At 39.0% G+C, this 71,876-nt stretch overlaps 6 protein-coding genes across 8 annotated transcripts in view; 1 reads left to right on the forward strand and 5 right to left on the reverse strand.

The window, feature by feature from the left end:
• Positions 1-610: 610 nt before the first annotated feature.
• Positions 611-12,529, reverse strand: LOC139150931 (indoleamine 2,3-dioxygenase 2-like). The gene is made up of 13 exons (XM_070723413.1): positions 12,205-12,529; positions 11,094-11,189; positions 9,878-9,997; positions 8,202-8,338; positions 6,959-7,079; positions 5,851-5,947; positions 5,401-5,452; positions 4,697-4,772; positions 4,286-4,367; positions 3,656-3,748; positions 2,708-2,804; positions 1,320-1,396; positions 611-1,014 (listed from the first exon to the last, which is right to left on the reverse strand). Exons 1-13 carry the CDS (start codon positions 12,328-12,330, stop codon positions 938-940), a joined length of 1,251 nt encoding a protein of 416 aa, XP_070579514.1. The 5' UTR covers positions 12,331-12,529; the 3' UTR covers positions 611-937.
• Positions 12,530-16,233: 3,704 nt separating this feature from the next.
• LOC139150932 (indoleamine 2,3-dioxygenase 2-like) lies at positions 16,234-33,612 on the reverse strand. 2 transcript variants are annotated; one of them, XM_070723414.1, is made up of 13 exons: positions 33,451-33,610; positions 30,829-30,924; positions 30,076-30,195; positions 29,677-29,813; positions 28,722-28,842; positions 24,176-24,272; positions 23,034-23,085; positions 22,403-22,478; positions 19,042-19,123; positions 18,194-18,286; positions 17,543-17,639; positions 16,747-16,826; positions 16,234-16,610 (listed from the first exon to the last, which is right to left on the reverse strand). In XM_070723414.1, exons 1-13 carry the CDS (start codon positions 33,538-33,540, stop codon positions 16,504-16,506), a joined length of 1,248 nt encoding a protein of 415 aa, XP_070579515.1. In that variant the 5' UTR covers positions 33,541-33,610; the 3' UTR covers positions 16,234-16,503. The 2 variants fall into 2 exon arrangements, with proteins under 2 accessions (XP_070579515.1, XP_070579516.1); XM_070723415.1 differs by lacking the exon at positions 30,829-30,924 and having other exon boundaries at positions 33,451-33,612.
• Positions 33,613-39,856: 6,244 nt separating this feature from the next.
• On the reverse strand, positions 39,857-43,385 carry LOC139150933 (uncharacterized). 2 transcript variants are annotated; one of them, XM_070723416.1, is made up of 4 exons: positions 43,265-43,385; positions 42,580-42,894; positions 41,399-41,494; positions 39,857-40,191 (listed from the first exon to the last, which is right to left on the reverse strand). In XM_070723416.1, exons 2-4 carry the CDS (start codon positions 42,880-42,882, stop codon positions 40,054-40,056), a joined length of 537 nt encoding a protein of 178 aa, XP_070579517.1. In that variant the 5' UTR covers positions 42,883-42,894; positions 43,265-43,385; the 3' UTR covers positions 39,857-40,053. The 2 variants fall into 2 exon arrangements, with proteins under 2 accessions (XP_070579517.1, XP_070579519.1); XM_070723418.1 differs by having other exon boundaries at positions 42,580-42,981; positions 43,265-43,345.
• A 2,980-nt stretch (positions 43,386-46,365) lies between these two features.
• Positions 46,366-55,496, forward strand: LOC139150934 (uncharacterized). The gene is made up of 3 exons (XM_070723419.1): positions 46,366-46,647; positions 47,201-47,800; positions 53,761-55,496. Exons 2-3 carry the CDS (start codon positions 47,229-47,231, stop codon positions 53,927-53,929), a joined length of 741 nt encoding a protein of 246 aa, XP_070579520.1. The 5' UTR covers positions 46,366-46,647; positions 47,201-47,228; the 3' UTR covers positions 53,930-55,496.
• Positions 55,497-56,521: 1,025 nt separating this feature from the next.
• On the reverse strand, positions 56,522-63,398 carry LOC139150935 (uncharacterized). The gene is made up of 4 exons (XM_070723420.1): positions 63,065-63,398; positions 61,927-62,065; positions 61,197-61,317; positions 56,522-57,938 (listed from the first exon to the last, which is right to left on the reverse strand). Exons 1-4 carry the CDS (start codon positions 63,279-63,281, stop codon positions 57,501-57,503), a joined length of 915 nt encoding a protein of 304 aa, XP_070579521.1. The 5' UTR covers positions 63,282-63,398; the 3' UTR covers positions 56,522-57,500.
• Positions 63,399-64,167: 769 nt separating this feature from the next.
• Positions 64,168-71,876, reverse strand: part of LOC139150937 (uncharacterized) — a 17,188-nt gene continuing 9,479 nt past the window's right edge. Inside the window, exons 5-6 of the mRNA XM_070723422.1 lie at positions 66,908-67,037; positions 64,168-66,414 (exon numbers count right to left, since the gene is read on the reverse strand). Of these exons, the coding sequence (XP_070579523.1) occupies positions 65,893-66,414; positions 66,908-67,037 (652 nt within the window). The 3' untranslated portion in view covers positions 64,168-65,892. The remainder of the gene's footprint in view (positions 66,415-66,907; positions 67,038-71,876) is intronic.

Genomic DNA, 71,876 nt, shown 5'->3' on the forward strand with positions numbered 1-71,876 from the left:
GATGTCGTCATACATGTCATCATACATGTTTGATATCGTCATGCACGTCGTCAAACATATTTGATGTCGTCATACGTGTCGCCAAACATATTTGATGTCGTCATATGTGTACGCGGTAAGTGATTGTCTTCCAACATATGACGTAACGCTTACTTTTTACAGTTTAAGATTTAGATGGAATAACAACACCCTGCGAAAAAGGTAGAGTATAAATATGTACTCAACCATCCCGGTTTCAAGAAAATCGTCCGTTATTTAAGTAAATCAACGTTTTGACAGTGCAATAACTACCTTTTCCAGGGTACACTTTGGTGAGTTATGTTCCACGTTTAGAACACGGTGAGAAAACGGTAGTTTGCTTAAATAACGATGATTTTCTTGAAGACAGGAATTTTGGTCCAGTATATGTTTATCCTCTCTACAATTTTGTCATAATTTTTGTGCTTCCATCTTCCACTGAAAACTTCAATAGTTGTAGTTGGACTTGCATGCCTCTTTGAACCATAAAAAATCCATAGCATTTTCAGGTCAATGTATCATGTCGTTAATTTCTACATAAACAGATGGACCTTTTAATGCCATGGGTCAAATAACGCTATTTAAAACAATGTTTAATTTGCGATTCAAGTCGACTTTTATCACTAGAATTCGCTTGCATTAGATTATTAATTTCACAAGTACTTTCAGGCTGATGTTCAACATTAATGATAGACAGGATTTTCTCGACCCTTCACAAAGTTTACCGAATCGATTTGCGTCCAAATTGTCACGGTATCGCTGTAATTATTTCAGCAAGATTTTGAAAGATGCTTTCCGATTTGACAATACGAGAAATTTTATATACCACAGAGACGCTACAACAAAGACAGCGTTACAAACGTTTCGAAAACTAATTTCTATCAAACTGAATTTCAATGAAAAAATCAGCTTCTCTTCATCAGTCAGCATTCGCCGTGGCTTTCAACATCGCATCTGTTGTGGCTGACCTGGTCGATTTCAGATAATTAAGAACATCTGAAAAAATGAACGATGAAGATCAGGAAAAGAAAAGTACTGTGATATCATTGAATTATTGTGTAGTAAGGCGCGCGCACACACAGTATAGGAAACGTGCGCGCCCCTGGACAAGAAAAGTCTCCAACTCTTTTAATTCGAGGTTTGGTTATAGATACTTGGTTCGCTGTCAACTATATCACATCAGTCATCTATTCATACCAAAAGAAAATACATCACATTGTACATGCGCATAGAAACGTCAGTTTGTGACAGCCAATGACAAGATAACGCACATTTCACGGCTAACTAGACTTAAATCTTACCAGAGCCACCAGTGCCCTCGGCGATTACATTCTCAGCTTTCCTTTCTTCAGCTTTTCGCAATGGAATCGTTATGAATCTGAAAATAAGACAGTCGGGTAGACATGGCATCCAATTTGTTCAGAGTCAGTCGCCTGCAGATGTTCCCACTAACTTATTTGAGTATAAAGGACAGGTGCCGCCAACTGGTAAATTTCATGAATTTCGCTAAACTATCACAAAACATGTTTTGAAGGCTGATATACCGATTTTTCGTATTTTTGACCTTGACCCAACATTTGGAGGGGAAAGTAGAGCTGTTCGTAACTGCCCTCCCACCGGCATACACGGAAAATATGCCCTCCCACTGAATTTTGATGCCCGCTGCCCTCCAGTATCTATAGTCTGCCCGCTCCCTACTCCCCACAACATTTCAAGCTCCCCTCTGCCCTCTCCCCACTACTGAAATTTCCCATTGCCAACTAGATGCCTACTAGGCAACCCAGATCAACGCAAACCGTGGGAGCAGCTGGCAATATTGCTTGGAACATTGCTCCCCTCTAAGTTAGGCGCTAAATCTCCCCTCAAGTTCTATCAACCACGCCGCTTTCCCCTCCCTCTACGTATCTTCCGGTGCCCACTGTCAAAAATTTTCTCCCCGCCCACTGAAAATAGTGAAATTTCTTCTCCGCCCACAGTAAATATAGATTTTTTCTCCCCGCCCGCTGATTAGTTTTGAAATTTGCCCGCCCGCTGAAAAACTTCGCACGAACACCTTTTTGCACGAACAGCTTAGTTGGCGGCACCTGAAAGGATTGTGACAGATTGATGTACGGATGGGTGGATGGCATGGGTGGACGAATGACCGAACGAACGGGTGACGACGATGTGAATTTAAAGGGATACAGTCGTCGGAACAGCGCTCAAAGGTCGTATGGGACCCATGTGACCAATGTAAACACTGTATCCAAGGTTGTGGCGACAGATGAAAGTTAAAACACGTCTGTCATAATCTACATCGTATAATTTAAATGTTGCAGCCATGATGATAAGGTGCATCTAGATATCGTGCACGAAATACATTGTTTGTAAACAAGAAACTCGCACAGACGCAGTTCCGACGAGAGTTTCCCTTTAAGAGGGTTGATGGGTGGACTGGCAAGCATATTGGCTTGTAAAGCTAGATGATTGGGTGGATCTGAGATAGGTGGACAGGTGTTTGGCTAAGTAGATGGGTGCAAAACTAAGATTTTCTTCGATTGGTTATTGATGGATATAGGTGCTAGTATAGATAATTAAGTGGTACAGGTTACAGAACTGGGTTGCATTTCTCCCTTTTTCTATCGGTTTTTAATTCAAGTTTCCCCGAACCTTTACAGTTAATTTACGTAGAAGCCCTCTCTCCACCTACCTGACGACAATTTTGAGATGACAGGACCTGAAATCGGCCAATGCTTGTAAACAATCATTGTACGCCTTCTTTGTTTTCTCGTTAGAACACTTGTCAACTGTGAAGTGTGAAAGGATACATAGATGAAAAAAATAACATAAAGTTACAAATAACGTGAACTTACATCGTTCTAATCAACAAAGTTCACTGAAAACATGGACATCTCCCTCTAGCTACACATACCAAACTAAATTGAAGTTTTTGAACGATGTTAAATGCATCTGCCATTTCCTTTCAATTGCACTTATTAATGGGGTAGGGTTCAGTTCATACATCTCTAAAGATTTGAAGTCAATCGATGCATATATGAAAATTTGATAACTTTGATAATGGGATTTTCCATTGCTATGGATCTTTTTACTTCTGAGCCGAATGCGGAGGTCTTGTTAGACAGCGTCACCTTCGCACGGGCTATCTTTGACAGAAACGTCAAATGATATCAGATCGCTCAAATTATGCTGTGCAAAGTTAGCATTGGACTGGCAGTTCAGTCCTGGTCCAATAATATGTAGAAGGAAAATAAAGTATATTATTAAGTGTCTTGGAAATGTTTTTAATGAATTTGATAACGATAAAGTCATACATACTATATGCATTTGTCACCTCCACGATAGTATCGTCTATTATTCGCTGCATGGTGAACGGGTATACAGAGAGACACAGTAACAATCAACGTACCACAAAGGGTTGGGTTACCATGAACATATGCTATTGCTATCTCCGTGACTAAGATTCCTATGGCGATAGATTTGTTTTTTGGATAGAATGAATCCAACACGCAGTTTTAGGGTTACATGGCATGGCAGCAGCAAGGGTAAATTATCAACATGTGTCAAAGCGACACTGTTACAAGTACACGGTGGTATTCCCGAAAGCTTCAAGCAAAGAATACATAGAGGAGACAAATACCAAATGTTTTAGTAGACGGCCCCTTCCTTAAATCCTCGATGAGTTTTCTGTGAACTGGTTGCATATACTGTCTCATGGTTTCATGAAAATTCTCTGAAATAAAAAACAAATATTATGATCAAAGTTAGAAACTGTCTCTCTCTCACAAATGGTTTTGTCACAGTCCCTCTATAGAGGGACTGTGGTTTTGTGAATTAAGAAAAACATTGCAAATGATCAGATTGCTGAATGAACATTCTAATCTATCTGTCTGTCTATCTATCTATCTATCTATCTATCTATCTATCTATCTATCTATCTATCTATCTATCTATCTATCTATCTATCTATCTATCTATCTATCTAATCAATCTATCTATCTATCTATCTATCTATCTATCTATCTATCTATCTATCTATCTATCTATCTATCTATCTATCTATCTATCTATCTATCTATCTATCTGTCTGTCTGTCTGTCTATCTATCTATCTAATCTATCTATCTATCTATCTATCTATCTATCTATCTATCTATCTATCTATCTATCCTTACCTAGCCACCTACCCATCCACCTACTTACTTACTTACTTACCTACCTACCTACCAACCAACCTACCTACAAAATACCATAATTTTATAATTACGTACCATTTTCGTCATCATGTATGACGCCAAGTGCAGCATCAAATATTGGTACAGCCGGACTCTGCGCGGCAGAATCTCCGAGATGCTTGATAATTGAAGTAGTAAATTGTATGTTAGATCACAATTGATAAGTCAACTAATATTATTAAAGTTCAAATCTTCCTATGGAGTTATCACAGGGTCTACGACCAGTTTGAATTTCGGTTATCGGCAAGGCAAACTTTATATACTTCTCAGGTACCAAGATTTGCTCGTTGACTCATGATTTTGTTATTGAATTGAAAGAGAACAATTTAAACTTTCCTAGAGGAAAGTTTGGGCTAAAGGTAGTTTCACTTTCGAGGCGCCTACTTCCTAAATAAAATATACAAATTAAAGAATAATCCGGCATACATCAGAATATCAGATATTTACCTTTTGTGGCACATCACTTATACCTTCGAAAATCAAGCCTCCGTGTCCAGCTGTCATGAACGGTTGCGATCCAAAACTGTACGATAAGTATGCAAAATAAATTGCGCGGGATAGTAAATTTTACTTAATATATTGATGTAAACCCTAATTCATCAATGTTCTCTTAAATCTGTAAAATATCCAGTAGGATCTGATCTGATGGTATTACGTCACAATTTCAGAATGATATAAACCATGTAACCCTCTTAAAGGTTTTGCGGATTTCAGTGAATCTGTGTCGACGTTGATTCAGGAATATTCACGCAGATTTAGTTGACGTTGCAGGCATATTAAAGGGGAACAGTCGTCGGAACTGCGCCTGTGCGAGTTTCTTGTTTACAGACAATGTCTTTCATGCACGATATCTAGATGCACCTCATCTTTATAGCTGCAACATTTAAATTATACGATGTAGATTATGATAGACATGTTTTATCTTTCATCAATCACCATCGTACCTTGGATACAGTGATTAAATTGGTCGTATGGGTCCCATACGACCTTTGAGCGCAGTTTCGACGACCGTATCCCTTTAATGTCTCGGTATTCAGTGGCAGTGGAAGTATCGGCTTAATGCTGCAAGACCTATCGTCGCAGTCCAGAGCAGCCAAATAATACAATCTCGGACGCCGAATCTTATCTTTAATGTAGGAGCTGATACTCACCCCATTATGAACTGGCGGAGAACGTGAAAGAATATTTCTGGGTCACACAGCTCTAAATGGAATGAGAAGTAGACATAATAAGGTATTTAATAACCATTGAATGGGAAAGTGTAGTCTATCTTCGTAAAACAGCATATAGCGTGTCGTTAGTCTCTTCTCTGTGATAGCTTTCGCCATATTAAAACGAGGATTTATGAATAACTCTGATAACATCAAGAGTGCTTCACTGAGTAACGTTCGAAATGTTAGATTTTTGATGATTCAGAAAATGTATTACATGTATACAGATCTGTTTCCATCAGAACGTCTATACATCAATGTCACGCGTCTGAGTGTGTTTTATAAAGGTGGTTATTTCAAATTAAGAGCAAAATAAAACATTTTCAATTATCAATGTTGACCATTATGCTTGATAAAAAAAGCTCCATGGAATATCAATCGTCCACGTACCATGTGTTTGGTTTATGCATTCTTCCATTCTATTCACCGTTGACTTGAGGAAGTTTAAATTGTCAACTAAGTGATCTTCATCGCCCTCTAGAACCGCCTGTAATACGTTGAATACTTTGTTATCGACCAATTGCAGGTATTTTCTCTCTCTCTCTCTCTCTCTCTCTCTCTCTCTCTCTCTCTCTCTCTCTCTCTCTCTCTCTCTCTCTCTCTCTCTCTCTCTCGCTAAGTGTACCGATGCAGATGTCTTCGTCGTGGGAAATTGGTGTGATAAATGCCCAAGCAGAGCGTTATAAACAATGAAACGATAACCTTAATTACTTCGAGTAAAAAGTATTAATATTTATTATTTAAGTTTCATGCTCATGTGTCTGTATCTGTGTCTGTATATATATATATATATATATATATATATATATATATATATATATATATATATATATATATATATATATATATATATATATATATATATATATATATATATATATATATATATATATATATATATATGCATGTATTATATTATACATACACATACATACACACACATATCCAACCACCTACCTGCCTACCTACCTACACACCTACATATATAACACAAACACATATGCATGAATATAAGTATAGATATTACACAGAACAAACATCATGTGCATTATTGGACAATTCAAAATGGCATACAAAACAGGAGGATGTCTATAGTGAGAGAGAGTTAATATACATATATTATATATATACATATATATTATATATATTATACATACACATACATACACACACATATCCAACCACCTACCTGCCTACCTACCTACACACCTACATATATAACACAAACACATATGCATGAATATAAGTATAGATATTACACAGAACAAACAAGTGCATTATTGGACAATACAAAATGGCATACAAAACAGGAAGATGTCTATAGTGAGAGAGAGTTTATGTAATTAGGTAAGTGTCCTGCGCTACCGTCTCACTTACAGGAAAAAAGTTGATGTGTTCCCCGCCCATCCCCCTACAAAAACCCTTCAGCATGTATCTGGTACAAACAAGGGAAACATCGCAATTATATGTAACAGCATGGCAGCTAATGTATAGATACCTGTTTGACAGCCATGGCATGTGTAATTCCTAACCCACCGATAAGGTCAGCTTGCTGAGGTATGAGAAAGAACCATTTCGTAGTGTCGCCGCCCGGAAGAGTTACTATGAGTTCCCGATTTCTGTAAATTTTATGAGACCAAGATCGAAATGTTTCATCCACTGATGCATCGTTCAGTTAGACACAGGTACACGGGGAATTATAAATGAATGTCTTTGATTTGTAAAAAAACAACAGTTATCTTTCAAGACTTTTATCACATTTCAAGCATAAAGTGTCTTGAAATAATGGGAAACAAATGTACATTCTCGAAACAAAAATCACGAGAAAAGTTCGAAAATAAAACTCATTGGTAATTAATCTTTCAAGGTGTACTTTTTGCGAGCAGGTAAGAGCAAGACTGGAGGTTATTCGCTATGGGAAAAGTTTTCTTTGTCACACCACATTGAATAGAATCTCTTCGGAACCTCAGTATTGCAAACACAGAGGAACCAAGTTTTCTTTTTTTTATTTAAATGCTCTTTTTGACTACCACTTAATACATTTACAACATTAATAGGTATATTTGCATACATTAACCCTAATTTTTGGAGTTATTCAAAATGAGTTGAGACGATCAGCAGAATACCATATGTACGTTCTAAAAATGGATAAAATAATCATCGCAGATTTCTGTTTTATGAGAAATTTGTTTTTCTTCTTCATGACGCGATACCTACTTTTACATATCGAAGTGAATCATGTGTAGGCTGAAGAATCAACAAGGTCTTACAGTAGGTCATAGATCCCGTGTGCTACCTGCATTACCTTATCATTTTTTATTTCAGAAACACGAGACTAATGCAATAACTTGCATAACCAATGTGATATAATAACGTACAGTAAAAATGAGATAACAAGATATGTACCCTCACGATTCTTGATTGATAAACCAACTTTATCTACGCGCTTATAGATTGTCCGATACAATAGTGCAGCTCCAGGGAGTCAAATTATATGATAAACCGAGGCGATGAGTATTACTTCATGGAGAAGGTTGAACAAGTATGCATGGTTGGATTCCAGCTCAAGACATCGGCACACCGGGTTACTCGACCAATTTGTAACGTTTGCGACTATAACGTTTGCGTTTGAAAGATTCCCATTTTTATAAAATTGGGTCGAGCCTATATCAGATTGACGCATGTTGAATGCTGTAAATATTCTATCAAAAATTACATGAACTATATAAGTCATCACTCACTTCAAGTCAGTGGCTGGTTTTGATTGGTCGATTATTTTCCAGTTGGCAAGCGACCAGCTGCAGTGTGATACAACTGGCTGAACTCCAAGTCTTTCTGACACTCGCCACAACGGAACAGCGACAGACCTCGGTAAGATCTGTGAATAAGATAAACGTGGAGGGTTTACTTTTCGGAAAATTGGTCGAAATCCCTAAGGCTGCGTTCACTAAAAATGGGGGGAGGGGCGCTAGAGGAATTCAGGGGGATTCGAAAATTCAGGGGGTTGTCGAGGGGGGACTTGAAAGTTTTGCTCTGCCTATAGGGGCCAGGGGACTTGAAAATAATTTGGTTCCAAACATTTTGATATCATCATATGGTTCTAATGTTAGTAATAATTTAGTGATGATTTTAATGTCGAAAAATCTGAAAATGTATGAATGCAATTACATTTTGATAAAAACAACAAGTTGGCCTTGTAACGGGATAGAAGCTGCAATTGTTGCTTTTTCAATATTTCTGTGCAATGTATAAATTACAGTTTCTTGGTGTCTCTCTACAGCAGGCTGAAACACACAGTATTCAGTTTTTCAATAAAGCCTGTATATCTTAATATTGACGATAACTGGATTAGAGTCCAGACTGAGAGTTGTTTGTCAGTGATACAAATGCATGGTACACATACACAGACTTTGTTGACAAGCTGAATACTGGACAGCTCAACATGCTGTAGGAAGTAGAACAAGAACGCAGTTATAAACTGAATAAAAATATTGTCAAATTTATCAAAGTTAATACAGCTACTGCCCTGCTACTGCCTACCTATACGAAAAGTGTCACTGTCACTGCATACCGGCAGTGACAGTGATAGCTGACTGATGTACTTAAAGAAGAGTTTGGGTCATATGACGCTAAATTGACAGTGAAACATACATGTAACATATACACAAGACAAAGCGAGAGAGCAACACATGGAAGACTAAGAGACTTAGCAATTACGAGGGATTTTTGAATTATGGCATATGAGAATAATCAAATATTTAAGAAAAAAGATAGGGGTCACCATGCTTGATTTTCTACATTATACATTGACTGTTTCACTTTCAAGGTCAATTAGAGATGGCAGATTTGACTAAGAGATACGGCGCTATTCATTGAAAAGTCTGTTTGATCACGGTGCCTCGATTACGTTGAGATGTTTGAGCTCACTGCAAATCTTGACAAACTTGAAAGGCACTATTAAAAGGCATTATATAAAAAATAATTTAATTTGATAACCGTAGATAGACTTGAAATGTCTTAGAATTGAGATCATAAATAACAGGCATATTAAAATTAAATTACGTCATAGTCAGGACGTTGTCAAAACTACGTGAACATTTTGGTGGAGTCCGTTTGTACACGTGGACCATTACAATACAGGTGCGCTCAAGACATGCTAAGCAACCGGCCTGGCTTCTATAGTCAAGGAAGATTTCACCTGGATATATGCATCGTCGTAAACCACACGCCCCTTTGCGGCAACAGCTTGGTGCTACCCGCTTGATTTTTGCGTATGTCAGCGGAGCGGAAATTATGCTCTGGCTCGCGAGAATGGTATATATGCAATAGTATTACACTCTTAATCCTCACACTGAACATAAAATGGGTTAAAATTGTCATTAGCAACTTAAACATCGCCAGGTGTTCATTTGTTTACCTTAGGTACACCTTTCACTCCATCGGTCCACACATAAGCAGCAGCTATCCCTGTCAACATGAGGTGCGCCAAGCGAAGTTCACGGTGTGACGTCAGTTGTCCATGGTCAAGTACAGACATCTGCAGACACAAAAAGTCAACGTCACATAAAATATTTCATTGTATGTTACTTGCATGCTACTCAAAGCAATGGTTGAAAAATAATCAGAGGTGGTAGAGGGATATTAGTTGCTCAGTCGCTTTTCGGATTCGTAACATTTAATCTAAAATATGATCGAATTAACGAAAAGAAGTGTCACATGATATTGCGCTTTGGGTTTTGTTTCCATCTTGATCATTTTTGTCGGAATTATGATAACGACTTGAAAAAATAGTTTGTGATCTGCTGCACTGCTCACTGACAAGGAGCAAGAATTTGAAGATTGTCTCACAATTAAAATGTAACGAACCATATAACTGTAAGTAAGTCCATCAACCGAAGGCGTTTTAGAGTATACCGAGCAACGAACGATGCATGAGCTATATCTCTCAATTTTGATTCACTGGAAGATGATAACACCGAATTGCAAGATAACGTTTCAGGGTTAACCCTTTGAGTAAAACATTTCTAAATAATGAGCCTCGATATGAGTAATTGAGCTCATGATGCTAGGGAAAGCAATGCATATTTCACTGTCAAAAAGCCCTCGATACAAGCGTGAACATAACGCATACATGAGAAAAAGTCCTGTTTGAAAGATTAATCTGCATATAGTGTAAACTGAACGTGGAAGAGAAAACACTATTTCAATCTAACTAGGTGGACTTGAAACTTTTTCTCAAACTTTCCGAAAGAATACTTTTAACGAATTACGAGGGAAACTATTCTTTAAACCATTCCCTTTCCAAATAAAGCTTAAAATCAGGGGCCGGAGTGCAAACTTTTTATATCTGAGACACAATTATCTAATGTTTACCGAAACTTGCAATTTAAAATGGGGCCAACCCTGTGTTAACTCCATGAGCGAAATAGAATTTTCGAATTTTACAAAACTATGCGGGGAATGAACATTTTGTTCTCTCCCTGAGCTTCAAAATAGGCGCACAGAAGTGGTAGACCAAAGTAGTATTGTAAAAGTTTGAGAGTCAAAATATCTGTCCCAGAGGCGAATTCTGCCCTAATTGTCTTTTACAAATACGACGCGACGATCTAAAGTCATTTTTCTTTCATGGTCACCTGTTCAACTTTTCGACGAATGCTCCCATCTGTGATAAAGTCAGTAAGGTGCAGGGCAATATCGTTCCACTCAGCAAACGATTCCGGGAGAAATGTCTGCACAAAATAAAAGAAAAAGCTGCAAGTAACAATATACGTAGAACAGTGTCGTAAAGAAAATACATATGATATACTTCTGATTCTAAACAAGAGTATAATATTTACGCACACACAGTATTTAAGGGGACACACGTTGTGCATAGATATCGGAAGGCGGAAGTACGTCTTGATCAAAAGTTTTGTAATGTTCTCTCTCTCTCTCTCTCTCTCTCTCTCTCTCTCTCTCTCTCTCTCTCTCTCTCTCTCTCTCTCTGTACATAGAATGTCTATCATGGACATGTACTAGAAGATGATACATGTAAATCGTATATATATATATATATATATATATATATATATATATATATATATATATATATATATATATGTATATAACTTGTGGTAATATATATATAATATATTTATTATATTCATATATATAACTTGTGGTAATAAATATACACGCGTGTATATACACATGCGCGCGTTTACATATATATATATATATATATATATATATATATATATATATATATATATATATGTGTGTGTGTGTGTGTGTGTGTCTGTCTGTCTGTCTGTCTGTCTGTGTCTGTGTCTGTGTGTCTGTGTCTGTATGAATTTTTGTAAAATTTCAATGTCCATGATAGACGTTCTATGTAGGAACTACGCATGTACATCCAGATTTTGTTACGTTGAGCAAGGAAATTGAGGTTCACAGTCAACTCGACCTAAATCAGATAGACCCGCAAAACATCACACAATGGTTTCGACCGGTCTGAGGTGTTAGGCTGACCTGGTTTCGGCAGAGTGGGGCGACCAGGCTGACTTGATTTTGGACTAATACGGTTTCAGACCGCATTGACCTCGCTGAGTCAGAAAAAAGCAAGACCTAATCGTGCTGTTTACACTATTTTAATGGCATGTTTCTTGACACACCTATGATACACCTGATACACTTTGTTATCGTTCCTGTTCTCCGTAACGTCCCTACAGATCAGTGTGATCTTGTCGTTGTACATTTTACACTTACCATAGGTGCAGGCAGCAGATAACCATACTCTGGCGAGATGTAATACGCATCAAGTGTATCTAAACTATCTCTTGATTCCTTCGCCATCGGTTTACAGAATGAAAGGTCCGACATCATGCTAGCCATGACCTCTATGACCTGAACTGGTTTATCGTACTGACCAGTGCTCTAATCGTCTTCATCTCGGGACGTTGACCAGGCTGAACTCGCAACATACCCATGGTGCACTTCTCTTTACTGAATGGTACACTACATGCACATATTCGACACGTCAGGTTTTCACCGGGTCAAACCATTTACTCGCAAACGGCGAAGGATATGTGTACTGTACCATTAGCAAAAGACATTAAAGTATTTTCGTAAGTCGGAAATGTTATAATGTTACGAAAACAACCATGAAATGGTATTGTAACGATCGCAATGCGAGACATAACAAGACATCGCGTTTCACGAAATGTTGAAATGGCTTTCAATGCATGAACACCTTCAAATTAGTTCGGCATATTTGAAAAGTACACAATAGGACGGCCCAGCAAATACCTAAGAATGGCATATGCAAACTAATCAGTTTTCTATGCAGCAAATTTAAAGCTCTGACGTATGTATTTTCTTTGGTGATTGATTTACAGATTTTACGAGTTCAGCACTGAGTGAATCAAAGATACCATGTGCACTTATACATTTACGTATCTCAGGTGTCTCGTGAGAAGCACGCTGTTCTTGATCACAATCTGTAAACCTGTACTGACGCCCTGTTATTTATGTTTTTAACGTCCATTACACTACCGTTCGCATCTGTTGTTTTGAGATTTTAAGTCTTGTTGATGTGTACGTTGCATTGAACATTAAAAGCGTGATTGTGTCCACAGTAGGCACGATTGATGATGATATATCGAAATGTATCCCAACATCATTGCGGCGTAAAATTAAGATATGAAAACAGCAAATGATCCCTTCTTCAAAGTTTTTTATTTTCTTGTGAGACAAAGGAAGTACGTTATACTGGTCAGTTGCACATACGAACTTTTGTTTCACACTCGACATGTTGATTGTGTTGGAAAGAACTCTAACCATATATGAAATAGCTGTTTCATTCGAGCGTGAAATCGAATTTTAAATATCAAAAGTCCCGCAGCATCTTTCAAAATTTCCGTCTTTTTCAATTTAGATATATGTATAGATACGCTTGGTACAGAAAATAGCACGAGTTGGAGTGGTTTTACAATGGACACCTCACACTTTTGGTCAGAAACTTGTAGACTTGTGACTTGCAATGTTTACAAGCTTCTGATCAAAAGCGTGGGGTTTCCACTGTAAAACCACAATAACGAGTGCTATTCCGACTTATCCCACGAATATTATCATTTTCGGTGCCAAAATGATCTTGCTGATTTATCCTAGTTAATGACGTCACAGCAATCACAGCAAACAACGATCAATACAGTGATGGCTTAAGAAGAAAACATTTGCATTATGAAGAATACCTTTATCCGGATTGGTCCGTTCAAAAATCACACCTGGTTGTATTGATTACATTGTGCACGTGGACAGTTCTCCGTTTCATTTGAGTCAAAGCTCTCGTGCAGGATGGATGCGATGTACTTCTCTGACATTTTGGGAAGTGAATATAACAGTGCCAGTGACGTTGACCGGTATATTTGTCAATTTAACATTTTCCAGTTTGATACTGTCTCCATACAGCAAAACTTGCAGGTAGATTTTAAAACTTAAAAGTTCAAGAACTGCCACGTTTTGCCGAGCCAGCTAGCGTAGAGACATTAGCTATATGATTCAACAATTTCACGTGTACCGAGAAATATTAGGCGTCACAGTATTCGTTGAATCGCATTCTCGCGAGCCAGAGCATAAGTTCCTCTCCTTTGCGGGTGGCGCCAAGATGCTGCCGCAAAGGGGTGCGTGGTTTACGACGATGTTGAATCGCAACAAAATGAACGTACAACTTGTTCGTGAGTGAAGAGTACATGTAGGGATGTATACACTCTGCTCTTACAGCGGATATTGAAGCAAGTGAGTCATTTTTTCGGTTGTACTGTTTTATTTCCAAGTGGAAGGTGTAACCTCCATAAATGTTGTAATCTCCATTAATGTAAAATTAACCATAATTGAAATAAAATTAACCACAAAAGTAATAAAACAGCCAACCATTAATGTAACAACCCGGAACCACAAATGTAATAAACAACTTAACCATAAATGTAATAAAACTAAACTATAGATGTCATAAACTTGAACTTGTATATGTGATTATTTGTTTATCAATGCCCTGAGTTAATAATAGACTTCAATAAGACTAGTGTAATGTTATTGCATACTTTCCTGAAACTAGGTTTCCTTTCCGAAACGCAGAATAGAATACATTGAGAACATTAACAGAAAACGGCGAGTTACCGATCAAACCGATAGATAAAGGACGTGGAAGAGCATTTCAAGACACTAATGATGACATAGTAAGGAAGCGTCAAAATAGCTCCTCAACCAGTGATACCACACAAAGTTTACAACAGACGACTCAGAACAAACAACAGAGAAATATACAACCTTATAACAGAAACTTACGACACAAAACATGTTGGCGAGAGCATATATCTATATTTCAACCTAGTGAACCCACTACGAACCTTCAATAGAACAAAATTCGCATTCCCCAGTAAAGGAACAAACTTCAAGTGGGACAACATTGGAATACAGACAATCTGTCAATTATTCCAAACAATTTGTCCACTGAAGATGGATTTGAGGCGACTGATGAAGAAAGTATGGCAAAGTATCGAAAAATAGGGTGAAAGGATTAAAGTGTTGTACAGTTTCTTCACTCTGGAGTAGAGACTGCACTGACACGCAGATTACAGCTGTGTCTCGCCGTGGCAAATCAGTTCTATACACAAAACAGCGAAACGTAAAATACACTTTCAAAATATACAAAACACACTTAACACAATGTGTGGAGTTGATTTCCTTTATTAGATAGATAAATAATTAGGGGCTAATTCTTCAAATGAGATGACAAAATAGATTTTATTACATTTATGGTTGACAAGTATTACATTTATGGGTGATTTTTTATTACACATCTATGGTTATCATTTATTACAATTAGGTTGGTGTTTCTGTGATTTTTCTGGTTGATTTTTGTTACATTTATGGGTGATATTACATTGATGGGTGCATTTTATTACAATTATGGTTGATGTTACATTTATGGAGATTATTACATGTATGGAGTTACAGAAGCCATGGATTCAAAAGATGTACATGCTTCGATATTTTCATTTGTGTGAGCATGTTTTCAAAAATACGACCATAAACATGTAAATTTTACATTTTCACAAAAATGTTCTTGCGGTTGCATCTACGCAACTAATTGTGACGCATTACTTTTATTCATATGCAGATTAGTACACCGCAACTTTTATTCTTATTTAAATAAGTAAAACCGACACTTCATTCGATATACCAATGATTTCTGTTCAGAAAAGTGTTGAGTTTACCATTTAACATATAAATAAAAGTGTGGCGATTTCCTAATTTGCATGAAAACGATAAGACTACAATGGATTTACAGGATTAAGTAAATGGCAAGAACAAAGGGTCACGTAACCAAGAGTGGTATAAAATGTGTTTATCAGCCAGTGCTATTGCTTATTAAGAAAATTCAGGGGGATGTTTTACCCGCTTCCGCCTGGGTATTTAATACTCTAATACCAAGTAATGCCACATAACAAAATGCATGGTCGTCGCTTTACGCCTGAAAGTTATAAATTTATCTGATCGCAATGTTAATCCTGACATTCTGATTAATGACATTGACATCTGTAATCTCGTAACTCATACTATTCTAGGGATGGAAATCGACAACCCTCCTTCTTGGAATGCTCATATAGATAGATTACATAATTATTGAAGAAATTGTTGTCATGGATAGGATTCTAAGAGAGCGGAAACCCTAAAGTTTCCTTTCTGTTATTGATAATTATTGTTTTGTGTGGGGTAATACTTTCCAAAGCAATGTACAACAAACTTTTAAATTTTATTTACATAAAATAAATATAAATTTGAAAAAGTTTCAAAGTCATACTAAATGCCTCTTATATGCAAATATTCGTACTAAAATTCGTCTTGATGTCTTTCAACTGACGATACAGGGTGCATTAAAATTGCAAATTTCACATGATAAAACAACATGTAACGTTTCCAGTTCTTAGTAAGGTTAGCAAGATTGGCAAAAAAGTATCACAAAAATTAAGTGACGTGTATTCAAATTTCATCTTCATGGTGCCTCTAAACTCTGTCTGTCGGCGTCTTGACTTCGATCATCAGGTTTGGTGACGATTGCAAAATCGATTCTTTAGTTGCTGTCCTGGTTGATTTGAGGTATGTGATAATCTCTGCAAGTAAATGAATTTACAGTAGTTTGCTCAAATTCCAGTATAGTTAAAACCTTATCTGCAGTGCTGTGTACATGTCTGTTTTTAAATTGGCCATTGATTTAGAATTTCAATGGTGGTCCCGTTCAAGTCCTACCTGAGCCGGCTGTGCCTTCATCGAACACTTTATTTTCTTCTTCTTTTGTTTGTGCTCGGCGTAACGGCACGTTGATGAATCTGAAACGAACACCAAATGAACAGAGGATCGTTGGCTGTTGATCGTTAACTATATCAGCGAATATGAGCAGTCCCCCTAGCCAGTATAATACCATCACAGTAGACCTGTCCATAATAGTCTTTCTAAAGATCGTCATTTTAGAGCAAGCGATTTGGAAATCTGGTATAGTCTCTATTTCTAAAGATCGTCATTTTAGAGCAAGCGATTTGGAAATCTGGTACATTTTCGATCAGATTCGAACTCACAACGCACGGCACCGTACCCGTCACCCAGCGAAGACATCACAGTCAAAACCGCTCGGCCAAATCCAAACCCTTATAAGAGAGTGGTTCAACAACCGAGCTAAGTTTTTACAATTTTACCAAATTAATTAATATGATCGAAGTTTATTTGATATTTGGATGGCACGGGGAATTTTTCAAATTTTAAGCGAATGGCCATTAGCTTTTGTGTCCAACTGTGTTATTGTTTTGTATAATAGCTTGTTCGGTGTCGATAAACCATTACATTTTTGTAACAATAATATTAAGATTTGCTTTAGATAGGGCCTTCATATAAAAATATCTGTATCGCTATGTAGCAGTAGCTTCTGTTAGTAATGAGGTACTGTAGACATGTTCTGTTAGATTTTATTGATTTGATAGACCGTAGTGTCAGATGTGATAGCTAAGACTACCTATCCAATATATCTAAAATAATAAATTTTAAAACTTACCTGACGACGATTTTCAGGTGACAAGACCTGAATGAGGTCAGGCTGTCCACGCAGCTATTGTATGCTTGTTTTATAGCACTGTCCGAGCACACATCAACTGGAAGGCAAAGTCAAAATTGAACAAATAATCTGCATTCGTGATGTGATGCCAAGAACACTGAAACAGCGACGCATTATGGATCGAAATCCAATCACGTATGTAATTAGTTTCAATACGCCACTCATATTTGCAAATTAATTAATTTTTTTCTGAAAACAGCAAATCTATTCCACAAAATGACCAAGAAAAAGAAATGAACCAATATTATAGGATTAGAATATTGACAACAATGTGTGACATTCAAGCAAGGTCAAGCTAGCGAAATCGTGTTAGCATAGGATAATGAAAACAAGCCCCACCATGGATTTATTGTATTTTTAGCACACTCCATCGAAAACTTGAGTACGTGCAGAGACGTCAGCAAGGCCAAGCTAGCGAAATCGTACACCATAGTTGTAATTATGGCGCTCTAGTTTATGTCAGAATGTCTGTTTCTCTCTACGGGGAGTATGCTCAAACGTTTTCAACACTTTTGATAAAAACTACATTTTTATCTAAATTCTGTCAGTCGATAACTGTATAAGCTCAAACTGAGTGAATCCCACGCTCACCGAAATCTTTCAAGGAACGCCCTTTTCTCAAATCCATGATCAATCTTCTGTGCATTGGCAGCATATATCGTCTCATGTCTTCATGAAACTTTTCTGTGATGCGAGAGGTTAGGATTGCATGATTTTCAGATTTAACCTTGTCGGAGTTCAAACGTGATATAACAGTATTGACGCGCTGCAGGACGAGATGATGTACTGGCGTTGGAGTGTAAGTGTCTGAGTTAATCACAATGCTATTTGTAACGGTACACAATTTCTAATTCGTTAACGATACGAACTGTAAGTTGCAGTACAGTATAATCAGATACCATAGCATATTGCAACGGGACAGATGCCAACATAGTTTGCCATGAATAGGTATAATTAAAGCTTCTGGCATTGGGTATTTCATGAAGCTTACTAACATGGTAATCTATACAGGTTCAACATTAAGTTTGTCAATCTATCAATCTATCTTAGGCCATTTAAAGAAAATTCTTTGTTTGCCGTCCTTAGATTTTTGAAAAACCACCAGCCAGCAAGGGAAAAAACAAACACAAAAACCACAAGTGTATTAACATAAGCTCATTTTTTAAATAATATTTTTGTTTGTAATAGTGTTAACATTGTGTCTCTTTCTTAATTTTCTCTCAAAACCTACCAGCACGCGGACGGCAAACAAAGAATTTAATTTAAAGCGCCTTATTATCTTCCCACAGACGATGAAAACAATTTTCTGTGTTCTATCCAAGTTTATGTTGCACTATTCTATTTAACGGTAGTCTTTCTTACACTCTATTATATTGGAAATATCACAACGGATATCATCTAGTTAGGATTACTGATTAACGTTTCACGAATTATCTTACCGTTTTCTTTCCCATGCTTTACACCAAGTATTGCATCCATTATCGGTATGGCCGGACTCTGAGCTGCAGAACCTCCCATGAACTAAATGCAGAAAAAAAATGTTCAAAACGGTCTCTACTCAAAAACATGTCAACAGTGGACTGTGAAACATATCATTTAAAAATATTTGTTCACATATACCCGGCATAACTTTGGATCCCTATAGCTCTATTGTATGTCCTATGTGCCCTTAATGGTCGCGTCTAGTGCTGCCAAAGTGGGTATCTTAGCTTGGTGTACCGGAACCAGAGGTTCTGTAACACCTTCTCTTGGCAACCTATAGCTCCGTTCAAGTGGAATAGAAGAACAACTCGCTGCACACAGATGAAATCACAGACATACTTATACACATACTCTAAAGATGGCATTTACACCTGTAGGGTGATTGAGAAAGCACCAGGTTGCCAAAATCTAGAAAAATCTAAATCGAAAATCGCAATAATTTATGGAGATTACTTTAAAATGAAATAATGAAGAATGTTGTCAAGTTTAGATAACAGAAATGTTATATATTTTATATATATATATATATATATATTATATATATATATATATATAATTTTATATATAACATATGTACACATAATATATATATATATATATATATATATATATATTTCTGTCTGAAGATTGCAGGATGCATGAAACTTAAATTAAGCAATAATGCACCCCCACCCGGCTCATAATGGACGAAAGCAAACTTTGCACGACATAATGTACGAGGCGAAGCCGAGTACATTATGGAGTGCAAAGTTTGCTTGAGTCCATTATGGGCCGGGAGGGGGTGCATTATTGCTATTATTTTATAGTTTTGGCAATGCCAGTGAATTTGTAGTTGTAGAAAACGAATAAAAAAGGAAATTTTAACTGAGTTTGAAGCCAGTGAGCGTCGTCCAGCATGATCGGCCCTGACTCTGTACATATTACATGCACTCCACACTGCACAGTGCACTGCACTGAACACGCACGTTCAGCACAAAATAAAATGACCAGCACTTTCACGGTTCATTTTGAATTGAAAAACGATGTATTTTCTAGGGAAATGAAAAGTAACTGCATCCCTACCGTCTATATCAAACTTGAAACATCACCTTTAAATATCATGCCATTCAAAAAAATCGACATGGTGAAATGCCAGAGATGAAGAAAACGGAATGTTCATGCATCGACATCAGTATGATCAGCGAGCTGCATGCCATGGTATCAGCTGATCAATACGATCATTATTATGTCGCAAGTAGTACAGCATTCATTGCAAACGATATCAACAGAGTTCAACATTGTTATTCAAATGTTTATATTTCAATAATAATTGTGTCTATAAATTTAATTTTCAATGGCTTCTTGAGAAGAGCTATTTTATTTCGGCGAACGACAGAACTTGACGTAAACGGGTGCTTGAAAGGTACAGTTGACAAACATACTGGAGGGTTTCGGTACCGTCGCGATATCGAGAACAAGGCAAGGTAAAATCACAGACATGGAGAAAAAAACGATCAATGAAAGTTGTCTCCGATTACATTCAGTGCATCAGAATTAGGTGGCCGAGATGTTAGATCAACGGAGAGTCCACGGTCGTCATGATTGTTGGTAGTAGCTGACCTTGGACCGAGACTTTGAATGGCTCCGTGGTAATTTACTAATTTCCGTAGACACTTCCGGTCAAGGTTGATGCCAGCAAGCTGCCGTTGTTGGCCCGTTTACGGCTGGTTCGAGTAGCCTTTCACGCTTGCATCGTTTACATGGCGACTGACATATATAATATGCCATGTGTCAAACCACAGAGTAATATCAGACAGAGTGGCAACAGCTATTGTTTAAGGCGTGAAGCGGTTACGTAAGCAATCCATGTTTGCCTCGCCTCACGAAGCTCTTGGCTCTCTTTTCCGAAGAGTGCCGACCATGCACCCTTCGGTAATTTTCGGATTTTGACCAATTGTTCAGCGAAAGTATGTTCGACAAAGCTTGTGTTGTTGTTGTCGTGTGGTGCTGATCGGAATTGATGTCCTGGCGAAAAGGGGAGTGTTTTGAGCTTCAGGAAAGTGGGTTTTACCGTTTTAAAAATTCCTCTCATATTTTTATGAATATATAATGAGTGTGTTTGAACAAAATTTGAAAGTCTTTTATCGATACTGTCTGGTTTTACTCAATGGTTTACGGTCAGTCATACCGTCTTTTACACGTGCGCCAAGAAAGGACATGTTTATGAAACTGCTGGCGTGTTATGTTTTGATTGGCGTGAGGCAGTGTTTCTGGCCTGAGAGCTCACAAAGTAACTATGGTTGCTACGCGACTGGCAGTACGATGCCATCTCGTCGTATGTTTCGCATAATCTCGTGTAATTATCAACCACAAACCAAGCCTCCAAAAAGTTTAACACCTTTTAAGCTCATTTTAATATGAAAAGCCAATAGTCTACAGAGACGACCATGGAACAAAAGGCATGCAAGTGTTGCCACTCTGTCTATGATATTACTCTGTGGTCAAACCCAGTATCGTCTAGGAGTTTGCAAACGTACTGAGTTCTGTTTCAGCTATACGGCAACGAAGGGAACCATGTTGTAAACAAACGTAGTAGTACGGTACAACCAGCGTATCGGACGGGGACTGCATGCTGAGCGCCAGCCAGACAAACGGCAAGTGCGTGCGTGAGGACTCAAAAAATGTAATAAATCGTACAGTCAGACATTATTATCAATATTGTGAACCATTGTCAAGATTTATAGTTTTGTGTATTACATGGTTTATCCGATACTTTCCCTCCTTTGAAATGCGCAGTCCTTTTTTCGTTTTCCAAAAAAAAAAAAAACTTGCTCGCTGTGGGGCCGCAATGCTGAATAATGGAATACATTATCAGTAATAATGTATGGATATGACGTCACAAAATTCACTGGTATTGACAAAGCTATAATATAATAACAGGTATTGTACTTGAAGTAATTTGTGTTAATATTCATAATATTTATAACGCTCTGCTTTCCGCATCGAGGACTGCAATTTCCCACAAGGACATCTGTATACTTCAAGACACTTTTCAAATGATAATAGTATGTTGTGAACGAGTTGCAAATTTTACCCTTTTGCCATCACATTAGTATGCAGTTAACACGGGGACACATGTATTGTCTGTTTACTGATACATATTAGCAGAAATAGCTTTCTTATTGTCTACCTACAATTTGACATGATCGAGTTTTAAAATACTTTCCGATATTACGAACCCCTTGTATTTAGTCATCGTGGATAAACGACAGATCTTTAAAACAAAGCAAATTGTCCCAATATATTGTGTACAAACAGCCACTTTTTATGAATAATTACCCGTTTTGGTTCGGCGCTTATTCCCTGGTACACTAATCCATCGTATCCCAATGCTTTGAACGGTTTTGACTCCCAACTGAAATACGATGTCGCAGAAAGAATGTTTTAAAATACCCAAAGAGTATGACAGGTACTTTCATGAGAAAACTTCTCTTCGGGTGCAGGCAGTCTCCACTTAATCTCAAAGTATAGATCTGATATTTCGTACACTAGTATGTATGGTGATTCAGTTACTGTCTTTCTGGTTACCATTTTGATTTCCAATACTGAACACGCAAGCTCATCTCGCCTGTCAGCAGGCTACAAAGGCGATCATGCGTAAAGGAAGCAATGATCAAACGATCAGATAGACACCTATCAATCCATTCATCCATCCATCAATACGTACATTCCCACTATATGTATATATACCCACGAAATACGGTAAAATTTAGAGAATTTCCTCAATTATTTTTGAAATAGCGAAATTGCTTGCGATAATAAGGCTTAATAAAATATGTATATAGATCCAAAGATGCATGCATAGATATATTGATACGTGAAAGACAGACAGAGAGACGGACGGACGGACAGACAGACATGGATTGCAATTGTCAAAACGATGTCTGTCGTTTCACTAATGTTTACTTACCCCATCATATATGAACGTGAGACGTTGAAGAAGACGTCAGGATCGCAGAATTCTGGAAGTGAAAATTTTAACATTGGCCAAATAATCGTATTAAGTTTTGCAATGTTTTCATGTAACTTTGGAAACATAAGGCCGGAAAGAAAAATTAAGTTTTTTCATCGGAATCGCCGCTTCTACTTTGCCCGATATGGAATTTTTTTGATTCGGTAAATTCGAATTCATACTTTTGCACTGCAAATAATAGCTACTGGCGGCGCCCTACATTTTGTTGGGTTTTCGCAGGTATGTGGGATTCTGAATGAGACTTCCGACGAGTCTGCACTGAGCTCTATCAACACGTTGTTGCGACGTCTGAAATATAGCGTTGAATTCGATAACCAGTATCAGTATACCTTGTCTCAGATATTTCTGGTTAGCCTCAAGGGGGAAAAGATTATTTTGCCTTGTCTGAATCCCGACCTAAAAAAAATAAAGATATTTCGATCGCAGCTCTTGAACCTTGGTCCAAAAATCCGATGAACAAGATTTTTTTCTCTCTAGCCTAATACTTCTCAGTTCGATAGTAAGTGATCCACATTAGATTCAACTCATAACGTCACAGTTGAAAGTAGTCTCTTTACAGTTTTTAGTGCGAATTGCGAATTTGCATACGATGCGATATCTAGAGTTATGTGAATCAGAATGACCTATAGCGTTGCCGAAACTTGGCGTAGATTTGCTGAAGAATCAATATATATTTTACGCATGCCCGAGGGGAGATTCGACCATGTATCGAACAACTAACAGGGCTGCTACCCTTGACAGCTTAGTTAATCAATTTTCTTTAAATACTAAATGCTTCTAATATATGAATTTGATTGAAGCTTTTCGGATTCGGACGAATACTTTCTACTGTATTTCATGAATCCAGTTCATATTTTTGGTCGTATAAATACAGAGTTATGACTAAGACTTCATATTGTGGATAGGAAAATATGTTTAGTCAAGTTATCAAATCTATACGTTTTTGATGTCAAAATGCCATGACATGAGTTTGTGAACACATCAATGCTCACGTGGATGCCACTGTAGTGGGCCATACCTTGAGGATTTTCAAACAATAAAATGATTGTTCTTATCCAAAAACAAATGTAACCAAGTACCTTGAACTTTATCGAGATTAGACTCCATTTCTTTGAGAGAGAAGTCCATCATTCTCAAGATGGCCAATAGCTTTTCTCCGTCCCCATCTTGGATCGCCTGAAATGTCACGTGATATGAATGAGACAGAGCTGAGCCGCGTGACAGTCAAAGTGGACGTAACTGTTTTCTATTTCTTCTCTCAGCCAATAATAATCAATAGACCCAGAACAGCCTCAGGCTATGCCTGATAGTATTGTCGTCCCTTGCCCTCAGATCATCAAAGCCACACTGTAAAAATAGCGGACGCTAGACGCGTCTTTACGCGTTCAAAATGTACATGTCGGTGTTCAAATTTGAACGGCTAGTGTTCATATTGTTAACACTAGTGTTCATAATATTAACAATGATGTTCTAAACCTGAACACTATGTGTTAACAACGATCTCCTTCAAGTGTTCAAAAACTCAGCATCACAGAAATTTTACAATACTGTGAAACAATTAACAGTCTTTTGTGTTTTTTCTTTACAATGGCTATATTAAATTTACTATTGCTTCACCGTCCGGCAAAAGTACACTGATTTTGGTGTAACGAATTTCACACTAAGTGAAGAATATTTCCTGCCTACAATTGCTGAAAGCATGTTTTTTCTAAAAAAGGAAGTATACAAAATAATTTTACACGTTTATTACGGGTTGAAAGTTTAAAAATTAGAAAAGAAAATCAGAAAACCACCATGAACGTTTTAATTTTAACATCGGCGTGCAAGGGGCGTTCTACTTCTTAACACTTAGTGTTCAAGTTTGGTGTCTTTTCTATCCCATGATGCATCAAAACGGAAGTTGCGACATTTTTCTTGTAAGCGCACCCTGAAGTCGTGATCGTGCGGAAGCAAGACCAGAAAGGGTAAGTTTCCTCTCCAAAATAGTAAAAGGTATTCGATTTTTGAAGCATCTATATTATCGTCCTTTGAAATTAATTGTATTGTACCTTGAAATAGCTTAACTACGTGAAAAAACTTTTTTCTTTCAGTGGCTGCTATACCAACAACTAGCTGTGACTACGCAGTGGTACTTTTGGCCATGGCGTATCGATCGATCTCACTCGGGTCAAGGGTCATCACAATACAACGTAGTGATAACCCTTGACCTGAGCGCGATCGATACGCCTTGCATAGTACCGCTGCGTAATCACAGCTAACATATGTCTTTTAGTAAACACAATCGCATGTAAAACATCAGTTAAACATCGTAGAGTATACAATGTATTGTTTCAGCATATGAGAGTTTGGCTTTTTAATTTTAATCAATTGATCACAAGAAGCAGCAAATATTTTGTAACAGTTTTGAAGAGAGGCACTGTATATGAAAGTCTCCACTTTTCTTATAATAATCAGCCCCTTGTCTTTCATTTAAAGTTTCATCTCGCCATATTACCTATTGTTGCATTTTTTCAGGATGTAAAAAGTTGGATTTTAACTGAAAATCGAAGAGTTGTTATAGAAGCTGGTGGTACAGATAACGAAGAAGATGAGTGTACAGGTAGCTGTCTGGAAACAAGCTTGAGAAACTCAGCTCATCTCTAATGTAGATTTAAACTTCCAAGGGTCAGTAACTGAATTTTGATAAATTTCTGTATTTTGGTTCTGAATTAATCTAAGCTTTGTAGCATGCTATGATCAACTAAATGTTGCTGGGGAATAAGCTTTCACAGACGTGTAGTCTCCCTTATTTAAATTAAAGCTGATATTTCTTGTTAGCTCTTTCAAAATGTGTACATGAAAATCCATACATGTATTTATGAAAGTCATCTGTACACTCAGTCTCATCCATTTGAACACCATCTGACATCTTTGTATTTGCAGGCAGCTTTCAAGACAATATGACAAAATGTTTTTACATAAAAAAATCAGCCTTGAATGGGTGTGAAAGCGACAGACCATTCAGAGTAAAAATGTCCACTCTGAATTACTGATTTTTCTGAAATTTTCACTCTGAATTTTCTGTCACTTTCTGCTTCAATTTTTCACCCCCCCCCCCCTTGCATCTGATGAAGGAGACTTCACGTACTTTGAAAGCTTATGCCCTTGTAACATTTAGTTGATCATAGCCTGCTACCAAACAGTAAATTATTTTGTATTGTAGCTCAACACGTCTCTTGTACTTAGCAACTGGTTTTAGCTTTGCTGTCAGCTAAATAGGTGGATGTGTAGCATTGTCCTCAAATTTGTACTTCCAAAGGTTTTTCTTCAAAACAGCCTGTGCGAATCCTTTAATATTTGGATTACAGGTCCCATGGGATTACCCTAATCAGATATGTTTAAATTATGATGAAATATGCAAATTTATATTTTGAGGCTAATTTTGCTATTTTTTGAAAAAATCTTCTTCTCTTTTACTGACGTCTTCAATATTTTGTAAACATGTCCCTAAAAATGACCATCGTCGAATTTGTGCTAGTTGTGATGAAATATTCAAATTTTTATATTTCATGGCAATTTTTGTCATTTTTGTCAAACAATCTTTAAAAAATCTTTTTCAAAACTGCTAATCGAACAGCTTAGATATTTAGGACATAGATCTATCTACTGGTAGTCTTTTTCAGATTGTTAAAATTATGCAGAAATTTGCAACTTTGTGTTTTTTGGCATTAAAGACATTTCAGACATTTTTAAGACATTGGGAATTACCAAAATGTGATATATTCAAGTTATGATGAAATGTTCATTTTTTCATTTTAAGGGTGATTTTTACCATTTTTTAGTAAAACAAAATTGTATAAAAATTAATAGCAGGGTACACCAGAATTTGAAAGGTTTTTACGAATATGTTTTAAATTTCTGAGAGGTATATTTTTGAAATGTCACCCATTTATTTCAGGGTTTATTTAAAGATATTACAAACAAACTAACCTTTTTTTTATGAAGGACTTTGTTGGACAAGGAAATAGGTTTTACCCTGCCAAGGACCCACTTACCCCACTTTCTGCATGTTGTGCCTTACTGTGACACTTTGACAACTTGACATGTTGTGTTTACTTTAGTGTGGACAACTATATGCCATGTGCACCAGAGAAGCCTTGACTAACTTCTTTTTTATTCAATTTACTATTGTCCATATAGGAGGAAATGTCATTAAGAAACCATCTTACAAAAATGGAGTATGCATTTCATACATATACGTCTTTTCAAGACAAGAATCATGCCAAATTTTGAGCTTTTTCAGATTATTTTTGTACGTTTTAAACAAGTATGAACATAAAACGTAATCCACAATATGGTGATTTTATTGCTTATGTCTTTGATAGGAAGGTGTTAACAGTGTTGGTTTTATCCTCTGACAAACTTTACATACAAAGTTGCAATGTTTATTTACCCATTTTACAGTAAATTATTGTATTTTACTCTAGAAATGTTTCGTGTATTTTTAGAATAAAATAATTTTACAGGAAATCAATGGTCTGTAATGTTATTTCAAGGCTTGGACATACCGTGAACGCCCAAAATTAAAGGTGTTCAACAAGCGCGCATCATGTGTTCTAGCCTTTAACACACTTATCGTTGAACGGCGTCCATGCGTTCAAAAAGTGTTACAGCCCTTTGAACGCGTAAAAGCGTTCAATTTTTTGAACACATTTCCTGTGCAACGTGTGTTCAGATATGGAACACCATGGTGTTCAATATAATGTCTTATGAACACGTAGCGTTCAAAATCTGCACACGTGTGTTCAAAAATTGAACGTTGGTTGAACACGTAGTGTTAAATTTCTGAACGTCTGGAGGCGTTCAAAAAGTGTTACAAAAAGGCGTTTAATTGGTGTTCTATCCTTGAACACTTAACTTTACAGTGCACTTAAGGTAGTGTGCGCCATAAAAGTGAAAGACTTAAGCTTTCCCAAATGGACCATCAAAACATTGCCTTTCCAAATCAAGAATAAAAATCGGGGGTCACCGTGCAAAAGTTGGAACAAATTATTAATATTTACCGATATTAACGTTATGAAGAAAAAAAATTAAATTTTCGATTTTCGTAAAAACAAAGACTCCAAGAACTTGAAATGAGCTCCCACAAGTCGTAGACCAGACAAGAATTGTAAAAAAGTTGAGAGTCCAAATATCTCTCCCAAAGGCGCATTCTACCTCAAGTCCTTCATGATAAATAGAACCAGACTCTGCTCTTGGCTATTGCAAAACGCAGGACGGGGTCTCATTTGAACGGACACACATGACGACACATTCAGACATTTTAGAAACAATGTCAATATTGTCTTCTCGCACTACAGCTGTTTACGGGTAATGCACATAGCGTTGTGCAAGAGCACTGTCATATCTAACAAGATTCTTCCAAAGCCATTTCGCTAAATGAGTTTTATTATGAAATATATTGTCCTGTGTTGGAACTATACAATCATGACTTGCTGCAATTAGAGACCCTTAGCTATGTACAACCTCTGCCATGTGTTCATTGCTTCATCTAAAAGTCTAGGTCTCATACACACACAATTACTGTTAGCTTTTACATCGTTTTGACATGCGCGGTTAATCATGAGTGTACAAATATTGGCTTACTTGCTTTGCTTCGATGACTTTTCCGAGTACTGGTCCTACGGCAAGTTCCACTTGCTGTGCTACGACAAAGAACTTAACCGTCGTTTCTCCTCCAGGAATATGTACTATGAGGTCGCGGTTACTGTCGAAGATATATAAGGAACAGTACAAATTACTAAATGCGTGTTTCTTGAAAATGCTTGTTTTGTTCAAATGACTGAGCTCATGCACTGCAACATTCAGTTACGAATAGTATCACTGAGAATTAGTAACCAGCATTGAGTGAGTTAAACACCCGGAAGGGGGTAAATGCAATTTAAACCCTCAACGTATAGAAATATCTTTCGACATATGGGGGATCCTATTTTAGACAACTGAATGTGAGATTATGAAGTGGGTGTGAACAGGAAACTGACTGATAAATCCGGGTTTAACTCAATCAAACTCTTAGCCACGCCAAAGATTTGTACGACGTGATCTTTTACACGTTTATTATTATCTGGAATCGATATTGCAATATTTTCCTTGCATCTTTCGTTTCCTGTTACCGACGAATTTTCTTTGCTTTGTTTTTCACTTCAGCAACAATTCAATAGAAATGGTGAAGGGGTTTGGCCAGAAATGGCGTCCGTGGAAGAAAAGTGCCCTTACAAGGAAATAGAAACAAGAACTGGCCCCAGACCTCCTAATGAACAGTTGAAATATTTACGTTAGCATCAACGACCGAAGAAACTCGCTTGTAGTGTAAGTCATTTCTTTACTGCAGCAATAGTGTCAGCTATGGTCGCCACAAATATTTTTTTCGGAAGAAGTAACACGTATATGGAATAAACAAAATATTGAAACTTCCTTTTCAAGAGAAAGTTATTCACAACCTAAAACCATGTGATGGTTTTGGTGAACCCTTCACATCGATGCAATTCATCAAAAGATAACTGATAGAGATTCTAGAACATGATACTCATCACTGACTTACTGAATGTCAGAGATGGGTTTGCTTTGGTCTTTTACTTTCCAGTTGGCAAGAGTCCAGCTACACGGAGATATGATTGGTTGTATTCCGAGCTTTTCCGACACTCTCCACAATGGAAGAGCAACAGCCTTTGGCAGCACCTGATGGAAAACAGCACATTTTAATGTAGTTACTCTCCGTCGTAAGACAGTTCCTACGTGCCATATAGTAGCTAAAAAACAAAACAAAATTCTCAGATCTATCATGTCATACCTAACATGTTCCATGGTACGTCACGATGAACCTACGATGCATATGGTCCTTTGAGAATAATTTTACGAAAGTTGACAGCCTTCCTCTTTTTTCTTATTTTTATTTTAGTTTGCTTTTCGTTTCATTTTAGAAATGATTTACACAACCTACCTGGGGTACATTTTTTGGTCCCTTTCCCCAGACATAACCGGCTGCGATCCCAGTCAACATCAAATGCGCCAGTCGAAGTTCACGGTGGGATGCAAGTTTCTCATGGTCAAGGACAGAAAGCTAGGCAACAAAACATTCCAAAGTAAAACGACACCAATTGACCGATAATGTGTTCAACAAAATAGCGACTCAAACTTCCTGTGGCACATTTTGAGTGAGAAAGAACCACGGTAATAGGCAACTTTCTAGACGACATGACTTTCAAGTAACTCTTTCGTAAAAAGCCTCGTGGTACATACATGCTCTGTGCGTCAATCAATAAAAAATCAAATGGTGGACACCGTTAAGGCTAAATTAAAAAGAAAATGTGTATTTTGAGTAACATACCTCGGAATTAGGTTGGAGGAAACTTTATTTTTCTTTTTGTTGGCTGAGCCCATAAAATAAGGCAAAATTTGGAACATTTACACAATTTTGAAAATACGAAAAAAGTGTAGAGGTTCGGTGGATCTTTCTAGAGTAAGTCTGGTTACCGAATACACACATTTTTTATTTAGCCTATTTATTATAAACAGGTGGATGGCATGGTGACGCAAACGATACGTCTCGGCATGAAAATCGTCATAGGACCGTATTTGCATAGATTGACCTTAGAGGTTTCCAGGATTAAATCCATTTTTCGCAAGGAAATTAGAATTACAGTGATTTGCAATCAGGTGATAATAATAAGACATCAATGAAACAAAGCTTTACCCGCGCAACTTTTTCCCGAATGTTTCCAGCCGAGATACTGTCATCCAGGTGTAAGGCGATTTCATTCCACTCGTCAAAATAGCTTGGTAGCCTTGTCTGTATTGCAGAGTAAGGAAATTTGACAGAAAAATGATGGTAGAATGCAACTCTGTGACCTTTTTATTTGGGCGCCAAGCTTCATGCAATTCAAGACATTTGCCGTCTGCTACTTATCTGGACTCATTTCAAGGCTTTTGTTTAGTAAGTGAAGCTTTCAACGTCTGTTTTTGTGAAAATCAATAATAAACTCAGGGATCCCACACAAACTTGGGGAGTAGAAGAAAAGCTTTGCCGGTATTCGACATTCAAAATGGCCGCTATGTCCAGTGTCAACTCCACGGGTAACAATGCAATTGCGACTGACTTTCATATAGACAAAAATGTAAAAATCAGTTTACGCTGCAGACAATAGAGTTAATCTATAGACAAGCAGCGGATCAGAAAAGTGCTGTAAAATTTTGAGCGATCGAAAAATCTCTTCAAGACGTATTGTACCCGTGAAAGGAAACTGGCAGGTAACATAAATCTTCAGTCTTCGAGTTGAAGGGGAATAGAGTTTCAGTATGGGAAGTCACCGTTCAATTAGATACGTATGACATTAAATGTGTTCTTGTCAATCGAAAGTCTTCCAGATATTCAGTTGAAGCAGAACAAAACAAGTAATAAGCACCTCTTCTTTGGTAATGGCAAGTGGTATTTATCCCAATGATTTTATGCGTGGTTTTATTGAAGGTGTTTTAATTTCATGTCTGGACTAGGTGTGAGTCAGTAGTAGTCAAAAATATAAAAAAATATTCCACGAAACATTCGAAAAAACAAGAGTGAAATTTGAATATCATGATCTCGCATTCTCTCTGGAAAATTGTGACTTTCCACTTCTTGTATTTATGGCAACACTGTGACTCCTAAACAGTGAATCAACCTGTGCGATAATTGCAACTGAAAGAATCAAAACATTTCTATTATTCAGAAAGCATTGCTTGTATTTGCCCCAAGAATGGTATCAGCTACCTGCTTGACTCAGAATGTTTGTAAAGGTCAATATCAAAATCACATGTTTGCGACAAAAAACTCGTAAATCATCGTGAACATAAGTAGTCTACACCTATTTAGGTAGAGTCTTACTGTAAATCTGTGGTTATATTGGCAGCCAGGGGGGGGGGCAGTCTACTATTTAGGTAGACTTGCTGTAAGTCTGTGGGTATATTGCCAGCCGGGGGGCCAGTCTACTATTTAGGTAGACTTGCTGTAAGTCTGTGGTTATATTGCCAGCCAGGGGGCCAGTCTACTATTTAGGTAGACTTGCTGTAAGTCTGTGGGTATATTGCCAGCCGGGGGGGGGAGTCTACTATTTAGGTAGACTTGCTGTAAGTCTGTGGGTATATTGCCAGCCGGGGGGGGGCAGTCTACTATTTAGGTAGACTTGCTGTAAGTCTGTGGGTATATTGCCAGCCGGGGGGGGGGCAGTCTACTATTTAGGTAGACTTGCTGTAAGTCTGTGGGTATATTGCCAGCCGGGGGCCGTCTACTATTTAGGTAGACTTGCTGTAAGTCTGTGGGTATATTGCCAGCCGGGGGGGGGGGCAGTCTACTATTTAGGTAGACTTGCTGTAAGTCTGTGGGTATATTGCCAGCCGGGGGGGGGCCCAGTCTACTATTTAGGTAGACTTGCTGTAAGTCTGTGGGTATATTGCCAGCCGGGGGGGGGGGCAGTCTACTATTTAGGTAGACTTGCTGTAAGTCTGTGGGTATATTGCCAGCCGGGGGGCCAGTCTACTATTTAGGTAGACTTGCTGTAGGTCTGTGGGTATATTGCCAGCCGGGGGCCAGTCTACTATTTAGGTAGACTTGCTGTAAGTCTGTGGGTATATTGCCAGCCGGGGGGGCAGTCTACTATTTAGGTAGACTTGCTGTAAGTCTGTGGGTATATTGCCAGCCGGGGGGGGGGCCAGTCTACTATTTAGGTAGACTTGCTGTAAGTCTGTGGGTATATTGCCAGCCGGGCCAGTCTACTATTTAGGTAGACTTGCTGTAAGTCTGTGGGTATATTGCCAGCCAGGGGGCCAGTCTACTATTTAGGTAGACTTGCTGTAAGTCTGTGGGTATATTGCCAGCCGGGGGGGGGGGCAGTCTACTATTTAGGTAGACTTGCTGTAGGTCTGTGGGTATATTGCCAGCCAGGGGGCCAGTCTAATATTTAGGTAAATGCCTTCATCGATTCAAACGACTTTTCCCGAGTCGACTTACTCCTTTCGTGAATTGAACCCATGTCTTTCTATATCAATGGCTGCTACTTCCTGCCCAAGAGGTAAGGGTGAAATAATGATGGCCTGTCTCTTAACAGGCGGTGTGTTGTTCAAATCTTTGTAACTTGGAAAAGGTCTTCACAGATACCTCCAGACTTTAGTTTGATGAATTTTGTGCAAAGGTGTGAAAAGCATCAAAGTTTGGATTCTCTGAGGCTAGTCTGTATCTCACTGAGTGCGAGACAACCATTACTTGAAACAGAGCAGGTCGATGACATGCCCTCGGGTGTCCTTAACCTTCAGTGAGTAAATAGTTTAAGAATTACCTACAACTCACCAAGGGATTCTGCAGCAAAAGTCCGTATTTTTCCGAAATATGGTAGTCTTGAAGTCTACTCGGCCAGGCAGCTGAAGCGAAGTCCGCCATGATCGTTTAATACACGAAGAAGTCGTAACAATCACACGGCACGCAGGTTCATGCAATTGACATGACGTCACTCTTGATGTCGAGGTTTGTTGTTGACAAAACTAACATAAATTCTTATCATGTTTGCCAATGTCCCGGGGTCATAGGCAGAAGCAGGAAGTCCACCCGCACTTTTGGTGATATGTTTATGATATCTGCGATATAGGCATGTATTTCCTCACAGTTTCTCTGTGCATTTCTATCAAAGTTCTCCTCTATTTCAACCTCTGATCAATTCACCAAACACTGCCGTCACTCCATGACATTGCCTTATCGCAAAAGATCATGAACATTGAAAATCCGTATGTCGAAATTGAGCTACTCTAACTGGGTACAATAATTAATCGTTGTTATTTTGCCAACAATAGCTTGCAATAGCCGGAGAAACGTAAACTGTCGACAGTCCCTTGTACCTTTTTTTCTGTTATTGGTATAGTCTCTCACACATACGGGGTTGGGGATTTCTCAAGCATAACGCCGAAGGCGGGAGCTGGGAATGCAGCAGGCATTACCGTGAGTGCCAAAAGCACGAGCTTCGCGACTTGCGTTTATGCCTGGGGCATTCCCCACCCTGTATGTGCGAGACACTATACCAATAATATAGAAGAAAAGGCACAAGGGACTATCGACAGCCTAGAAGAAACGTTGCATGTCGAATAATTGGTTTCCCATTGACCGTGTTAGGCTCTGTAACTTCCACAAATGTAATAATCTCCACAAATGTAATATCAACCACAATTGTAATAAAATGCACCCATAAATGTAATATCGCCCATAAATGTAAACAAAATCAACCATAAATGTAATAAAAACACCAACCACAAATGTAATGAATGGTAACCATAAATGTAATAAAAAAACACCCATAAATGTAATACTTATCAACCATAAATGTAATAAATCTATTTTGTCGTTGCAATTGAGGAATTAGCCCTTAAATATTGATCTATGTAATAAGGAAAGCAACTCCACACATTATTCATTTCTTAATTGTTTGCGTTTAGTGTGTTTTGCATATTTGAAAGTGTATTTTACGTTTCCCTGTTTTGTGTACAGAACTGATTGGCCATGGCTAGACACAGCTGTAATCTGAACGTCAGTGCAGTCTCTACTTTAGAGTGGGGAAGACTGTATAACACTACGATCCTTTAACGCCGTTTTTTCGAAAATTGCCGTACTTTCTTAATCAATCGCCTCAAATTCGTCTTCAGTTGATAAATTGTGTGGAATAATCGATAGATTGTCTGTATTCCTATGTTGTCCCACTTGAAGTTTGTTCCCTCACTAGGGATGCCAGGATGTCTAATTTTGTTCTACTGTGTTCAAGGTAGTGTTCGTATTGTTTTTTACTAGATTGAAATATATGTTCTCGTCAACATGTTTTGTGTCGTAAGTTTCTGTTACAAGGTTTTATATTTCTCTGTTATTTGTTCTGAGTCATCTGTCATAAACTTTGTGTTGTATCACTGGTTGACGAGTTATTTTGACGCTTCCTTATTATGTAATTATCAGTGTCTAGAACTGCTGCTCCACTTCCATTATCTAACGGTTTGATCAGTACCTCGCCGTTTTCTGATAGCGTTCTCAAAGTATTCTATTCTGTGTTTCGGAAAGGAAACCTAGTTTCAGGAAAGTATGCAATAACATTACACTAGTCTTATTAAAGTTATTATTTACTCAGGGCATTGATAAACAAATGATCACATATGCAAGTTCAAGTTTATTACATTTATGGTTGAGTTTTATTACATTTATGGTTAATTTGTTTATTACATTTGTGGTTGCGGGTTGTTACATTAATGGTTGACTATTTTATTACATTTGTGGTTGATTTTATTACAATTGTGGTTGATATTACATTTGTGGAGATTATTACATTTGTGGAGGTTACAGGCTCAAACACCACTCTAGCCTTCCGATGCACTTAGTTTAGGCTGCGCTTACAGACACCTCTGGAGGGGGTGGGGGGGGGAGATCCAAGAAAGTTCTCAGATTTTTCTTCAAATACCCCCTAACAAACTCGCAATGTGTTCAAATCCCCCTTCTGACTTGCTTTAATTTTGAAGTCCCCCCTCAAAGGAAGGCAAAATGTGGCCGATATAGCGCTTCGACCAAAAATATCAAAGCATACGATACATGGGAGTCTACTGGGTTAACATTTTTTCCCCATAAAACAAGCTATATCTCTACATTTATATGTGTGTGTGATAATTCATGTAAATGTATACTTTGCTTGAAGTTGCAGATAAAAAGTGAATGTGTGTACAAAAAAATTTGGATTTCATTGATAATGTTGATTTACTATATAGTCTGTGAGAAAACTATGAACGCGTATTTTCCAAGATAAAACTAGCAATATCTGTTCATCTAAAGACGTTTGATAACTGATATAATGTACTTGATTAGAAGAGGGTGATTACATGTACATATATGTACAAGAAACTTGATTTTGGAATTTCGCCGATAATGTTGATCCACTATACATCGCAGTCTATGAGGAAACTGTCATATTTCTATAATTTTCTCATTTGCTGTAAATTTACCTTCTTAAAAATCGCATGGGCGTGAGATTGTGTCCCGCATATCTTTCAAAATTGGCGCGAAGATGCATTTTCACAATTCTTTGTTCTAATTAAATGGCGCCGCCGTTCAGGAACCCATATAGTATGAATTCTTATGATTATTCATAGATTCCCTTGTGTACAAAGTTGGACAATAGAAAGACGCTGGTAGGGTGCTTTTCATACTTTCACGGCTTGGATCAATATTGTTATGTGGGCAAACTGATAACTTGTACATGATTGTTTCTTTTCAAAGGTCGGTAGAACTCAAAGTTATATTTATTGTACTTTCTAAGACGATTGAGCCGACAAAGAACTGTAAATGTATAAATTGAGGTTGCTTTCGTGATTATGGGGTATTCACTGGAGATTCTGTTTTACACTGAGCCCCATCTCTCACGGAGGCCTAGGGTCGGCCGAGATAGGCCGTTCCCGCACGGCACCACAGTCAATAAACCTGGTCAAGTTCCACACCGTACACCTGTTGTCGCCGTACGTTACTACGTAGCTGCACCCCTGCCCTTATTTTATAATTATGACATGATGGAGAATCCAAAGTTCCGGTACGAAGACTGACATTGGGTCGTCAGCCACCTCTCGTCGCCGAGCGAGACAGCTCTACCAGAGGAGTGAAAATTCCCCGAGAACATGAAGTAGTTTTTTAAAGGAGATATTACATGGTGGAGGACCAAATCCAGTTTAAAAGTCTGCTCGGAAAATCGACCTGTCTCTTGACTGCTAAGCGAGTGGGTGAGCGATCCCCGTAACCAGACAGCAATCCCCGTAACCAGATCTACAAAGTGAGTTGCAGTTTAAAGCTGTTCCCTGACCGAAGACCGTGTTGTCATCTTACACGAGCGATCCACGAAAAGAACAGTGAGTTGACTGTACGAATTAATTCGCCAGAAGTCGCTGTCAAATCCTAGAAATCAGAGGATTCAACGGGACGGCTGCAGCGATACAGACGAATTGAAAAAGATGCCTTACCAAGCGCACTTCGACGCTCCAAGCAGGGCCAAGTCCACTCCAGTCAGCTGTACCAAACCCAGAATGGAATCCGTAGCAAGAACTTTCCGTAGACCAACGTCTCCAGAGATGCCGTACATCTAGCGCCCCGACAACAAGGTAATATTCTAGTTCCACTGCGAAACCAACTTTAACCATGAGATGAAATATTCAACTAAAGAAGCAAACACGAACATTGAACTGTCGGACAATAGTCTGTATTGAACTTGTTTGAATTTAGTTTGTATAAGCTGATAGAGTATTTTAAAAGTGATACTTTGATTTTTTCGTCCTTGCCAAAACGCTATATGATGTCATCAACGTATCTCCATTGGTGAAAATTCTGTTATTTTCTTTTTTACTAAAAAAAAACTTTTTAATTTGTGCCTTTTTGTGGATTTCATCGCAAATTCTTCACACTCCCGACAGCATTTTTTTGTTTTGATGAAATGCTCCAGTCATCAACTTTTTAAGCGCGGGGTTTATGTCTGTTAGAGCACCTAAACAAGGTTTTATGTTGGTTGCCTATTAAGCATTTACATTTTGCGTCTTATAATGACGATGCCGGTCTTTAGTCGCTGCTCCGATAGGGTTGGTATTGCGCGGGCCAGTCTTTGTCGTTTGAGCACCTTTAAACTGTTGTCATGTCCTTGACTGCAATTGTTTTTGTTCAATGAGCGAGTGTCTATGAATTTGTTGTGTCTCCGATGAATATGACACGAGCTACTTTCAAGCCATTCGTTTCGCGATTCTTTTTTCTTTTTTTTACTTACTAACATTCTACCTGAATCTATGTGGCGATATTTTTGGTAGACATCGTTTTTTTCCGTGGCTTTTTTGTTATTTTAAAATGTATACCGAGTAAGTTATGCGTAATTTATAGAGACAGCATTCGATTCATCCAGCGAGATTTCCGATGGCAGAGCGACCAGTCGGACCCTGGGGGATAAATGAAGAAAGCGGCCTTGAGTAGCGAAAAACGCTAGTAATTTATCTTTTCTTTGAATCTGAAGAATGCGTAAGAGTAAAAGAAGTAATAAGTTAGAAATATTATATATGTTGCGAAATATTAGACATATTGCCATATTGCGAGATTTTAGAGTATTTTTCCTTTTGAAGCGTTCAACATGCAGTGTTCGTCAGCGATGATAAATGAATAGGCGTCCGAAAAATGGATAAACGCAAGTAGTTTGTCTAACATACACTGAGAACATGCCGTGTTTTTTTTTAATCTCTAGTCGCCGACACAATATCACATATAGATTCCCTTTTTTTCTTATTTCCCTTTTTTGCGATATCAAACATTTCACCGATGCGAGAGCGTTCTTGTATATATTCGACCTAGCGTTTTGTATGCAAAGATATATTGTTCTGTTTTCGTTTCAATTACAAAGTTTGTCTTTACTTTTCACGGACTATTTTTACGATTGTTGGAAGTTTTACATGCTATTTTCTTGTGTATTGTGATATTTGCCATATTTCTATAATTTTTCTCAGTTACTAAAATTCACTTTCTAGAAAGTCACTTAAGGAATATTTGAGACACTTTGTAAGGCTTGAGGGCAAGCCATTGTGGAAGAATGAACGATATCATATTTCTATAATTTTCTCATTTGCTGTAAATTTTCCTTCTTAAAAATCGCATGGGCGTGAGATTATGTCCCGCATATCTTTCAAAATTGGCGCGAAGATACATTTTCACAATTCTTTGTTCTAATTAAATGATGGCGCCATTCAGGAACCCGTGTAGTATGAATTCTTATGATTATTCATAGACTCCCTTGTGTACAAAGTTGGACAAAAGAAAGACGCTGGTAGGGTGCTTTTCATACTTTCACGGCTTGGATCAATATTGTTATGTGGGCAAACTGATAACTTGTACATGATTGTTTCTTTTCAAAGGTCGGTAGAACTCAAAGTTATATTATTGTACTTTCTAAGACAATTGAGCCGACAAAGAACTGTAAATGTATAAATTGAGGTTGCTTTCGTGATTAAGGGGTATTCACTGGAGATTCTGTTTTACACTGAGCCCCATCTCTCACGGAGGCCTAGGGTCGGCCGAGATAGGCCGTTCCCGCACGGCACCACAGTCAATAAACCTGGTCAAGTTCCACACCGTACACCTGTTGTCGCCGTACGTTACTACGTAGCTGCACCCCTGCCCTTATTTTTATAATTATTACAAAACTATAAATGATTTTTTTCACAATGCAAAAGTTGGTAAATCTGTGTATTTATGTACGCTTGATTATTGATATTAATGTACTCGCAATGGTTAGAATAGAATGGTTACAAGTGGATGTGTGTGCAAGAAATTTGATTTTGGAATTTCACTAAAATTATTGATTCACTGTACATTGTAGGCTATGAGTAAACTACGAATAGCATCATCTCACAAACTGTTATTCAAAGGTTGTTTGACCTGAACTATACCACTCGATTTTGACCAGTTCACTTCATATATGCACTCGCTATCGCTTGTGCATATATGTCGTGAACTGGTCAAAATCTCGTGGTATACCATCGCCGGGTGTGCTTTATTGCTTAAATATACTCTAAAACTTGCGCCTCAGTGAAGTGCGCGCCGAAAATGGAAATGGCATGAAATGAAGGTGCCAGAAGGTATTTGAAAAAGAACTTGATATTCAATAAATTTGCAATTCGCAAGCCCGTCCCCTTTGTAATGTAATTATAACAGTATGAAATAGTTTCAGAAGATGTCAAAGGTTTTATTTATTGATTCAGAAGATGACCTCACAAGTTCAAATCTGACACGATTTCTTACAGGGTCGAAATAAGCGATATAAGGATAAAAATTACTAAAAGTACGAAGCAAAAATAGGTAAACTGTTAACAGAATTATAAATATTAATTCATTTGATTTATCGATGCGACATTTCAGTCTCTAGTTGTCAGTATTCTTACATAAGTACACATCGGTTTGGTCTTGCCTAACATAGTAGCAGTTCATGTTGGGTAGGGACAGTGTTACTTCTCCTGGTGGGTTCCAGTAGAGACCATCACTCAACTTCAAAGGACATTCCTGCCAACAAAAGCCAAACATAATATTTATCTGACGCTAGAAACACAGCGTATCTCACACATACCATTATCAGAACTATTTTTCCGTGCTCTCCTTCAGCATTTTCTGGGCAAATGAAACTCTTCACAAGAATACCTTCAAGGTGAGCAAAATCTGTACGGAAATTATATTCTGTATTACAAAATTACACGATAAGAAACAATCCGGTGAAAAGAAAGTCCGCCAATAACTGTATGTGAACAACGCAACAAGTCTAATTGTTCAGTGAAAGCACCTGCCAGGGACTTGCACGAAAATCAAGATATTCATATTTCAATATATTCATTTTATCCTTCTGATAATATCTGTGATATTTCCGATAAGGAACTGTAGTCTTTATCATTCGTCTCCCCTTCCTGTACTCAATACTTTAATTGCAACTAAACACTGCCTAATGGATATTGCTACTGCGTTTAACTTATCAGGTCGGTCAACATCTCGCGATATACTAATGACCTGTTGAATGTGGTAGTGCTTGTCCTTGTCTGTGGCTTGAAGTGCAGTAGACTAATGTCAATGTTGCATAGCCTAAAGGTGTGTGCAAGCTCACACTATAATACTAGTTCAATCGCTACATCGTTCTGATAACATCTCCTTCAAATATAGACGTCCCAGTGATGACAACGTCCAAATCAATAGTAAATCAATAGAAGGTCAATCGGTCGCAACTTCACGTTGATCCAGCCTTACTATCGTCGATTTTTGAATTTTATATTTGAGCTAAACATGGAGAGGAGTGGATTAAAAATTTCTTCGACTCCGTATTGACAGAATACAGCTCTTCGGCATACAGTTAACTATCGGCAAAGGTTTTGAAAACTATTCCCCTTTTCGGCCATTGGAAAATCCCTCTCGTACTGTTGTTACAAGAGTAACTTCTTGTATAGAGACTACACTATACTATAGTTCCGAGATCACTTACATACATGTTGGGGAAACTTTGCATGTTTATATGATGCAATGGTCACATTAGTGATATCATTAGGATGATAGTAAACATATCGCTTTGAATCCCAAACCCAAAGACAGACCGATCAATACTACCGTGATCCAAAGCGACGTGACACTCAAACGAAGTGGAAGGAATACCATCAATGAAGTGGTTCAGCATAACTACGAGCATGAATCCTAAAATAAGGTCAATGCTACCAGTAACAGCCACTCTTGCCTGCACTGAGTTACAAGCGATCTTGGCGTCGTATCCTTCATACCAATCAATATGGCACATCTTGCAGTCCAAGATTTCATCGGATACCTTTTCTCCCTGTGCAGAAAGAGCAGAACAACGATTGTCCTTAGTTTATAACTGACGCCTTTCTCTATCCGTCATGTGAGTCAATCAAGTTCATTTTGACGGGGGGGGGGGGGGGCAAAAACTGAGACGGGGGGTGGGGGTGGGGTGGTGGTCTGAATCGGAAAACTGTAAAGATGGTACTGTTTTTGCACAATACTGGTGGCGTCACTTGATTTTTAAAACCTTCGCCCGGTCAAAAAGCATTGTTCTCGATTACAAAGATATTTCGGAACATAGAGGCGATTCCCCGTCGCGTTTTTGTCATCTGAGGCTGTTTCACCATAGCCTGAATACAAGTAACATCTGACTTTAATATTAAACAGCTTGCCTCGGCAACTCTAGTTAGGCTTTCCAATATAAAACGTGCTAGTATGGAGGATTTGACGTGCAGGGATACCCGCAGATGTAAGCTCTATTTTAACTGAAGACCAGGCGTTTGTTATAACTTCACTTTGAGCTGTTTGATCGCTGCAGTGTTGATATCTCACTGTTATTCGAGAAACAAATGCAAAGATTTATCCTTGAAAGTTCAAAAACGACCAACGAATGTGAATGGAAAGTGCATTTGACTCTCTTCTTTAAGTAAATGAATATTAATATTGGATCACAGAAAGTAATATTAAACGAGTATGATGAATTTGTATCATACCTCTTTATAAATTAAATATTAAATCCAAAACATATGTAGGATACTGTATCATACCAGTGTATTGATGGCGCAAGTACAGCGATCTGATTGGTCGAGACATGAAAAGAACCGTGGTATATTCGCGATATACCATGGTTGGCTGATAAGCGCGCTCTCGGCAAGAACAAAATACTTTTTTGACGTTCCACGCCAGAATTTCAATATCGCTCGTGCATATATGTCGTGAACTGGTCAAAATCTCGTGGTATACCGTCGTTGGATGTGCTTCATTGCTTAAGTATTTTTCAGTTGCCCTTCGCCGTATCATTTCCTAGGCTAACTGAGAATATAAAACTAAAAAGTCAAGTATCTGGGAGTACCGCTGCATTTGAGAAAATCATCATAGGCTGAAGCAAATTACACTTACCAAGTCAGCAGTGTCCAATTTGTCTACTGCAACCTGCACGGCTCGTATTTTACCGCCAACCAAACCAGTGACAAGGTGAGTGTCTCCACTCCTGATCGGTATCATCCCCTCGATTTGCGCCAAAAGTTCAAGGAGCTGCTGATCACACGGCCGGTTCGGTGTTATCTCGATATTCAGGATCGCATTGTTGTATCCTTTCCAGTCGTTGAGGGCGCAAGTACCATGGGGACGATGCTGAGCCTGGCTTTTACCAGTAAGAAGTACCATCACTAAGACAAACGTGTGTTTGCTCACGAACTTCATGGCGTGTCGGTACTAGCAAAGAGACAGCAAGGGTGGTGATAATACAAAATAAAACAGTTCGAAAAGGGCCAATGCAGGTTGATTTTCGATCCTTCAGGGCTGAAAAGTTGACACACGAAAGAAATATTATTTAATGTATATGCTTTAAACAGAACAAGTACAGTTCTGATTGTTGGATGAGTCGGAGTGATTTGTTATTTGCAGTGTAAGCATAAAATTAGCCTGTCGTAGTAATTTTTTGTAAAGTTCCGTCATCGAAAATCGGTAGGATTGATCAAAGAAATCGCGGAGCACAGTTTCCTTGGTTTCTGTATAAGCTGGAACATTCGTAACATATACGGTGGAAGCAAGACATATATGTACGCTCTGTTGAAATACTCACCAAGTGCGGGTTTATTTCGTATCTGTGTCTGAGTCAGTGTCGGCAACTCCAAAACACCTATATAAGGCTTCTCGACTCCCTGTTTGAACTGGACAATGAAACGTGCAGAAGCCGGTCGTAACCACAGCAATCAATCAAATTTGATTTCAAGCATAGTTGTATGATCATGTACGGTTTTTATCTACTATCAATCACTTTTTGATCTTTAGGACGATGACCCCTATGGAGACAGAGAATATCACAATTCCCTAAAATTATTGATTTCGACTGACAGTTGATAAATTTGTTAAGTGGGGAGTTGGGGGAGGTTTGAATGAAAAAAAAAGGATAGATAGACAGATGTATAGAATGACAGACAGATGGATGCATAGAAAGGAATGAATAAATAAATCCCTATAATAATAATTAATAACTTCATGGTGTTTGTCCTAGCAGGGCCCACCGTGATTTCTCAGAAACTGTGTGTCGACTTTAGAGGTATCAAATAGCGGTCAGCGTCGCAATTAGGTTTGCTGTTGAAACGTGTCGTTGCACACATCTCTTAAGCCATCCTGGAAACAAATTTGACCAAATGATAGGAGAATGCCACACTCATATCTTACTGATTCACATAACGAAACCCACCAAAGACTGAATAAAAAAGTGCGCAATTTGAAAGTTTGTTGTTCTATTAGGGCCCGTTGTGATATTTGCATTCCATACCATGCATTTGATATTTGCGCAATGCACATCACAATAATAGCATACGTCATATAATTTACATGTCGTCATGGCCATGTTCTATGTTCATAAAATATCCGAAAACCTTTCAGTAAATCTCAACTTTCAACTTAGCCGGCTATTGAACCACTCTTTTTTGGGAGTGGAGATTAGCCGAGCTGTTCTGTCTATGGCCTCTCAGCTAGGCGACTGATGCCGTCACGGTATGTTGTGGGTTCGAATCCGATTGAAAACTAGCCGTATTTCATACCGCAACACTGATTGGTTAGGGATGCGAAATCCGTTTGATAGAAAAAGTATTATATTTCATGTAGAAGAACAAATGCATACTATGATTTTAATACGGGTAGAAGCGTGCAGTACAGTTGCCAATATAAATTCGAATTTAGGATCAACACTTATGTTGAAAAGTAGAGCAACAGGCGTGAGATCAGCTATCAAACCTCTGCTACAGACATATGGAAGACAAAACTGCGAAAATATCTGAATGTCTTGTAACTAAATCCTCTAGAATATTAGACATGAGACACAAATGAATGAAACGAAAGATAACCTTGCCGAATCACCAAGTTAAAAATTTCTATGCTTTTCGCGATCACCAAGTACGCACATGTCCGATTTTTCACTAATAAAGTGGGGAAGGCAACAAGTCAAAACATGGTTAGAATGAAATCGATCATGCATCTGAAAATGGCTCACCTCTCATTTTGATGTGCGAAAGTAAACGTGTTTCAACTTGTCATGGCATGTGATGGTTAGAGATTCATAAATGATATGTATCTATACATTTATCGTTTGTAATGGAAAGACAGCACCGGCGGGATGTTTTCCTGGTGGAGACATAGATGAGGAGAAAACAAGACCCCTAGAGGGGAATATTAAAAATCGTAGCTGGGCGGTAGATGCGAGTAACTTTTTACTTCTCATTTTTTTTACTTTGTTAAAATGCATTAAAATTGTAAACTTACAAGTCAAAGCTTCCTAAAACAATGTGTTTCGAAATCACCATATTGACTATCCATCCCAACCCGGGGGAGCTACTGCAGACACAGATTGGCACTCACACATGTTTTGGCGATTTTTTCGTCGGACTACAACGACAAAGTCAGTGGTCTCATTCCAGGACCCCGAACTCCAAATGAATTGTGCTATGACAGGACAGTGTAATTCCGGTTCGATCACGACCCGTTCTTTACTTAGTTTGAGCAATCACGACTTTCAGGCCAACATTTTGTCCAACGCAAACTTCTATCAATATACTGTTATGTAAGTACTTCGCAATTTGGCGAACAGCTTACATGTAGACGATTGATGTTATTTATTGTCCATGCAAGCATTAAATATATAAAACTCGAGGGCAGCGAAGACGCGCTTTGATTTATTCCTCCTGTTGTTGTTGTTGTCATTGCTATCTTTTCGAAGGGAATATTCTTGGAGCTGTAGACACCTGATAAAAAATTATCGGTGCAAAACAATATCGTAAAGTCGATTGACGTCACACTTTAATTAAAGAAATTAATCATTTTCTTAATTTAAGGTTTATGAAGTCGCAATAAATTACTACTGTGCTTCATCAGGTAATATTTATTTTTCCGTGGGCCTTCCCGGTAATCCGGGTCCACGATCCTTGCTCTACTGAGCATGGGTCGTGAGCCAGGGTAACAGATACCTTGACATCACGAAGGGCAATCTCTGTACACCCTGCAGCTGGTATGGTACCACACGCAGCGGTGTACACCGTGCAGGTGTGGTATTATCAATACACCTGACCACATTTCTCCCTCCGTGTAAACTTCCATCACGTTATAATGCGATAACGATTTGAAGCGACAAAGATTACGTATATTGTACGGTACAAAGGTCCCTTGGCACTCATTTAATTGGAGCATTTGTCCGATTGGGGGACTGATTAAAACTCTGCGCCATACCAATGTATTAGGGAGGGACTCTAGTGTACCGTAATATACAAAAAAAACGTTGTTCTATATTCCAATATACTACATGATCCAACTGTACAAAAAATATCAACTATCAAAGAAACTTGAATTGTTCATTAAATTTTTAGCAATCTCGCCATTAAGCTGTCACATAATATCCGTTTTACGTAATTGTCTGCATAGCAAGTCGGAACGAAATACCTCTGTATGAAAATAGCAAACTGGGCTCGTTACCAAGACGACGACAATGCATCAGTGAGGAAATGATAGAAGTGGATTATACATGCATATGGTAATTTCAGATGAATTCAAACTATACACACAAAGATATGTGGTCAACGATCTTAGTTTATTTTGATGCAGACCTGTCTTCTTTCACCTTTGACCCGATTAATTGTAATTTTGGTCCATTAATACGTTACTAACCAAATACGGGAGTACGGTACACCGGCGCCGCCATTTTGTAAATAAACGTAAACCGTACCGGTGTCGGAAAAGTTTTTGGACTTGGGCGATCAAAACCTTCCTAGACGACAATCAAACGACTTCGCAATCGTCACAAGTTTATATATGGTTGTGAAGTCTATGACAGTAGACTGCGAACCTTCAGAGCGGATGACAGGGCGATTAACAGAATAATCTCATCTTCCGTGTGCAGTGACATTCTTTCCCGCGCTATTGACACTGCAAACTGTTGACATGAGTGTAGACCCACCCACGCTGCAGGTATGTGGAATTTACACCGAATTTTTTTTTTTTTTTTTTTTTTATTTCAGTCCATCATCCAACGGGGCTTTGCCATTTACAGGATGAGGTACCCATAACCCACTACCCCAATGGAGCACAGAGGAGTAAAGTGCCTTGCTCAAGGCACAACACCGTGCTAGAGTCTCGAATTCACCGTCCTCCGACAGTGAATCTGCTACTCTGGATCTACCGGGTCTTGAACGGGTCTCGAACTCACCATCCTCCGATAGCGAGTCCGTTACCCTAACCACTGGTCCACGGTGCCTCCTTCAATTCATATTGAAGAAGCGTAAGGTGGATAGTTTTCTATTCAAATAGAATTCTCTTGTGCATGCTTATTTTACTATATAAAGTGTACAGTGTTACTAGTAACAGCGATTGGTGGTTCCGAGGAAGGACATTCCTATACAAATGCTGCGAAGGAGATCTTTGATGAGAAACTTTAGCAGCAATTATCGCATGTTAATTTTGATAATAGTGTTCAAATATCCTGTTTTTAATGCTAGTTTGCTATATTTATGTTTTACTGCAGTGAGATAAGACGTGCAGTCAAAATCAAAATGTCGACGTCAAATGCTAGTGACCGAGAAGGAGGCCATAGAGCGTTGTTCCAGAGACCGTATCGGTACGGAGCAGCTCGTCGGCCCGGTCGTCCAGTGTTCCGGATGTCCGAACATGCGCAAATCGCGTTTCCCATTGTCATAGGCGACTACAGCACCGGTGGCAATGATCGCCAGGGGCGCCGCCGCCGACCGGAAAATGTCGAAGCAGAAGAAGAAAAGAAGCGAGTTGTGCCGATCGGGCTTTGGCCTCGACTTGCTTTGGCGGCGGTTGGTGTGCTTGTGCCGATTGCGTGCTACCTGATATCCGAAGCGGTGGATGTTCCCGTAATAGTATGGGTATTCGGTCTTTTGAGCATGTACATCATGATCCTGGTCGCTTGTATCGTCCTGCCTTGCGTCATGCCACGCAATTTCATCAGAAGAGGTATGATACAACGAGAGGGCGCAATAGAGCTGTCGTCGATGTCTTCTCGGCGGACGGCATATCCATCGGCACCACCTGGAGAATCCGACGCAGAAAGTGAGCACACGGCCATAGAGGGAGATCTACCACCACCATATGAAGATTGGTAAGTATGCTGTCCATATTCATGATTGACCGTACTTCGGCTCAAATTGTCTCGTGGTATATGCACTGTATATGAGTCAGCGTTCTATAGATCTTAAAACTAATTGTATCGAACAGATTTAACACGACAGGCAGCTATATGTTTGCACTCTATTTTCACTAAAAAATGAGAGTTCCATTGCAAATTTGTCATTTATAATCGACTTGTGTAGTGCCTTTTTTTGGTAAGGATCATCAATGGAAAAGGCAAGTAAAGTTTGGAAGGTTACCACTACAGACTGTGGGGGTTATATTGATAAAATACAAAATGACACGCGTCGACAACCCTTCTTTTCCGTTGGTCAAACATTAATGTAAAGTGCATCTAATCTATTGGTGTACCAAACATAGCGTGTCTTCATTATATGGCTCTCCATCACTAAAAAAGCTATTTTTTGCTTGTTCAAATGCTTTTTGTACAAATCTGAATGCTTGTACTAAATATGAACTGAAAATGCCCACGTGTTTCATTATATATTGCAGTTATATGCAAACTGAACCCTTGCCACATTTCTGCAACTTCATTGAAAGTGTTATGATCAACATAACGAATAATATTCACCACAGATTAATTCTAAATCCAAATATATATCCCCAATCAGGAAAGTTCATTAAAATATGCAAATAAGGAATTGATTGAAATGTTCTCATTAAATATGCAAATTAGGAATAGGCTGAAGTAAAAATGTTAAATGACTTTTAATAATCTCGTATCATAGTATCTTTAATGTACAAAACAATTGTCAGCTTTGGTCTGGTCAAGACAGGTAAATATCCTTAATTAGGAAAGTTCATTAAATTTGCAAAATGCTCACGTGTTTCATTATATATTGCATTTATGTGCAAGTTTGAACCTTTGCTACATGCTTTGCTACATTTAAAGAGTTATGATCAACACAATGAATTTCACCACAGATCAAATCTAAAGGTCATTAAGTATTCAAATATGTAATTAGCTGAAATAAAAATAATTAATTTCTTTGAGTACTGTCATTGTATCACAATATAGCATGTGTAATTACCTTTGGTCAAGTCCTTCAAGCTCTATATGCCAAACCGTGAAAGCTTGTTAGCTATTTATGCAAATTATGAATTAGCTGACATGAAAATGCAAAATGACTTTCAATACTGTTATAACCTGGTATAATGATCAATGTACACAGCATGTTTCGCCAAATTTTATCAAGTAAATGCCAGTATATATCCCTAATTTGGAAGGTTCATTAAATATGCATATTGGGAATTGGCTGAAAAAAAATGTCAAATGACTTTCAATAATCTTGTATCATAGTATCTTTAATGTACATAGCAAGTTTTGCCAACTTTGGTCAAGTCAAAACAGATAAATATCGTAATAAATGCGGGATATCGGACCGCAGGCGGGCGAAGATTGCATTATAAGCGCGCCAACCCAAACTCACTGCATGGACATCACATTTACGAAATCGAAGTCCAAGTCAACTACGTCATTGTTAGAATAAGAGAGGTTTTCCATCACACGGGAGCATACCACAACAAATTTTGCACAGATGGCGTTGCACTGGCATTGAAAAGGGTGCATGGGGAGCATGGGAACGCGGGCAGTTTCCCTCGCTATGGGTAGGAAATGCATTGAGCAAGACACACTTCCGGGTTCGCAAAAAAACGAGGATCCATTTACGGGGCGCTCAAATATAACTATTTGCTGTGATACATAGCAGAGGCGTATATGTTTGTGATGCTGAGAATAACATCAGTAAATAAATGACGGGTTTTAAAAAGTTGACGTTTTTTGCGATGAAACAGACTTCTGAAGGTAGCTCGCTTGGGGAACACGTCATCCCGGCCGCTGTCCGCTTTGACCCCAGTAATTCACACTGGTTTTGGTCGGCCCCAGGTACCCAAGTCACTTCGACCCCGTCACACTTTTGCCTACATGTCCACGGAGACGATTCAACATATTCCACAACAAAGCAAGACAAAAATTGAAAATATCAATAAAATGGCTTCACAAAGGCTGAAATACACGATACTCGATGAAGTATGAAGTTTATGAAATGAAATCAAAATTGACAACACAAGTGTTTGTCTCGGGTAATACCACTTGAGGTTGAACTATTCTACAGACTGTTTTTTCCATACAGTGCAGTATTTGTCAGTGACAAATTAATCTTTGCAATACATTTTTTTGCGATGAGCTGGAAATTTGATTAATATCGAGTTAATGTACATAAATATTCCGTTATTTACTGGGACACGTTTATTTTCTCGATCCGCTATCTGCGGACTACGTGCTGAAGTACATTGACTGTTCATGTCAACGATCGTTTCTCCCTCTGCAGAGTTTCTGTATCCCGTTCAACAATGCTGTACCTCGATCACACGATAGTGACGCTATGTAGCTGTGCAGTATTGAATCATAAAATGGCCACCTCGTCTAACAGTAACACGTATTGTCGGGATTATCGTACGGAAAAAAAGACTGCAAAAGTAAGACTATGAATCTTCATCAGAATTGAACACATCATGATTGTACACGAGTATCAACCGTGAATGCACGTTGAGCTCGGCAGTTACACAAGCATGGTACGCTACATGCGTAGCCCTACGAGTATGGCGACAGTGTCCGGCTTTGGCTACGCCGGGGGCTACGCCGCCTGCCGGAGGTGGGAGGCGGCGTAGCCAAAGCCGGACACTCTCGCCATACTCGTAGGGCTAGCTACATGCACTGCCGCGATGCCGATCGTATGCATTCCAAGGCCTATCCCGGAATTTGTTTCACAAACAACCTCAAAGGAGAGCAAACATACTTCTATGGACAATGACGAATACGTTTCTTGGCGAAGCAAAATCAAAACAGTGCAGAAGTACATGAAGTAGGTCATGGCCTTGGACTCTGTGCACGAACCTGATTGGACACTTCAATACCTTTGACCCAAAGTAATATTATTCATCAGCACTTCCATGCCATGAGGCTAGGTAGAGAACGTATTAGCCCTGCGTACGATGCTGTGTGTTCCGCTACAGCTAATAATAGCCCCGCTCACCACAGCCCTGCAAAGACCCGTACGTAGAGTTGGTGACTTCAAATCCATTTTTGGACTTGACGTAAAAAGCCAAATTACTGCCGAAATTCAGCGTTCTTGGGCCCAAGTCGTATCCCTGCCTACCTCAGCTACTCGATCGCTTCCAAAAATGCCAGTCTTTTATTCTTTTTTCGTAAATAACCGTCGATGTCGGCAACTCTCTCGCTAGCCCTGCGTACGTACGCAGTGTACGCTGTGTGTTAGGAACGCACACAGGGAATGCACAGCGTACACTGCGTACGTACGCAGGGCTAGCGAGAGAGTTGCCGACATCGACGGTTATTTACGAAAAAAGAATAAAAGACTGGCATTTTTGGAAGCGATCGAGTAGCTGAGGTAGGCAGGGATATGACTTGGGCCCAAGAACGCTGAATTTCGGCAGTAATTTGGCTTTTTACGTCAAGTCCAAAAATGGATTGAAGTCACCAACTCTACGTACGGGCCTTTGCAGGGCTGTGGTGAGCGGGGCTATTAGCTGTAGCGGAACACACAGCATCGTACGCAGGGCTAAGAACGTATGTACTCATTTCTGGCGATCGAGCAGCGAGGGAAAACAATCAATTACCAAGGATAAAGCTAATTTGCTAAACGATATTTTATCTTGAATAGTGAGTTGAATGAGTATATAAAATATCATATTTTTAATGTTCAATACGAGGTTGAAACACGGAGGGACCGTGGTTGAAACCAGAGCTATCCAGCTGCAGCTGTAGCAACCTGGACAAGCACATTTCACAGCGCCCTCAAACAGTCGATTGTTTTCACTTGTCATACGCGGCGCGTAACAGAAAAATTAAAACTTTCATAACTTCATTAATATCCAAGCCACGCCCACCAAAACCTTTTCAGTTCTAGCCATTTGAATTCTGAAGATGTCTACCAAATTGACTGAAATACGTTCAGCCGTTTTTGAGAAAATGGACCAACAGACAGACAGACACACAGACAGACAGACATCACTGCGACATATGCCCACGTGTTCACACGTGGGCAAAAAATTAACCGAACACGCATATGAAAATCGCAAGACTACCCGGGCTTGAAAAGGTCCTTCGTTTTCCATGCATTATCCACTTTTGGTATTTTTATCATCAGTCACATGATCTTCGTCACCACTGCGAGTCGAGTATAGAGACAACAATGCCACTGTTAGTTTCAGCCAAAAAGAAACAGTCCGCGGTAGTTATCAAACCCACTATTACAACTGCCTACATATGCTTTTGGAGTATGATCCAAAACGCAGCTCTTTGCTCTGCATGTGCAGATATTTCTTCTAATGGATACGCGTAAATGTATGTTTAAGTAAGTCACCTGTACAGTGTAAACAACACATCTTCATTAATCAACTCAACTGGTTTTGTTCCAGTAATATCCAGACAAAACTGGTTTAACAATTCTTTATTATTATTGCCTTTTTTTTGTTTCTTCCTTTTGGTGGATTTGTTCTTTTTCTGCCGATGTGTTTTCCTTGTCCCAATGATGATAACCTCCCCAGCAATACTTCTCTGCCGGGGGGGGGGGGGGGTAAATTTTTCTGAATTATAGTGTATATTTTGCGGGATATGTCTCTCATTTTTAGTGAAGTGTTGCCCATGTTCTGAAAGATAGTCACTAAGTTCTTCTTGTCAGTATTTCAAGAGCTTTCATGTCATTCTGTAGTGTCGGCATCTCTCTGCCGATATGCTGAGTTTTCAACAACCCTTCCCAGTGCAGCAAACTTTCTGCCTTGTAGTAAATGGATCCATCTTGATAAATAGTATATCTACACTTTTGTGGTAACGGTGATCGAATGAAGGCATTCACGTAGCCATCCGTACCATGGATATCTATCCCGTTTGATAGTTTTACATATTAACTGTGTGGTCTAGATGCAATATTCGGGGGTGGGAAAGGGTGTCATCTTGGAAAATGTTACCAATGATGTGGTAACTAACACTTGCTTGAACACTTTGGTCATTTTGAAAAGTTGATTTTAATAGTAAAATAAGAGGGAGTCAAAGTGGGTTAAAATGATAGGTCCGTTGATTTTTTATTTTTAACCATTCTCCTGTTTGACATTTTTTATCGACTCGCAAATCACGTGGAAGTGCCCGTCGTTTAACTTGAAAGGAAGACAAGTTTTATTCAGCCATTGAGGGCGCTCGTTTTCGCTGTAGAAATGTTAGTCTGGTCCCCTGCCCCATTTCTACCGCTGGCTGCGCTGCTCACGAAAATAGGGTCAGGTAACTGATGGATTAGTAAGCATGGCTGTCCAGCGCAGTGATTGCAATCCAACTTAGAGCTACCTTCGAATTTAGATGTCGTTTGCCCATCGAGTAATTTTACCTCAATGGTTTCCCAAACCAAGCATCTTACGTCGGCATTGAATGAAAAACGAAAATCACTTTTTTGAGTCACTGCTGTACATGTGAAAGGAGGGATAGTCCGTCACGTCTGAGAAAATAACCATAGACGATAATCGTTATTTCACCACTAAATGCCATCATAGGAGTAGAGTTGGAGACTTCAAAGTGAAGCCGTGCAAACAACGTCAACGTTCTATGTTTCGTCATCTAATTTCCGAGCTTGCTACGGTGCAGATGTGCTGATCACATGATCTTGTGTGACTGTGCTCATTGACATGCAGTCAAAATTTTGCCTGAAACATTTGCCTATACCTGACCCTGTTTTCGTTAGCAGCCAGCGGTAGAAATGGGTCAGGGGACAGACTAAAGAAATGTATGATGGATTTCCGGCTTTGATATCACGTCTTGAATGGTCATTAAAATCAGAGTCGATGAGATCACGAGAAACAAAGGAAAGATGAAAACTTCCTATCATTTAATAACAAAACATCACCTGTTTATCACATTCACAGTGTAACCGAAGATTACACGAACAGTGCGTATGTTGAGGACGAAGTTCCGAACGAGGATGACCTGGCGATCCCACCGCCGACTTATGAAGATGCTCTGCGCCATTGCAGGATAGAACTGGCACCTGTGGAATCTCTTGACACAAATGTGCAAACATCGGCTCTTTATTGAACCGGTACGTTTAAAAAAGCATTGATGAAATCGAGTCAATTTCACCGTTTATCAAAGGATGGATGACACCCATGGACAGAATGATCACTTGATGGGAACTGTGAGAAAACTCTGACATGGTTAACTTGATCTCCTTGATCCATCGTGACACGACAGTCAATTTCACAACATGATCTAGAATAGATATCGGAAACAGTTGAAACACGTTGGGGAGAGTCGTTCTTTCCGATGAAAAAAATCATGTTTCGGGAGTGAGAAATTGAGTGAGTAAGTGAGTGAGTGAATGAGTGAGTGAGTAATTGAAAACAACTTCCCTTGACGCAACGAGTTTCTATTAAACATCAACAAGATGTCGACATAGCCACTCCTATCAACTTTCAACCCCTACGTCGCTGTCAAGACGCACGGTGACACCAACATTATCAACTTGAAGTCAGTTAACTGACTATCTGTTGACTTGACAAGTCACAGTATAAAATTCAAATCGTAAATTAAAAAAAAAAACGTCTTTCAATTTTACATTTAAAAAAAAAACCTTTTTTTTTATAAAATCAGATGGTCTATCATTCCCAGCCATACTTTTGAATGAACTCAGTGAACACTGTGACGTCACAGTTCTCTGACTGGCCGATTTCCGTGATTTTTCAAAGTTTAGGAAAGTGTCAGTCTCTTGTCTTGGTATGAAATTTTGTAAATTTGTACTTGTGTGCCACAAATTATGCCGTTCTGAAAATTATTGCATTCGTACAAGTCCATAACGTAACTTTTAATACTGTCTCCTAACTTCCTCATGTTTCCATAGCAACGAGAACCACTGTCCCTCCGCAAGTGACTTGTTCACCGGTTGGGTCACTTATCATGTACGTGTCAGTAATAAGACCCTTAAGAAAATCATTGAAAGTTTCCACGGATCGTGACACTGCTATGAATCTCGTCGAGAAGTTTACAAACTACCGAATTAACCATGACTTTGGTAACTCTGTGTATTTGAGCCCACCATCACTATTAAGTAATGACAATTCTGTGACAATCCTGACGTTTCCAAGAAGTCAAGTCAAGTTGTTGTACACAAGGAAGCGCTTAAGCTTTGAAATTCACTGTAGAGTGTCATTATCTTGTGTAAAAATACGTACAATCAGCAAACAGTTTCATTGGATTCCAACGCCATGTTACAAAATAAGACAAGCTAGGGTTAAAATCAAAGATTCATGAATCCATATCGGACTGTTTGTTCTGACGGTCTCTTTTATTGACGGATCTCCAGGGTCCCCCTTCTCTCTGTATGCGAGGGACAAGAATGATTCAGTGTACGAAAAATGCTATAAATGAGACAGTTTTACTATATTTGGCCGAAGAACCTTTGTGTGACAGTCATTTTAATGTGTTGAATTAGAAACCGGAGATTGAAACCATGAAAGACTGATACGTTATCGTATATCGTATTCAGTGTCGTGTGCCAACGATGTAAGTTACAGCAATTCTGTCGTGTATTTCACATGAATATCCATTTACATGCCGTTATATATATTTGTAAATAAAGTATAAATTCAATAAACTCAAGACATTTTAAAAAACTTTGCTGCGCTTGAATTTTTTCGACGAAACAACAGTACTTTTTCAGGGACACTGTACGCACTCGAATTCAGCCAGGTGCCACCATTTCAATAGTTCCTCTTAGCGGTTCCATAATGCTTTTCGCGACAGGCTCACTAAATAAAATTTCTCACCTAACTCTTTGTTAATCTTATACTTCTCCATCCCTTCGGCCTCTGTCTCTTCGTTTCTGTCAGTCTGTCGTTCTATGTACGTCGGTCTGCCCACACATAGCACCCGTCCGTCCGTCTGGCTCACACGTCACACACATACACACACATACACACACACACACACACACACACACACACACACACACACTCTCTCTCTCTCTCTCTCTCTCTCTCTCTCTCTCTCTCTCTCTCTCTCTCTCTCTCTCTCTCTCTCTCTCAACGCTCGCGCTCTGTGAACTTTCAAGTGGTCTCAACGTTATAAAAGTAATTTTTCGATATGCACAGTCGGAAACAATATGAATAATGTAAAAACTTTACTACTAATCCATTGAAGAAAGCATTATCAATCATGTTAAAATTGTAATTCCTGCTTTTACAACCATTTTCAGTAATAGAGCGCGAAGCCACTGCAGTGAACTGCAAAAAAAACTGCTTACACTAATTAGTTTCAGCTGTAGCCGCGGCCACTTTGGTGTTGAACAAGGCTTCTTGATACAGACAAAAAATCTGCTTGTACATAGGCAAAACTAGCTCTGTCTGAGGCTCGGGTTGTAAATGAGAGTTTACGATTGGCACCCTGTGTTCAAGATTAAGATACAATGTAACATTACCATGCACTGGTCCATGTACAAATCTTTTTTTATTTCAACTTCCCCAGACAAACTGTCTGCATGGGACATACAATGTTGTCGACTTTGCCAGCTGGCTACAGCTGAAACTAATTAGTGTGAGCAGTTTTATTGCAGTTCACTGCAGTGGCTTCGCGCTCTATTACTGAAAATGGTTGTAAATGTTACCTAGAGAATCGTTAAAAATACAACAGTCGTAATGTTGATTGTTTGTAAGGCGATAGGTTCTATTCCTCTATTAAGTGATAAGAAGAGTTCTTTTGACATTTAAAGTAGTCAATTTTATCATACAGCAGGATTTACAGCAGGTGCGGTTTCATGACATGACAAAAGTGTAATAATTGCAGATACAGCAATGCTCGATATCATTATCCCTGGAGAAACAAAATTGAACGGTCTGATGTATATACAAAACGTTGGGTTTTCAACCATGCCGTGTCAATAAAATCGGTGATAAGTATCTGGTAGGATGGGTATTTTAACAGAGCGAAGGTTCTGCTTGTCATGGTCTAGTCTCTGATAACTTAAAGAGAAAATAATAATGTGGTTTGGTCGCGTTTTGATCAAACCAAGTAAATTTTAAATTCTGAAGTCTCATATTGAATGATACACTTGACATTTTATGTCCTTGTCGTTGTAAAATAATATTTAAAGATGTAACGATTTAGTTGAAATTTACGTCAAATTAAATATTAATATAATCATTATATTCAAAGTTTTTATTTGAAATTCCTAAAATGTCTAGTTTTGGGGCTTTAAGTGATTTTTATTCAGGAGAAACGCACTGTTCGATGATTGTTGAAAATATATCGCTAAGTTTGTTATCTTGTTATCAACGATTGCACCGAATAGATGGTGATATGGAGATGACACATCGTCCATCATCGTTCTCCGTAAGATTTAAAGATGATTCCTATTGATTAATATTTTCATTATACTCCAATACTTGGTTTGAAATTCCTCAAATGTCAAGTTTTGTGGCTTCAAGTGATTTCTATTCAGCAGAAGCGCACTGTTCAATGCTTGTTGAAAATATTAATAAGTTTGTTATATACGATGAAGCATCGTTCATCGTCGTCCTTCGTAGGATACTGTTATAGTGTCGTACAACATTGCACGTTACACGGTCTCACAATGGTTCTGAGGTCACTTCGACGGTTCAAAAGCGTTGCGGAATCACCAATTCGTCTTGACAAGAGAACCAAAATTGTTGTTCTCGCAGTCCTCCTCGAACAAAAGAGGCGTCACAAGTAAGTAATAAGTTACAACACCGAAGGCTATCAGGCCAGTTATGGTTGAAAAGCAGACGTATGTCGACGTCCAGTATTCCCATGATGTCTTGCGGTCGCGACGTTGAATACACCAGAACGAGATTTGAGTGTAGACGATCCAGCATGTTATGAATATCAGAATGAGAGCAACGATCACCCAGTACGCGCTGCGCCGTCCGAGACTTTCGCTGGATAATGTTCCATTCATGATACTCATGAGGCTGCGTAGGCCTGAACAGTATTGGTCGGAGAGGATGTACTCTGTGCGGTTCACTTTTAATATGGCCTCCAGTTCGTCCGCTGACAGCTTCGTGCAATCTCCGGAACGATTAGAAATGTGAACCTAGAATGAGTCAAAAAGCAAGAGTTTTTAAAAACCAATCTTTTCAGATTTTGAAAAAAAATCCACATTAACCCCAGAAATTTGTGAGAGGAAAAGGGAACGAAATTAATACTTTACGGCCTAACTCTGACCCCGCTGAGATTTATTGTTGTAGTTCAATAATTTAAAACTTGATTCCCAACGATGCTACTGTCCCCATCTATTAGTACACAAAACAAACACTTGTCTGAAATTATTGAAAGGAGCCTAAGTAATTGAGTAAAGAATATGAGAATGGCAAAATAGTCCATTTTACCACCAACAATACGGTAAAGACCATAAACGATGGTGGCGGCAACGTACAATCGACAAAGAGCATAATTCCTGCCCTTACATCTTACATAGACCATACAACAGTATACCTTCTGAAAACAGATGGCGCTGTACTATAATTACCTGCAGGGTAAGCGCGTTTGAAAATTTTCTTAATATGTTGGTCTACAGGTGCACAAAAGTTTGTAATAGACACGCATGATTTACGCAAAATCCAATTTAGGCAAAACGCGCATCAGGTAGAGATGTTCGGACTTTCACACTTCCACAATACTGTTTTGGCCTACTTGTAGGGGCTAATTTTAAAGCTCGTGAAGTAAATAAAATTTTTGTGAGCTTATTTTGTAGAAAAAATTGAAAATTGAATTTTCCCCATAGAGTTTACGCAGTGTTGGCAGCCATTTTGAAATTAAAGCCCCTGTAGCTGTAACTCTTGAAATGTGTTGACCTGAAAAAGGTTTTCTATTTTCTCTGGTTTTCTCTAAATTCTGCAAATTTAAAGCATATAGTCTTTTACTGCTGAAAAATTGGACAAGTAAATTTAAATTTTAACCGTTATTTTGATTTCCCACCATTTTTAAAAACTGGTAATATTACAAAGAAAACAAAGCATATGATGTCCCAGTGGAAAACATTCAGCACTATGCATTATATTGGACTACTCTGTTGTTGCTATCGCTCGTGCCTATATGTCGTGAACTGGTCAAAATCTCGTGGTATACCGTCGCTTGGTGTGCTTTATTGCTTAAATATGTCTATGTAATGGTACTTTTGACGTGCTGGATGTAACTCCATTATCCGCTGCCAAGCTATCAATTAAATATGACAACTTTCTATTACAGCCCATATTGGCAGGTGTCAGAAACCTGATGCAGAGTGCCGACTAAGGAATCTACCTTCAACGCATTTCCGTCACGTTCACATTCAGACTTCAAACCCGTCATCGGCGCACTGCCTGTAGACAATTATACCTTGTGTCGTCTGCGTTCTAAGGAAAGAGACGGCCTCGCTGTGTTGTCAAATTTATACCACACGATTTGTTTTAGTTGATAAAAATTTCACTGAAGAAAAATTGATATTTACACTAATGCGAGAACCAGGAATCGAGAAGGGCACTTTAATTATATGCCGTGGTGTATGTGCCCTTGTTGGCAAGCTTAGCCCTTGAGTACACAAAGAGAGTCGAAAAGAAAAGTTATCTCTCACGGCACAGCTAATCCAATCAAGAAATCACGTAGAAACCAATACCCACAAAATAACACTGCGTTGCCCTCTAATAGAAAGCCCCGAGGATGTGTGGACCCGAACAAACACCCTAGCTAGCGAAGATGACCCTGCCCTAACCATGTCGCTATTCCGTCAGCCTTAGGGTACAGTGAAAATAATCGACTGAAAGCGGCGCCAACATTCACAAGGGAATTGATCGAAGGCTGGGCAAGTAACAAACATTAATTTTTTGCAATAGTAGCCGCTTTGATACAATAGACAATCTTTATTCAAGAAAAGTGACAGAAAATGATAGAATAAACTCGGGTTAAGGGTCATTTAAGAGAGTAACTGACTGATCATCGGCCGTGTTGACAAAAATTCAGAATGTTAACCAATCGTTTTATGTCAACACATTCAGCTTTAAGTTAGTATGCACCTCACAATTGAAAGACTTAAACTTTAGCTCAAACTTTCTGTAACAAACTGTTGCCATTCGAAATCAAAAGTAAAAATCGGAGGGTCACTGAGCAAAATTTGGCAAACTAGTCAAACAAATACCCAATATTCTCCGACACTTGAAATTCAAAATGGCTGCCATCCCTGTGTTAACTCTACGGGCAACCGTGTTCGATTTTCATAAAAAATATGAAAGTGATAATTTCATTTATTCCATGAGCTTTCCCTGCACAGATTAAGTGTATCAGGCTGAACAAAATACTGGCCGCGCTTGTCAGGATTATTTTGAACCTGGCATTGTAAATTGGGCCTTCAAATTGAGCCCCTAAAACCCAGCAACAAATAGGACGATAATTCTCAACCACCCCCGCCCCATCTTATGACAACTAGCACCACTGTCTCCGTAAAATCTCAAGTGATACCTTACACATGTATCTGCAAGATTTAATGCCAAACTCTTCAAACACTATCGCTTCTAAGTTTCCGTTATAGTCATATTTTCATTAGTCAATGAAATTCAAAAAGCGATGGCGGAAAAGAAAATCGAGCCTTGAAAACGCCCTTGACATTCCAAACCTTGGCCGTTTAAGATGTGACATCAAAAGGTTGCTACACGCGCATGTCAATGTCTTTTCCGCCGATACAGGACTGAGAATAGGGGCTAACACTTTGTTCTTCTGAAGACCCGAATCTCATCGCCTCACACAAGGTCAGACCATGGGCAGTTTTAATTGAAAGGTGCATTCATATAAAAAATCAGTGTCAGGCATAATAAAACATCAAATGAAAAGGAAGAAAACTACATTGAGGTACGATATTGAATGATTTGATTGCTATTTACAACTTTGCATGGCATATTATAAGAATTTTGGATTTTCAAGGAATAAGGATTTTGTCAAACAGATCGCAAGAGTAGAACATTTTCAGCACATTTGAAAGATATAACTGATCTTATGATTATTTTGTTTGGACGACTAATCCAGAGAGAGAGAGAGAGAGAGAGAGAGAGAGAGAGAGAGAGAGAGAGAGAGAGAGAGAGAGAGAGAGAGAGAGAGAGAGAGAGAGAGAGAGAGAGAGAGAGAGAGAGAGAGAGAGAGACAGACAGACAGACAGACAGACAGAGACAGAGAGACACAGACAGACAGACAGACAGACAGAGACAGACAGAGAGAGACAGAGAGAGAGAGAGAGAGAGAGAGAGACAGACAGACAGACAGACAGACAGACAGACAGGCAGAGTGCGTTTTACATTGATATAGAAGAAAATCGAAGCTCCCTTACCAGTTGGCTTTCCATTAAAGCTACAATTACCAGGTGGTTTTCACAGGTGGACGTCTCGATGTCTGGCAGGGATATCCGAGTGTGTTCAACTAGAACCTCTATGGCATCCCATTTCGCATGCCTACACGAACAACAACATCGAATTACATGCCCATGATTTCCTTTGACAATGTCACATTCCCCGAATACTCCTAACTACCTCCAGGACACGGTGTGTGTGTGTGTGTGTGTGTGTGTGTGTGTGTGTGTGTGTGTGTATCCCAAATTATTTCAAATTATATATATCCCAAATTATTTCAGGCACAAAGTAGATACATACCTAATATGTATCTATGTATACATATCAATTTTATTGCATAAATGTGTGTCTGTATGTATCTGTCTGTCTGTCAGTGTCTGCCAATCTATCTCTGTTTGTAAACTCTGTGAGGTTTTTACTGACGGCAAGCATTAATTCTATTCCATTCGATACTTTTGTGGGTAAATAAGAATTCCAAATGTTATTTCATCGAGACCCTGTCGAGGTGGTCAGGTTATGGACAACTCATTTGTAGTCAGGTGAGAAACCATTAAATAGTAAAAGTGAATAATAAATGTAAAGAACTACCAACTAGTAAATTTGCATATTACTTATCACTATGATCATTTCTTTGACATCATCAGAGGAATTTATTTCAGGAATGTCTCTATCATTGAACATGGGATACTAGAAATTATAGACTAGACTTACAGTTCCACTTCTTCCCAGGGTACCTTGCTCACAAACACAAGGTTCATGAAGAATTCTGTGGAGTTCTCGGTGTAGCTTCTGTCACATGAACAGTAGCTTGATTTGGGAAACTCTTCCATGTATCGATCCAGAAGACCAACTGTTGAGAAAACAAACGTGATGGCATCAACAAATGTGCCTGTTGCAGAATGTTTTCTGTGGGGATGACCAACAGAATTTTGGGGTTATCAACAATGGAAAATGCATCTGCAGAACGGAATTATTTTAAACATTTTCTGCCTCAAACTTAAAAAGTATTCACTTTCCCGAAAAGATGTGGAATCCTGGGGAAAAGTACTGAAGGCTGATAAATGCTTTCTGTCACTCTGGCCGCCCTCCAGAGATCTAAAGGTGAATAAGTTACTGGTATAGACCAACTACCCAATTGCTTGCACGATGCGACTCGCAGCACTTTTGACTTTACTTTGCAAGAATGTGCCCATTTACTTTAAGTAGAACAATTAATTCTTCGCATAATCGCTGCCTTATTTCTCAGGCGACGTCGGTTTCGCTGAAGGAGATGGCATAGCGACGGTGACTAGGAATGTCAACAAAGTCACATATTTTACGACCAACAGCGACTGAAATACGTCACAGCAATGGCGACTCTGAAAAATGTTGCTAGCAAATATAGAGCTGATATGCTTCTTCGAATCAGAATGAAAAGATGGCCCGAACCACGTCACATATCTGTGCAGAAATCATTTCACAGTTGGATTACAGGCGCACACACACGATCATTGAACTTGGGAAAGGTCACCGTCCTTGTGACGTGTTCTGTCAAGAATTTCATTGCTTTTAGCGCAGTTGATGAAAGATCTGTGGTTTCAGCCAGAACAATCTGTAGCTATCAACTTAGCTATCGATTTCTTAAAAACCTAGAGCTCGACCCGAAAATAATACAACTACCGACAAAAAAATGAAACCAATTTGGAACCAGAGTAAGGCTGCGTCGTTTCATCACATTGCACATTACTTTAAACTGTGAGTTAGATCAAAAAATATTTGGAAATTAAAACACAAATATCAAGTTGTATGTAACATGTTCCCCTGCATAAAGTGTATCTACGTAGATCCTAGAAATGAAGCCAATACCTACCCTGTAAGGTTCGAAATTCGGTGCCACGGTCACAAACCCTGCCAGGAGTGCCCATGCAAACGCACAACTGTTTACCGACATCGCTTTCGCACCAAATGTCTTTCTTCGACGCCGTCAGGTTTTGCGCCGGTTGGGCATTTCTGATGCTGACACCGCCTGATTGGTGAAACGTTGTCACAAGAAGCCATAAGGTAACAAGAAGTTCCCGCTTATGCATACTGAAGAGAAATGTCCGATGACTTCGGTTGACAAAGACTTTTATTGATCTGGTCTCATGGACTAAAACGACTCCAATATAGTTACCCGTCAAATGAATATACGTGTTCTGAGTCGTGTTTCTCTGTAAGCCTTATTCTGTTGATACAAAAGAGCTTTTAGCTTTTCAGAACCATTGACCGAAAGGACAGAGCCTCGAGGGAGTTATATGTATGTTCTGACAATTTGTGAGAACACATTATTTCCTCGCCTTTGTCCCTCTGTTGTCTGTGTCGTCATCGCCGCACCTGCTGGTCGTGTGTATACACGTCTAGGTCACGTAAGGTGACATCTCAGTCTTAGTCAACACAGGTGGCTTTAAATTTACTGATGTTGCATTGTTCGTTCCCAAACAGACGACTGATAGGTGATGAACAATCGGAGCATCCTTTCGGGCGGGAACGCAAGTTGGCGGTGCGCACGCAGTACGGAGACAGCACTTGTTATTCCTGAATGACTTTTCTTCAACATAACAATATCAAACTCTTATTCCGGGAAATTCATTCTGACTCAAGCGTCCAGCTGAAGGGTTACTAAGGATGAAAGATATTTCAACTACACGGAAATATTGTTATTCGTTGTTTGAATAAATTTTAAACTTTCAACGAGATTTCTTGTATATTTTGGTATGGTACGAGTGACCTCTTACAAAAAATGTGTAATAACTACGGAGATACATCTCTAATATATGTATGCTGTTCTTTTATTATCTGAAATCTCGAAAATTAATTTTTTGTGTAATTTTTGCATTGATAAGATTTCTGTAAATGAAATAAGAGACATTCTACCTCTGCCTCTGAGCGCCACATCGACCTAGTTTATTTAATGATACACAAAGCACAAGTATATCGTAATAGATTGCTTTTTATTTAAGTGATTGTTGACATATAACTTACATGAAAAGGAGAACAGTTTGATGATAAAAGTGGTTTTTGAAATATTTACATTTCTCAAATGATCTATGTACAGCTTTGTTCGAGGAGGCACTGGTGACTTTACACCTATGTACTGCTTATTGCCTGCAAAAGCGTGCAAATGCATCTCATCTTCTCGGAAATAAAAAGAGGTGACAACTTGAAGACCCTGTCGCCAATCAGAAGTGTAGTGCGAACACTGTCACTGGCCTAGTCTAGTAGTATGACACTTGACGTCACCAGGTCACTGTGTTTTCCTTCGACCTGATTATGTTTGCCCATCGGCTGTCATTTCAAATTCGCCCCGAAATCCACTCCCGACAAACGCGTAAACGCAGCTCTACGCCAAATAAAATATTTCTTTTCTATCGCTGCGGGACAGGAGAGACTGTTCGAAACATTTTGATGAAAACCTTTGGTCTGTATGTGTAATGACATCCTGCCTTTGAAGGTAACTGTATCAAACTAGGAACCGATTACAATCAAACATGCCCTTCAGAATGTTTTTGGCAGTGACGAATATGGAATAAATTGCAATCTGAATCTGAAAAAAACGGTGTTCGGGTATCGTTTGTTGGAAGGCGATTGGCTCTGAGCCTACGTGAAATTGGGACGTTAATATATGGTTCATTGCTGATTCATCCCAAAATTATGGGATGTCTGTCGCATAAGGTAACAACGATTGTACTTTGTAAAGACTTTTTCACATGTAGAACAAAACTTGAAACATGAAAATGTAATCGAAATGAATCATTTGAATAGAAGGTCGACGGGAAATGCCTTCGTGTAAAAATACAACCCAGGTCTCTTAAAACAAACAATTGCTGTTATCGTTTGAAAGAAAACAATACCTAGGTTGATGCTATAAAACCAACCGCGTTAACCGGCTATTCTTCTTTTGGAATATATTGTGTGGCTGTATACAGTGTGTTTGTATGTTGTGAGATCTGTGCTGGATAGTTCTGACACGGTGTTGATAAATGAGGTAGTTCAAATGCTAGGGGCACTGAGGGGCGAAAGTTTTCCGCTATTGTTAGCATGGCCATGAACACATTTCGTAAATTAACAGTGAACTACGCTGATTATCATATACCTCTCAACATATATATGCGACCCTCCCCTCCTTCCTCAACATTACACAACCGAGAAAGTGTTAGGACTACGGAGGTAGCAACCCGATCACTAGTGAAGAACGTTTCTTCCTTTAAACTTAACATACCCGAAGAATACCGACCGATTCTTCATGATAACAATGGAGTTTTCTCAGGGGGTCCTCCGATAACCTTTCGGCAGAAATGGACCCCTAGGATTGTTATTTGTAAACTTGTTCAGTACTGGCACAGTCTTGATGTTCAGTTCAGTCTTGCCAAAAACTGCACTTTAATGCGACAGAAGAACGTCGACATATTTCTGGTTTTGATTAATCTGAGTAATAATTGAGTTAATTTTCTCCTCTTCATTATAAACGAAATTATCCGAACATATAGTGAGTAGGTTGAAAAGCAACCACTGCAATTTACATTGCAGCTCATACCGCGCATGGGTCGCAGTCTTTGAACTCCATTTGCCGATTTCTTGAGAATCAGCGTCTTCGGGTCCCGATGTTGTGGCAGTGACAATGAAATACTCTCCAAATTGATCTACTCAGTGGTAGTTTATTTAGGTCCACGTAACACCGGCACCACTGTCCACCCCACATACTGTCTTCTGCGTTCTGAAAAGCCACAGAGTCCCGATGACGGCGGCAAAATTGATCGCCGCCACGATGAAGAGTAGCATGAGCACCCCCAACGGCTGGAAACAGAATATTTTGAAACCTTCATAGAGTCTCCTCTCCTTGTAGTCGACTTTGTAGCATACGTCATGCGATTTGAACCCTCTGACGTAAATGTTACAGAATATCATGACACAGAATGCCAGTACAACAATATCCAAAATGCAGAGCGGTCCAAAAAGCATCAATCCGGCGTTTAGAGCTTCGTCATGGGTTATCCCAAATGAAATCACATTGAAAGATTTTTCAGGTCCAAGTTTCAATAACTCTTCATAATTTTTCAAAATATTGCTCAGTGCCAGGAAAAAGTCTTGGTCAGCTAAAAGATCCAACGAGGTTGATAGCAACTGTTTAGTCCGCTTATCCGACAAAATTTCACAGAGTTCCTCTCCCGTGCTGAGGTATATCTGAAATGAAGAACAAAGCGCATGAGCGCAATCTCCACTATGCTGACGAAACTGCCTCTGGAATAAAATAGTCAAGAATCCAAACAGTCGACAAGCAAGAAACAAGAATCAAGTACTGTAGATGGGTTGAAAATAAGTAGGTCGGGTCGTTAAAGCAATGAATTTGTTTTTCTAAATTTTGTTTTTACATATATTTGAAACTTACTCCGAGACAAAACTTAATAATGCTTAAAGGTTGACAGTCAACAAAACATACTACAATACAGCAGCGATACATCGAGCAAATCAAAATTATATTCGCTATACACATGAATAAAACAAACTCTCCGTATGAAAACAGTTCAGCACCATCGCTCAACGATCACACAGGAAAGTTAGAATTGAGAATACAGTGACCCCTCAGTCTTGCATGGCGCAAGAGGCCGTGTTATAGCGCCCTCATATGTTGACATCAGAATTTTGACGAGAATGGAGCAACTTGAGTCAGTCTTACCACTTTGTCTTTGACGGACAGAAGAAGGACGGCATCATTTCCACAAGCACCCATTTTCCATGATTGCATTCTCAGGTACTTGGTCCACATCTGAGCTTCATTTAGTATTTCGGCATTTTGCGGGGAAGAGCTAAAACAAAGGAAACGGTGGACACATGAGTATGGAGATTTATTGCAGAATACGATATGCGACCTAAAGGAGATTGATTTTAGAATTTGAAAAACTCGCATCACAGATAACTGTGAAGTAAAAGCATTTCTGGTTGATGGGCCCGATTGTCACATTTCTGAAGAAAATCACAGGCGATTACCGCTGATATCACAGTGGTGGAGGTGGCGTGTCACTGTCGAATATCTCGCTATCATATTCGCGGAAGCGGCGCCTTTGAAGACCTGCGCAATAAAGGGAAAGGGTGTTGTGTTGCCAGGTACCTACAAAGCCGAAATAAAGCCTGTTCACGCTCCCTTAGCCGGCATGAACAAACTTATTCGTCTAATAACCCCACTGACGACAGACAGGAGTGATATTAGAAGATTATAGAGAGTTGTGAAAACACTGAATTGTAACTCAAGACGTTCAAGTTTTGTACGTTACATGCCGTTATTACCCATGAAAGAAGTTATGTTGCCTAATTAGGCGGGCTAGACTCCTCATCAATATCGCGAATGGTGTTACCGAATGGTCATCGGTCAGTAGGCGGTGAGTACGTCCTTTCACGAAGAGGCCAGTAACAATTTCAAACGACTAATTGAGCGTCTTACATATGGGACCTATTCTTCTGATAGGGCCCTATGGAAGCTAAAACATGAATAATTGTATCCGAGCTTACGTCAGAGTTCATCAAGAAGGGCGATAAAAATGCCACGAATGTGTGGAATGTTGGTTACTTAAAGGCACCTTGTTGTCATAGCGTTGTTTTCACTTATCTCGTTGCCCTGTATTGGTTGTCCATTTCCTTAGTCATTTTGCTACATCAACGGAAGGTTGTACATCATCATATCTGCAGTTTTTTCGCCTTAAAGTGACTTCAACGACGTTATCGTCGACGTCGTCATCATCATCATCGTCGTCGTCGTTGTCGTCGTCGTCGTAGTCTTCCTATCACGAGCGCCCGTTCTTTTCCATCACTAAACTTTCTCCCCTGTCCTTTCCCTAAACCATCGTTAAGATCACCCTTTTCTACGTTGTTTCATCATCATCGACGCCACCACTTCCACCATAACCACCAGCCTAAAGACCTGATCGGTGGCTGCGACGGGATAGTTAGGCTTTTCTTCCGAATACAATAGTATACTATGATTCGAAACCCTCTCTGTACGGTTGAAAAGCCTACCTCAAAGAGAAAAAAAGTTAAGTTGCCCAATTCCTTTTTTGTCACTAACAAAAACATAACAATGGAAATACTCCTCAACCCGTAATTGTACAACGTGCGCCACGCCCCTCAACTCAAAGACAACAATTCAACTTGAAACTCACTGACGTAACGATTCTCTTGGAAATATGCCAATTTTAACAGTCCTAAAATCTCCGCGTTCAAGAGAAGTATTAGACAAGTTGTTCTATCGATCAACCAAAACAGTAAGAAATCTCCATGGGTTCTACTGAGAATATTGCACAACCCTCAGCACATGTATCTCAATCATGAACAGTTTGGTGAAATTCAACCCAACACAAAGAATCCTTACACCATGAGAGATATTTGGACAGGAGGTTAAAAATATGCAAGTGTTTGAAATATCGGTGCTCATCTCTCCCCTGGACAAATGAAATGTTTTCTATTACTATAGAGGATCTCAGGAACAGATTTTCTGAAAATTGTTTACTAGCCTACAGCTAGTGTGGACTAATTCAAATACACGTTGAGAAAATTAAATTTTCACTCATATTGCACACAGAGTTAAAAGAGACAAAGTTTGGCATTTAGAATTTTCGAAATGATGGCGCAGTTTACCCTTTTCATAAAAAAATACACCAGCACGGCAACATTGGATTTTAATTCTTGACTTTGACAGAAAGTGGGTTGTAATAAGTTTTCATTAGCGAACTGTGAGACAACGTTCGAAAGGACCAGCATGATCCTTATCGTCTCTGTACTCACAAACACCATCTAGCTGTTCTCCTTCATCATCTTGGCCGTGCTGGTGAAATCTACGTCAATGTTACTCATCCTCAGTCACTGTGTTCAAATATAGTCTAACCCCAGAACAACGTTCACGTCACGTGCACGCCGATAAACAATAGAGATACATCTTCTACAAGATACAATGTAATTATGTGGTTTCTAACTAGAAATGATACGGCGAAACGGTCATAATGATCATGTTAGAAACTTCATCGTGCACAAAACACCGACAGAGTGACTCCAAAATTGCCACTAAGAGTTCACACTTTCAAAGGGCTGGTGACTGTTGCTTTCGGTGATTTTTTTCTCACTGTTTTTGTTTATATATATGCCAATTGCAAGTTCTTATTCGACTCCCCGAAAGTATGTTGAAACACCTACTATTCAGCTTGTCAACAGAACATTAATATGCGTAAAAACGCACCATTATTGTTTAAATTTGAATTCTAGTCCGGACCAGAAATCACTCGTCAATGAAAGGAATGCAGTTTACACATGTACAGGCTGAGCTGACAAGCTCAATACTGTGTATCTCATCATGCTTCTGGGAGTAGAACAAGAAACTGTAGCTGACATTAAAAGCAAAAACTGTGAAGAAAATATCAAATGTGACATCAACAAGCCCTTTAAACGTATTTGTCAATATTGATTCGAATTCCTAGATCCACTCTCACAAAATAGCCTGAACTTTGCGCGTTGTTAGGTTCGTAAGTGTATAGCTGACAACTTCTTGACCGCGGGGTCACAGCGTCGGTAAGGAGAGTCTTGGTATATCTTAAGTGAAGATCCCCCGCGAAAAAGGATACAGAAACGGTTGGCGAGAAGAAACCATACCAAGGAGAGATACAAATAGATTCTGTAAAGGCGTTGGCTTAAAAAAATCAATCTTCCTGGCCTCCTTGTATATCAAAAGGCCAATATGCGATTTATCGTTTTCCAAGCTATATTTATTAATGACAGAACATTTGAACTTTTGCCAAATTATCATACTATATTATGCATCACAAACAACAGCCCTTAGCTTCTGCATGTCACAAAAACGCAAAAACATCGACAAAATGCATTTACCTGGATTCTACAGTAATTGATAATTATAATATATTTTTATCAGTTCATGGGTCTGTCATTGTCCGGGGTCTTCGGTATGAACAAATTCCACAATTACCTTCTTTTTAATCAACGGGATCAGAGTACTATCATTTTCTGTGGTTTAATTTATTTTATTTCATTTTCCAAATTGGTTATATATCGATTTCGGCACATGTGAGCATCCGATACATCTGCTGGGTCGGATCTCGACGTTACGTCGTACCTATAACGTTGTTCAGAAAATGACAGCAGTTGCGATGCCAGTGGTTGGCAGCGCCGTGCTCATTATCTTTGCGATAAGTTTGATCCCAGATGAAAGACAAGCGGTACTATTTATAGCTGGTTCATTGCAGACTAATTTCACATCGGAATTCGATTTACAGATGAAAAGTGAAAACACGATGGCATACATAAATCATTGCGTCCCCGAGCAGTTCTCGCCCTACTGTCAAGCAAACCCGTCTGAGTAAACTAAAGTTTCCAACCCAGGGTTCAAAGTTCATGCTTATTAGGAAAATACATGGTGTAATATTATATTTCATCTCAGTGGAGAACTAGGAATGTACCAGTTTCACACAGTGACTGAGTTTCGGGTCGTCGCGGTTTTGTGAAAAAAATAAACGCAAGAAATATTGCAAATGCCGAATTTTTGGCATAAATATCCGTTCGAGCTGAAAATATTCGCACGAAAGACGGTTGGTAATGAATTTATGTGTACATGGTGATATTTTTCTCGGGTGCTTTGCTTTTTCTTCGGGCGCTTTGCAAAACGAGGTTTGAGTCAGAGTCAACTTATGTGCTGCTGGGTAAACGATATCGCTTCGACTGTGACCTCAACTAAAATCGTAAATCGTACTCCGAACTCAATATTTGTACGCGGTGTCCGTGATTTCTTCTCCTCGCGGTAAAAAAAAGTTCCACAAATGCTATAAATCCTCGGCTGAGGAACTTTGCCCACAAATTTACGAACTTTAACCTAAGTTGAATCCATTGGGATCCCGGTACGATCGCACTTGTCCTGTATCATCACAACGCTCTCGTATCACTCATCGAAACAAACCCTCCCAAAGAAGGTATCATATCAAACGGAGTCAACTCTGTAACTGGGTCGAATGCCACTTGGCAGCATTTGAAAAAATTATGATGGGTTTTGCAAATAGTTCGAGCCAGGTCTTTTGTACGGTAGCGTGTACACAGGCGAGGTAAAGAGGTTTGAGGCTTACGCGTATAATAGGGGCTTACATAGAATTAAGCTGTTTACACGAGACCCTCTGCATACTCTGATGACCGGCTACTGAGCGTTAGATAATACGTCTCTCACTCTGTTGTCTGTATTTTTCAATATGCCGTAGGGAGTCAAAGCCTTTTTTTGATAGCCAAATACAAAGAAATAAATTGTTTGGATGTGAAAGCCCCGGCTTAGAATTTCTGGTGCCGATTATGCAGCGGAGATGAAACCCACAATGGGGATGTGCTTTGATTTGGTTTTCGGCTTATTTTGTGCACGCCTCCTGCTTTCTGTCGTTTCATGGGATTGGTAAGTCGTAGCAATGTCGTTAATTTAACGGAATGCAAACACCAGGAAGGAATGGGAGCGATAATCGGAGCTCATATTTGGCGCGAAGTAACGAGCCGCGTCGCAACGTAGGCTGGCAGAGGGGCAAGAAATCGAGAAGGCCGACGTGAGCGACCTCGTTAAAAACACTTAAATCTCGGGTCAATGATCTCAAATATGATGAAGTAATTGAGTCAGGTTA

The sequence above is a fragment of the Ptychodera flava genome, chromosome 15 (assembly GCF_041260155.1).
Source record: "Ptychodera flava strain L36383 chromosome 15, AS_Pfla_20210202, whole genome shotgun sequence".
In the NCBI taxonomy this organism is placed as follows: Eukaryota; Metazoa; Hemichordata; class Enteropneusta; family Ptychoderidae; genus Ptychodera; species Ptychodera flava.

Excerpts from the sequence above, each read along its gene's own strand:
- LOC139150933 (XM_070723416.1), bottom strand. The coding sequence starts at position 42,882 with ATGAAGTTCGTGAGCAAACACACGTTTGTCTTAGTGATGGTACTTCTT. Across the intron at positions 41,495-42,579 it reads AATTGGACACTGCTGACTTG|GGAGAAAAGGTATCCGATGA; the intron begins GTAAGTGTAATT and ends CTTTCTGCACAG. Across the intron at positions 40,192-41,398 it reads TCGCTTGTAACTCAGTGCAG|GAATGTCCTTTGAAGTTGAG; the intron begins GCAAGAGTGGCT and ends TTTTGTTGGCAG.
- LOC139150935 (XM_070723420.1), bottom strand. The coding sequence starts at position 63,281 with ATGCATAAGCGGGAACTTCTTGTTACCTTATGGCTTCTTGTGACAACG. Across the intron at positions 61,318-61,926 it reads CCCTGGGAAGAAGTGGAACT|GCATGCGAAATGGGATGCCA; the intron begins GTAAGTCTAGTC and ends TTGTTCGTGTAG. Across the intron at positions 57,939-61,196 it reads CTTTAATGGAAAGCCAACTG|GTTCACATTTCTAATCGTTC; the intron begins GTAAGGGAGCTT and ends GACTCATTCTAG.
- LOC139150931 (XM_070723413.1), bottom strand. The coding sequence starts at position 12,330 with ATGGCTAGCATGATGTCGGACCTTTCATTCTGTAAACCGATGGCGAAG. Across the intron at positions 7,080-8,201 it reads AAACCAGCCACTGACTTGAA|AAATCGGGAACTCATAGTAA; the intron begins GTGAGTGATGAC and ends TAAAATTTACAG. Across the intron at positions 4,368-4,696 it reads TAAGTGATGTGCCACAAAAG|CATCTCGGAGATTCTGCCGC; the intron begins GTAAATATCTGA and ends TCAATTATCAAG.
- LOC139150932 (XM_070723414.1), bottom strand. The coding sequence starts at position 33,540 with ATGGCGGACTTCGCTTCAGCTGCCTGGCCGAGTAGACTTCAAGACTAC. Across the intron at positions 17,640-18,193 it reads GCGTTCCTTGAAAGATTTCG|TTGATGTGTGCTCGGACAGT; the intron begins GTGAGCGTGGGA and ends TTTGCCTTCCAG. Across the intron at positions 16,611-16,746 it reads TGAAGGCACAGCCGGCTCAG|AGATTATCACATACCTCAAA; the intron begins GTAGGACTTGAA and ends ATTTACTTGCAG.
- LOC139150934 (XM_070723419.1), top strand. The coding sequence starts at position 47,229 with ATGTCGACGTCAAATGCTAGTGACCGAGAAGGAGGCCATAGAGCGTTG. Across the intron at positions 47,801-53,760 it reads CCACCACCATATGAAGATTG|TGTAACCGAAGATTACACGA; the intron begins GTAAGTATGCTG and ends TCACATTCACAG.